This window comes from Gadus chalcogrammus, chromosome 1 (genome assembly GCF_026213295.1).
Source record: "Gadus chalcogrammus isolate NIFS_2021 chromosome 1, NIFS_Gcha_1.0, whole genome shotgun sequence".
NCBI lineage: Eukaryota > Metazoa > Chordata > Actinopteri > Gadiformes > Gadidae > Gadus > Gadus chalcogrammus.
In genome coordinates, this window is record NC_079412.1 from 17910496 (window position 1) to 17967789 (window position 57294).

Here is a 57294-nt window from a genome sequence, read left to right on the forward strand (position 1 = left end):
ATGAAGTCTGGACCAGCGGAACCTCTCCTATCATGATCTGGAACCATGAAGTCTTGACCATCTGGCCCTCTCCTATCAGGCCCTAGTTCCCTGAAATCTGGTCCATTTGGGCCTCTTCTATCAGCTCCTGGTCTCCTGAAATCTGGTCCACATGGCCCTCTCCCATCAGGCCCTGGTCCGATGATGTCAGGACCTTCTGGCCCTCTTATTTCAGGTCCTGGATCCCTGAAATCGGGAGCACCTGGCCCTCTCCTGTCTGGCCGTGTTCCACTGAAATCTGGATCAACTGGCCCCCTCACAACAGACCTTGCACCACTGAAATCAGGGCTGAAATGTGTTCTCCGATCAGGTCCTGATTCCCTGAAGTCTGGACCATCTGACCCTATCCTATCAAACCCTGGTCTTCTGATGTCTGGACCATCTGACCCACTTCTATCGGACCCTGGTTCGAGGAAGTCTGGATCAACCATCAATCCCCAATCTGGACCCCCTGGTCCTCCCCTGTCAAGCCCTGGACCCCCAGAATCTGAACCACCTGACCCTCTCCAGTCAGGCCCTGGCCCCTTAAAGTTTGGGCCACAAGACAATCTCATTCGAGGGCCATATCCCTCCATTTCCGGTTCTGTACCCTCGATATCTGGCCCTCGCATATCATGTCCAAGACTTCTACCATCTGGCCTTCTTGGTCTCTTCCTATCAGGTTCCAGTTCCTGTTCCCCACAATCTATATTGCCAAGTCCTCTAATAACAGGCTCAAATTCAATTTGTGGAATACTTTTTTCAAGCCCATCGCTTCTCAAGTCTGTCCCCGGTGCACCTCTCCTTTCAGGCCCACGGTATGGACCACTGATTCTTGGGCGTTCAACCCGTGTCACGTCAGGCCCAGGATTTTCCAAATCTATTCCTCTCCCATCAGGTGCCGTTCCTTTAAGATCTGAACCTCCGACTTCAGGTCCTGATCTATCAACTGATAGGCCTTCTTTATCTCGGCCTCTCCTACCTTCCATCCCTCTCCAACCAGGCCCTGGAGGGTCCAAATCAGGCCTTCTCCTGTCAGGCCGTGACCTCCTTAAATCTGGACTCCTTGGCCCTCTTCGATCAGAACCTGGACTCTCCCTGCCTGGCCCCGTCTTATCAAGTCCTTGATATTCTATATCTGATCTTCTCCTTTCAGGTCCGGGCCCCCTCAAGCGTGGACCTCCCCTGCCTCTCCTATCAAGCCCCGGTCCCTCTAGATCTGACCATTTTCGATCGCGTCCTGGTTCGGAGTCAGTACCCCTCATAGAAGGCCCAGGACCTTTGATATCGGTCTCCCTCCTATCAGGTACTTGCACCCGGTATTGTGAACCGTCTTGCCATTTTCTATCTAGTCCTGGGCTATCCATACGTGCTCCTCTCCGATCTGACCTTGTGCCCCTGGAATCTGGGCCTCCTTCCCTTCTTCTATCAGGCCCCGGGCCTTCAACATATGGCTCTCTCCTATCAGCTCCTACCCCCCTGATATCTGTATCTTTTGGCCCTCTCATATGTGGTGCTGTTCCTCCAACATCTGGACAGCCTAAGGCCCTCCCTGAGCTTTCCATACCTAAGCCCCTCTTTTCATCCCCTGGTCCCCTAGAATCCGAACCTCCTGGTCCTTTCCTCTCAGGTCCTGGGCCGTCCATATCTGATGCTCTTCTATCAGGCCGTGGGTCCCTTAAATGTGGGCGTCCCATCGCTCGCCTATCCTGCCCTGGACCCATCATATTTGCACCTCCTCCAGTATTTCCATGTTCCATGAAATGTGGACCTTCCCGACCCCTCTCCTCAGGGCCTGGGCATACACCTGGACCTCTTCTATAAGAACCTGGTTCTCTGATGTCTGGACCACCTGACCTGCTCATGTCAGGCCCTTGGCCCTCGATTTCTGAAGTTGTTTTTTCTGGCAACTGTCCCTTACAATCCGTTTCTTTTATAGCAGATCTTGCCCCTTTGAAAGGTTGACCACCAAACCCACTCATATTAGGCCCAGTACCTTCAATGGCTGGCCCTCTCCTATCAAGCCCTGGCCCAATGTTTCTCCATTCATCTTGTACATTAAGTACAGTGAAGGATGAATCTGACACTCTCTCTGGCCCCTTCCATTCATCTCTCACATCTAATCCTGGACCAATCAATGTTGGTTCTCTTGGCTTATGCACAACCCAGCGCCCTTCCCAACCAGGGCTACCAGTGTTTGGACCACTCCTGACCTCTTGGTTTCTATTTTCATTCTGCATGTCTGGGCACAGTATGGCTGGGTTACCTCCATCAGATCCTATGTATGGCTCTCCCATTTCCTGTTTAACATTTAATTGCAGCTCAATGGGGTTGGATCTCAGGCCTTTATTGTCTTTTCTGGCACCACCTACATTATAACCAGCCCTTTCATCTCTAAAGCTGGGCCCTGGTCTCCCCAGTTCTGGACCTAGAGCTCTTGGAGGACCCTGCCTGTCATTGTTCACACCTTTGCCTAAATTGGATGCAGCACCTTCTCTGCTTTGACTCTGACCCCTTAAACATGATTCAGGATCTGGTCTCCGTCTCTCTTCAATAAATCCTCCTTTATCTGAATGAGATTTGAAATCAGGACTTTCAGCTACAACACCAGGACTTGAATGTCTCATATTGGGTGCAAGGATTGGACTGTAATCCCCAAACCTACTAGAACCTCGACCTCTACCTCGAACATCAGTTCCTATACCTCTCATCGCTGCACTGTCACCAGGGCCTCCTTTCACATCCATCATCGCTAGTCCTCTGCTGTCTTGAATCTTAAGTTGTGGATTTGTAGCAGCTAGTGTTCCCCCTCCTCCTGGGTTAACACCTTGTGAGCTGGGCCCATGCACGTTGGAATTCAGACCCCTTATGCTTGGATCCTGCATGGCTTGCCCCAAACTGATTATATCTGGATTTTGAATGACTGGGATTTCTTGGTTTTCCATTTGCACTCTCATTCTCACATCTGACATGTTTGGTCCAGTTTTCCAACTGTCTGGGCCACCCATGAACTGCCAAAGACCTCTCATCATTGACCCTGACGTATTAGTCCCTGGCCCTATCACATTTTGCTTAGCCCCCGAAACCCCTTGTCCAATGGGTACCGGAGCTTTAGAAAAGTCCCCCCCTAGGCTTGCAAGAGTGTGCATTGGTGGTACCTTTACATCTGGTCGAGAATTATTTATCTCCAAGCCCATACTGTTGGTAACTGCTTGACCTTTACTCAAAATATCACAGTGTTTTGTTCCAATGCTTTTTGTTTCAATCTGTATACCTGGCACTTTTTGACCAGTCACGTCATCCATCTCTTCTTCCTTTATCACTCCGTCCAGATCTCCCTCTGTGTTACTTTGCGTAACAAATTGTGGTTCTGGATCAGGGCTCTGGGGAGAATCCCGAGTGGGTGGTTCAAGTACTCTCAGAGGGATAGTACACTCAATTTTGCTATTAAGGGCCAATTCGTTTTCTAATTGCAGAGTAGTACGGTTGAAGCCCTGTTGATGCCAGGTTGCATATTTGAGCGGTATAAGAGATAGTGGACGCTCTTCTTTGTTGAGGGAGGGACTGCTTTTCACATCATGGTTACTTGTTATAGCAACCGGGGTCTGTGATGTTGTCTTAATTCCCTCATGTGGTTCTGAAACAGGACCCAAAGGAGGATCACTCTGAGCACTCAACTTTTGTGATTCCTGAGGGAGCTGAGGTGAAGCTCCCACTTGGCGGTTTGGTGAAAATGATGCAGAATCTCTTCTTCTGGAAGACGGAGATTCTCTCTGTCCCCTAGAATGGCGCCGCGAGGCCCGTTCTCTGCGATGGCGGCCCTGGCGTTCGGACTGGTCCCGGGTGCTATGTTTTGACCGATCCCGTTCACTTCTTTTGTGTCTTTCTCGATCCTTCCGTCTTCGTGAATGAGATGGAGATCGCTGGGTAGCACTTCTTGAAGGACTTCCACGATGGTCTCTATCTCGCCGACTCCGCCTCTTAGGTGACTGCCGTTGTCTTCTACCACGGTGTAAACTTGAAGGGGACCCTTTTCTGGGGGAACCAGGTCGTGAACGGGACAATGAGCCATCTCGAGGCTTTGTGCCATCTCCTTGGAATATATCATCTTGCATTTCATTAAAGAGGGATTCATCCTCTGGGTCATAAGCAACATCAGAGTCTTCAATCTCTCCAGCTGAGAAATATTGTTCAGTGTCCTTAACAGTTGCATCTTGTTCTATAATGGCAGATGCTGTAATTGTTTCTTCCTTCTTGACAATTTCTAAAGTCGTATTGTTCGTGTCTGTCGACTCTGAATTCTTTGGCCCAGACTGCGCTGTACCACTTGGCTGAGAGGGAAGTAGAGCGGCCGCTGCTAGTTTTTGAGGGGGAGACATTAATGTATCAGAAACGGAAAAGTGAGCCATGAACATGCCCACTGCCTCTCTCTGTTGGCGCAGGGCCTCTTCTTGCTCCTTCAACTGCCGCTTTTGTTCCTCAATCTGTTTATTCAGGTCCTCAAGCATCCGCTGTTGTTCCGTTAGCGTTGCAGCAGAGACGACCACAATGCCGGTGGGGAGGTTCTGCAGGACAGGGGCAGTGGTGGCCGTTTCTGGAGTTGTGGCTGGTGCAGGGGCCTGGGCTGGAGCAGGGGCCTGGGCTGGAGCAGGGGCCTGGGCTGGAGCAGGGGCCTGGATGGCAGCTGGCGCCGGGCCTGTTATGGAGGTTGGAACTTGGCCTTTTGCTACCGTATTATGTTTTTTGACATCCTCAAACATAGTCTCATCTTCAGGATCATAAGCGACATCATCCTCTACAAATGAGGACGGTACCGGTAGATCTGCATGGACTTTCATTGCAGTACTTACAGCTCCGTATCCCATTGCTGGATCATACTCCTCCTCAGGATCATATGGTCGATCAAAGTCGTGGTCCTCCTCCTCCATCTCTTTGATTTTAGATTTCTGCCCGTACTGTTGAACAATGGGATCTACCATTGGGCGAGTTGTTTGAGATTTATAAAGAGGCATAGTAGCACAGACTGTTGGTACTACAGAGCTGCTCTCAGCAAGCCCCGCTGCGTCAGATGGCTTACCTCCAAACAGGCTTTTTAGGATGGTCTGCAATGGTGTTTTATGAGCTGAAGTTGCACTGGGATTATTTTCAGAATTTGCCGTTATGATAGATTGATTAGAAGAAGCAGGGCCTGAGGTAGGAACAGGGAGTGTCCTTCTGTTTGATGGTATTGAGGAGTTTGACGAAATGGTTAACGTGCCAGAGACAGCAGGAGAGGGAGGAGGTGAACAGGGGATAGGGGTTTCTGGGTCATAGGGTTGGAATATGTCTAGTTTGTCAGAGCCATAAAGAACTGGGGGTTTGGGCATCCACATGGGGTCTTTGACCGCTTGAACTTTGGGTCTTTTCTCCTCACTTTCTGGTTGTAAGCATCCTGGTCGCTTGGGTTTCTGAATAATTGCAAGCCCAAGAAGGAGATTGGGACGGTTCTTTTCAAGTCCTACGAAAAAATATTACGCAATATAAATACATTTTACATAAATTAAAATGCTTTTATCTAAAGTGACTTTGAGATTGATAGATTTTAGCTAGAAGTCAAATTGGCAATTTCAAAGATTTTCATGTAAATAAATGTTGGTTTAATCATGATGTATCGCTGAATAACATAACCAAATGGTGACTGAGCCTATGCCCCACAGATAAAAGCCTTTGCATTTGTAGTTTTAAGAACTGGGTGATGGAGGCCAAACTGTTTTTATCACTGGGAAAGATTACAGCTTATCACCAAAGCGATCAAAACAAAAAAATCTTCGAGATTGATACTTTAAGCATTCAACATAAACCCTATGTTTTCCTATGTTTTTAACACACAGGGTTAGGGTTAGGGTACAATTAAAAAACAAGTTAAAGCATTTACACACCGGGTCCTTCGAGAGGTTGCAAAATGGATGGGATGGCCTCTTTTGCACCGATCGGAACCAGGTACATGTCCTTGATGTTGCTGGTGCTGTTAGCCACCACACCGAAGCGCCTTCTGCTGCTAAAGTAGGAGAACAGGGACACGTAGGCAACCTCCTCTTCTTCAGTGGCAGGGAGGAAGCGGACCACACAGAGCTCCTATCCAACAAATGAGTGGAATCATTTTAAAGGTCGGAGTTCAACATTTAATCAGTGATTATTTCAGAATTAAGCAAAAACACTGGAATTAGCAAAACATAACTTGCCTTGGTAACTGAGGTTTTCAATCTCTCAACATAATCCCATACAGTTTGAGGCAGGATGCGTCCACCAATCTGTATGGTATCAGGTAGTTCCTACAGCAAGAAAAAGATGACTCATATAATACAACTCTTCAATTATTGTTAGTGTTTATGTTACAATTTTCAGCTGAAGTCCAACAACATTAATGTGCCACTCAATTGACACTTATCAGTCAACCGTAGCTGTCAACCGACATGAAAACATACAGCATGTGAGGCTAGTGAAGAAAGGATGAAATAAATAAACAAAAATAAAAAGTAAATACCGATTTGAGGAGTTCGCCCGATCCAGACACCACGTAGCCCTTTGTCATAAACTTGGCCACACTCAGCATGTTTAGAAAGCCCTTCCACAAGATTGTCTGTTTGGCCAGAAACTGAGTCGTTTCACCATCAGCAGTTGAATGGGAGTGCATGTTCCTGAGAAAATAAAACACAAGGACGACCATGTCGAATATGAGCACACACACCTTTGAAAAATATCAACATTGTTAATACTTTTGTGTCAAGGGAAACAGGGCCAAAGAATCGTTGTAAGCCAATTACTATATAAATCCTGAATGAGAAATTCAGGCTTCACAGCCTGAAGTACAGGACAAAAGTAAGTAAGTGCAATAAGCAGGGCGATGAGCAGGAAGAGCAGAAAATGTTTGCTAGCCTACACTAAGGTTCGGGATAAGGGGCTCATTGTTCCAACATACCTTGCAGACGTTTGATAGAGCCTGAGATCGGCAGATGGAGAGGGCTTCGTCAGGATAGACCTGGGCATCGGTGGCGGGGGAAGTGGCATGGCTGGTGGCATAGTCCTCTCAGAGCTAGCCACTCTCAGAGCGGCGTAGGGTGCCATCTGGTTCTGAGCTGGGCGACTTGGAACGGCTGGTCCGCTGGAAAGGGCTGAGGACCTGTTGGCAGCCGTGCGGGGGTCACGCCTGTTGATGGTCACGACGGAGACGGCTGGAATGACGACAGGTGAGTAGGCTCTGGTGGGGGGCTTCGCCTTGAAGCCATCCGCAGTCGGGGACGCGGGGGAATCCATGACGGGCGAAGCTGGGGACTCTAGGACATGCAAGGCCGGAGACTCCATGACCGGGGAGGCAGGAGACTCAACGATGGAGAGCTCTGGAGAGTCGATAACGAGGCGGGATGAGGGGTCCAGCAGGGGGTTGGTAGGGGAGTCCATGTCAGGGGAGTCGGGTGGGGCCCGCAGAGGGGATTCGTCTCCAGCACAGCTTCTCCAGGGGTTCTCTGGGGGTTTGCTGTATGAGGTGCGCCCATAGTCACGCTTGTCCCTCGGGTCAGAAACCTTTGATCTCTTCTGCGCTGGTTCAGCGTCCTCTTCGGTTATCTGCCCTATAAGCAGAAGAAGTGTTGGTACAATTGGAACTCCCAGCACCAGCGATGAAAACTAATAATTAATTACTGCAATTCTGAATGTAATGATTATTGTGTGTGTACTATTAAGTCTCCTATAATGTAGGGAGGGAGATCATTCACCTGTACATATCCTGCATTTAAGGTCAAACAGGTGAGTCTTGTGCTCTGAAGTTGTGTCTTTCAGCATACAGCTGAGCATGTCCGGAACAGAACTTGTTTTCCCAGGCTGGACTGGTCTGGATCTGGCTGCGAGGGGAATGCCTCTCTTCTGCTCCTTATGATGCAGACGCACACAATGAAGCATAATCACCATATGTTAGTATTCGTTTAGCAAACAATACAGCCCAAGTGAATTACATAACAGCATAAGTATAAATAAGAGAGAGGAGCGCACCATGGTTTTCTCAGACTTGGGAGTACTCAGACTAGGCAGGTCAACCTTCACTGCATCTGGCTTCTGCAGGGAACACTGTGGTGCTTTGCCATCCGTTTCCTTAACCTATCATAACAAATAAAAGGGAAAACAGAGTTGACAAGAGTACACAACACTCAGGACAGATCTCAATCACAGCTTATTCTCAGCTTGTGTTTAAAGGAAATAGGACTATGGTTTGCTGGTGACAGGCGTGTTTCATATATATGTGGATGTATACGTGTGAAACTTGGTCGGAATGGAATGGGTTATATATATGCACTTGTTTAATCAAGGAATCAGGGATTTTAAGTGATTTCATGGCATCATTTTTTTATACTCGTTATTTGAATGTTGACAGAGGTGACTAGAGTGCGGAGATGCACCAGCAGAACGACATGTTCAGGGTTTGTATCATCCTGACTTCAAATGTTGCGTTTTTCAGTTCCGTTTTTGTAACGGTACCTCTTGGGTTTCTTTGCCACTAGGTTCAGGAACCTTGGTGGCCTGCATGTCCTTCTGGCTCATCCGGGCCAGCCTGAAGGGACTTATCTCTCCTCGTATGACCCGGAACAGCAAACCCTGAGGGGACGGAGAACAGGATGCACTCATGAGGCAAGGCTGAATCTCGGGGGATGGGCTAATACCTGGTAGCTAATCAGTTAGTCAATTAATTTAAACTCAAGTAAAGAAATAATGGGATTTTGCTACAACTTTAAATTATTTCAACATAAATGTTTGCTTATTATTCCAGCTATAATTAAGAGGTATTCAATTATTAACATAAACATTAAAGGATTATTTTTACGGACCTTGTTCTTGGGATCTTTCAGGTTGAACATTATGGTTCGGTATTTGTTCATGTACTTGCTGTCCGTGTTGCGGAAGATGTCAAACATCTCCATTTCAATGCTGGTGACGAGCTTGCCAACGTCACTCTCTGACATATCCAACTCTCCACAACTGGTCACCCTAAAGAGAAGAACAAATTGTGTCCATTCAAAGATCAGAACATTAAGCATTAACTGCACACACACATTTTGAGAGTACGGGTTCTAAACCGTCCTGCCAGCGAGCAGACGTTGGTCCTCACCTCTTGAACAGGATGCTGGTAAGGGAACGCTGGATGCTCTGCCTGACCTGGTTGTTGGTCTGGGAGGGGCGGGAGGAGGGGGCGATGGGGGCGGGTGCGACAGGCAGAGTCCGCGTTTCGTTGGCGGCCACCGGGCCAGAGGAGGGCGGAGGGCCCGCCGCAGGGCAGGGTCCCTGACTGGGCGGGGGCGGAGCTGCTGCTGCCGCCGCCGGCTGCTGCTGCTGCTGCTGCTGCTGCTGCTTTTTGGGAATGATGAATGAACCCTTGGCCAGCCTCAGGGGCGGCACCAAGAGAGGTCTTGAGGACGAGGGGCTGGGCGCCACGGGGGTTGGTGTCACGTTGGGTTTGTTGAGGTTGGCGAGCTTGTGCTGAGGCGAGCCCAGCCGTTGTTTCTTGGCGACACCGCCAGTGGTCAGTGTCTTCTTGGTCCTGCCCTGGGTGCTGCCCTGGGTGCTGCCCTGAGGCAGGGGTGTGTCGGCGGTGACGGGAATGGAAGAGGAAGTGGCGGTGTTGGGCTCCTGGGGCACGGAAGGTACAGATTCCCCTTTTGCCTCCATATGTTCAGGGCCCTTGTTTGCTGAAAACCATAAGAGAACAGGGCATTTAGAACGGTACGAGTCCTCATTGGATCATTAATGTGCTACCAAATGTATTATAAGTAAATCGATTTATAAATGTTTTGGCTCTGATAACATTCCTATTTCGAGTGTCCCCCTGTGATGGGGTTATTGGATACATTAATATTTCATGCCTAGTGGGGAATCTCATATGCACAGGATACGCGTGCAGTGTGCATTATCACCACATCCATCATGTGTGTGTGAAAATGTGAGCCCAGGGCTCTGTACAGCATCTACACTGGTAATAAGGGTTACAACAAAGAGAAAGCAGGCAACAATTGGACGATATGTAAAGTAGCAGGTTCATGACGTGTGCTTTGCAAATGTCCCCGTGCCGAGCACTTCTGCATCTTTGTAGAGCCTTACACAATGGCTCAATTATCAGAGCAGTGCTTCATACGTTGAAACAAAGGAAGGAACATGTTTTGGTAATTAATTATTATTCTTGTTTGAAAGAAAAGCTAAAAAAGTGATGTTGTTGGAACTCTACATTTTCACTGTGTGTGTGTGTGTGTGTGTGTGTGTGTGTGTGTGTGTGTGTGTGTGTGTGTGTGTGTGTGTGTGTGTGTGTGTGTGTGTGTGTGTGTGTCTGTGTGTATGTGTATGTGTGTGTGTTATTGCTACAGCCAGTTGCCATAACAACATGATCACTACCGACAGAAGACCAACACATGCCTTGGCTATGCTCATAATGGGCTCATTAAGCTCACAGCGACTATAAATAGAACGTTACTGACAATATCCGTTATAGTAAATTGTAATTGAGTGGAAAATTCAACATTTAAATGATGAAGGGTTTAAGTAGGTCTGTATGAAAGACCAGTAGACACCAACATTGTAGAGCTATTGAACAGAAAGGAAGAGCTATTGTGTAAAGGTATTGCTGATGGGTTACAGCTAGTGCAAAGACCATCAATGACCCCAGCACTCTTAATAATAATAATAATTATAAAACAGCTCAGATATTTATTGTGATACAATCCAGATCAAGATTCAAGATTCAAGTTTGCCATAAGCATATATATCTTGGCTCGGCAGCAATTCATTTCAAAATGTGTAAAAAAAAAAAAAGATTGCTCCGGGGTTTGCTTTGGGTGGTGCCATTGTTTCTAATTTTTATTTTGCAGACTGCAATCCTCCTTGTTCATTGTGAACCGTAACTCCCTCCCCCAAGCAGTCATTGGACCTATCAGACATTTTCAAAAGAGGCTTTTGATGGGCTTGAGGCCAGAATGAACTGCTGAGGAACAGAACCTGAACTCTCAACATCAGGTGGTCTCACGAGGCTCACTCCGAAAAGCACAGGAACAGAAACTGCCCGTAGAGGTATCACTTTGTGTTTGATGTGCCAAGATAAAGTGCTACACTTTTGTATGAACAGGAATGGTGGACCGTATCGTTTGTGTCCAGTATAGCTTGTTGTATAGCTATATCTGAAAGATTTAATACAGTGTTGAACAGTTTCTTTCGAAATTCCTCTTCTCTAAAATCAATACCTGACCTTACATTCTATAGGTGCCTCAATTTGACAAACATAATGTCGACAGGTTGGCATTGTGCATTCAATGCACATCTGTACCGCACATGTATGCAAAATTCAAATGGCAATGCAATTTGCAATTCAATTAGTCATTACATTATGCACTTATTAAATGTATAATTACATTATACATTTAATAATGTAATTTGAAAATACGTTATTCAAAGTGTATTTTAATATGCAAAGTGACAATGAAATCGTCAATTCAATTTGAAAAAGTTATAACAATAAAAATAGAATAACATTTCTATTTCACAATAACAAATCTTATTTGTTGTTTTATTGGTCCTTAATGTGCTGAGTAAACAAGGTGCAAGTAAATAAGGTGCAAATTGATTCCGGAATTGATTTTTGTTAGAGGACCAATCACAGCCCTAGCCATCTCCGTTGCGTCTACAGATAGTTTAAAAATATAGGATGAGCACGTAAGCTACGGAGAGGGAGAGGGCTCTCCGTGTCTATGTAAAGCACTTTACGGAGGAGTATAAACCGGCCTTTACCAGAGAATGTCTAATATTTGGTTGGGCTGACGAGGAAGTGACGTAGTTCTTGCCCTGACACGATACGCTTTGCAAAATCTTTTGCAAAATCTTTGGCAGATTGAAATGTCACTTGAATTCTGCAACACACAGAGCGTGGTGAAGTGCATTGCAATCACGTGGGCACTATAGCTTTTCCATTCTAATAAAGGCACTAAAAAAATGTGACATGCTATTCTATTTCTATTGTTATAACTTTTTCAAATGGAATTTAGGATTTAATTGTCACTTTGCATATTAAAATACACTTTGAATGACGTATTTTCAAATTACATTATTAAATTGCAAAATGAATTGTCAATTGCATAATGTAATGACATATTGAATTGCAAATTGCAAATTGCATTGCCATTTGAATTTTGCTACATATATGCATCCATACACATGCGATATTGTGTGCATGGTCAATCTTTAGAAATCGTTGTTTTTTATACAAATTAAAGTTTTGGAGCCAGTTGATTTGCGAGGTCGTATTTAATATATATATTATATACTTCAAAGTAAAAAGATCTATGTATTTACGTATGTATGTATGTATGTATGTATGTATGTATGTATGTATGTATGTATGTATGTATGTATGTATGTATGTATGTATGTATGTATGTATGCATGCATGCATGCATGCATGCATGTATGTATGCATGTATGTATGTATGTATGTATGTATGTATGCATGCATACATTCATGCATACATTCATGCATGCATGTATCTATGTATGCATGTAGGTTGTATCTCTGCAAAAAAAAAAGAATGCAAGTGCCATGTGAATCACAGTTGCCTTTTCGTTTTGAAAAAAAAAAAACTACGGTACCTAAAATAACATTTTGGGTCGGTTACCCTTTAGTCAAAACGAAAAGTCTTTGAGGAATTGGCTGAGAAATTGGGAACATCACTCCTGCGGGATTGAGTGCATGGTCAATCTTCAGAAATCTTTGCTTTTTTCATACCAATAAAAGTTTGTAACTGTGTGCTCGTGTTTGTTAACTCTGGTATGTTTGCCCCCCCCCCCCTCCAGTTCAGACAGATTTCCAGACATGGCTCGGGATCGGCCCAATCACAGCCGCTCCAATATTGGAACAGGCGTGATGCGATTAGAACCAAGAAGGCTGTTGCTAATGTGTCACATGTTTGATCTGATTGGTTGTAGGTCTTTTCAATTGCATCCAGAAGCCATTGATAATAACACCCCTTGGAAATCGAAAATTAACTGAGCAGTTGATGACTAATACTAATATGCGAATCGTTCTGGCAATGTCCGGCAAAAAGAAAGTCACTCAGTAATCAATTACTTCCAAACTGAGCCTTTGCATGCTATTAAATAAATACTAGATATTCATCAAGCCATATATAAATAATTTATCTAAATATCCTACTATATGGTTTCAACGATGGCCGCCCTAACAAACTCAACCTCTGAATATCCAAGGTCTGATTTCCCCATGCATTAATTTGGAGAAAAAACAGCATTTCTTATGTCAAGATAATGAAACTGCTCACAGAAGGAGAGCAGCATTTCAGGTAGCCTCGGCGCGGCCGTTTGGGCCACAATAGGGTTCAAGGATACCGTTCTCACCATAACAAACCATACCAAATCTATAGGAGCAGAATCACCCTACTCTAGTTTTATCTAAGGTTTACAATTGGTGTTACTTCCAAAAGTAGCATTTCACGTTCACATCACCGATTCGTCAAGGGTTAACCCTAAGATTTAAAGGTGTGCTGGACTTGATTGTGATCTGGTATAACGATTTAATCGAATGGAGGCTTTCAGGCTACCCACTTTGGATCGCAATCCCACAATCCAAGTACCTTTATGGGAAAAGTATTGTGACTGCTGTCTGGCTATTCGATGGACTTTCCTCCAAGGTGATATTATATCACCAGGTGTGAGTTTGATTATCCCATTATCTGCCTCTTCTGACATCACAAGTGGGCGTGTCCACCTAGATGTATGCTGGATATAGAGCTCGTATGTCCGCCCCTTCTGGTAGACCCCCATGGGACCTTTGAGATTGTAAAATATGAATGGGTTTCAATGGAGAAAGTGATTATTTTCCCTTCCCAGTCTTTATATGCCCTGGATTATTGATTGTGGATTTAAATGATAATTGTTCATGTCAAGAGTTTGACCATTTATTGTGCAATTGTTCAGTTAAAGGCTGTAGAGGAAAAACAATGAGAAAGACTACACGTCTCGTACGTGACGTCACGCTCCCTGAAACTGGCGCGGACAAGACCGTCAATCTCCCCATTGGCAAAACTGAAAATCGACACATGCCCCGACTTATAATGGTTTTCACCTCCTTCGATGCTGTTATCCTCCCCTTGGAAAAGTGCGGTGAAGTGGAGCAGAGAGATCGCCATGTCTGTACAAGAGCGGCCTCACACAAAACCTAACATTATCAAACTTCCTCACTAATTGTTTTTGTTTTCTTTACATGAAAAATTATAATTTAAATCCACAAACAACCTATGTGTAATCCAGGGCACATGAAGACCAGGACCAGCAAATAATTACTTTCTCTTCATTGAAACCCATTCAATGAAGAGAAAGCCCTGAGGTTCCATGGGGGTCACCCGTCAGTTTACCAGCCTACCCAGTGGATTGCATGGACCTATTAAAGAAAGGACAGCGGATTAAAAAATGGCGCCCATTCATTCCTATGAAAACTGCTCAATGGCGCCGGGCAACATCAAGGAGAGATTTGCTTCCGCATCATGGGAGCCCGCCACGCCCTAGTGCATGACGTGCCGGATGTAGAAATATTCTCGTTGTCTAGCATTGTTAGCATTGTAGCATCATAAGCGAGAGGTCTGTCTACACATCCCTCGGCGACTTTAAGTAATAAAAAGTCAACACAGTGCCTAAAAACAGCCGACGTCATTCATGTTAAGTAAAAGGAAAATCCGGACACGAGAAGTTAACGGAGCCGTGCACTGAGCCCTCTCGGAGGCCGGGCCGAAACAACATGTGTTCTACTACGACTCCTTTCAGCTGCCCACCCCTCCTACTGCTTATAAAACGCTTGAGGTGGCGTTTTTTTTAAAAGAGAAAACTTACATTTTATAAGTACATGGTATAAAGATAATAATGAGCCTTTGATTGATATCCAGACATAAGTACATGGTATAAAGATAATAATGAGCCTTTGATTGATATCCAGACATTTTTTTCTGCGGAGACACATTCCTGTTCCCCACTTGTATTAGAGTGAACAGAGATATCTACTTCTGGGCCCCTTGTATCGTGGGACCCGTCCACAGCCCGCATAAACAGCTGCAATAACAGGCTTGGCCGCTGAGCACTGGAGGATTGCGGAAGTATTCACTGTTCCCAGGGGCTTGGTGGATTGTAGCAAACGTTGCTCATCCATCCGACATACATCTAGGTGGACAGGCCCACTTGCGATGTCGGAAGATGCCGATTTTCAAAACTGCTTGTAACTGCTAATCACACTCACACCTGGTGGTATAATGTGTCACCTTTAAGACGTAGAAACACCAAAAGTATTTATACTTATATTTTCCCTCGATTTGAAATCAATCGTAAATCTGTATTTTAATCAATTGAAATGTTTGTATTTTGCCATACACTTTTGAAATCTGATTAAAAAAAACAAGTCAAGGAAAGAAACGGGGCACAGTCGTTTGTTTGAGGAATTGGGGGAGGGGGAAACACACCCACAAACACTGTGGGTGTGTGTATTAGTCTGTAGGCCTACATTACTCTGCCATTGTCTCTGTTCTGCAGGACTTCACCTCAGGACTAAGGGAATAGTGTACATGCCTTGGATGTTATCAAAGCATTTCTGGTGCTTGTGTTTAACGATTGGCTGAGCAGCCCTCTGCATGATCTTCTGTGTGTACAGAGCATATGTTGTGATTTAATGGATGTTTGAGAAGGTTGTTGGTGAAGAAAACAACAAAGAACTAGAGTTAAGAATGTCAGAGAGGACTAACAAGCCCCAATGACAATCGGACCCCTAGTTGGTTTAGGTAGCACACCGTCCCTAAAGCCAGAGATGATTGAGGGACCAGAATTCAATGAAGTTCTAAACGTTCCACAATATCATGCTACCTTGGAAACTCTGAAACCTGTGATAAGTGCAGTGTTAACATGTTGATCTTAGTGTGACAAGTGGGAGAGATGAAGAGGTTGACAAGGATTAATGGTAATTATGTCAAAGTAAACTTAAGTATGACATGAATATGAAATGAAATACACTGCCATCATAGACTATTGTGATTTCTTTAACTGAGAGGACCAGGACACATTTCGGTACATTGTGTGCGAAGATATTTCTACTTAAATAAGTAATTGGTATAGTATATACATATATTGTATAGTCAATATTATAGATATTGAAGGACATTTTTTGGCTGAAACTAATGTTAACGTAAATTACTTTTATATTTGTTGTAACTAAGATTCCATTGTATTATTCAAAACAGCTTAACTTAATTAGTTCCGTTTGATTATTAAGCAAAAACCCGTAATCCCTTTAAAAATGTAAAAGGTGGTGAAGCTGTGCTGGTCCCTGCATCTCGAGAGATGTGGACAAATCCTCCACAGCCACTGCAAGGCTTGGTGGTTGTTGTGGCTGAAAAGTGTTGCACTGTTATGTAAATGGCTCCAAACTGACCAAGCGCCTTCTCGACCAAGTGCTAAAAAATCTCAATATACCTTCTGAGACTCATCTTCACTGGACAAATTCACAAGGACTCCTTTTGGTTGTTTGACGGGTGTGTTGTTAAATTAGTTGATTCACTCATAAAAAAACACTGGCTGAAGACTGGATGGATCGTCTCTGATGATTTAATCAATTACTGTGGTGATGAAGGGAACTTAATGGCATGGACAGAAACGTTTGTTGATGGAGGGTTTTAAGATGCTGCAGGCAACATTCAATAGTTGTAAAGAGAGGGCAGAAATTAGAATGGAGTTTGAAAGTGTAGAAGAAAAAAAAACACATCCCTCTCAGATATAATAGCTTATTGATTGCTCGGGCCTTTCTAACCAATTGCACTCAAATTAAAGCTCTTAAATTTTTTATCTACCAAACATTTAGGTAGCTATAAAATATATATATATATATATATATATATATATATGATTCTTTGTGTAATCATTTGTAAAATATACATAATATGATTAAATAGAAACTCTTGGCTCCTAGTTTTCCCATTAGAAAATATATGGCTACATTACTTTGATGTCTGTTTATGTATAATTATGAAAAAAAAAAAAAGGTTAAATCATCAATAGTAATGCGTCAAAGATGTACCCTTGCAGAACTAATTGTATTCCAACGTCATTTTTCTTTGAGCAGGAACTATTTTTAATAATGGCCTCTGAACATACGTTTTTTGGTCGTACAGCTCTCAGTCGGCCAGCAGAGGGTGCTTATGCACTACATATATAAAGAAGACAAAAAGGTCAAAATGACGATCCCGACGACGACCTGACAAGACCTTTTTAACTCAAAACTGCATCGAATAAAACGACATCCAACATGTATTTGCGAACAAAAGGTTTCGGTCGTAATAAACAGCCAATTGCTTTTGAAAAAGGATAAGACTGCTGACCATCTCCTCCACTGCCAAGTATAGCCAACCATCTTGTAGACCTAAAAGGACGTAAATATTCTCCTACTCCATTAACCCACACTAAAGCCACAAATCAATGTGTCCAATGCGTATGTCTGCATGTTGTAGTTCTGTAAAAAAAGGTTCCATTGCAAAAATATCCCAATATGCCAATCTGAAGTGTGTGTGTGTGTGTGTGTGTGTGTGTGTGTGTGTGTGTGTGTGTGTGTGTGTGTGTGTTTCCAGTCCGAACACAGCTGACTACGGCCAGAAATGACAAGGCAGCAAGTCTGGTCAGATGTCTGCTGATTGGAGTTATGTGAGAAAGAAGCTGCTCTGGCACAGATTTTACGATCATAAATGCAATAAAAACATTAATAACGTACGGTCACACCATGTGCAATGCTTAATTTAGTAGGCTGTGTGCTACAGGGCAACGGTAAACTCTGGACTCCAAGGGGCCCATGTGCAGCCTCAGATCTTTGTGCTACGATCAATCTTTTGCACTGTTACATACATTTTTGTAGATGACCAATATCTGACAAAGTGTGACCAGATCTCTGCCCTGAATGGCTAGACATGCGGCCAGTTACAATTACTATTTCTATGTTTCATCAAACAGAAAGTATCCTAATTGCAACTTTGCATAAAAAGTATTAGCATCTATTGCTAATATTAATGTGCAAAGGAGGAGGAGCCAGCAGCAACACATGAAATAAAACAGTCCAACCTGTTGTTAAATGGCCAGAGATCAGATAAGTGTCTGATATAGGACCACATATGACCCTGATTCAGATCAGATTCCTGTTATGAGGTCGTAAAATAAAGTAACCTGAATACATGTTATGTGGTCCCTAGGTGTGTGTGTGTGTGTGTGGGGGGGGGGGGGGGGGGGAGGAGGGGAATTCCTGAGTGACTAAATGTCTGCAGTATCGATACCCCAGTACCAGCTGCGCTTTCTCACTCTCCTTCCTCCTACAGCGAGCTGACAAGACACACAGCACTGCAGGGCCCACGGAACCCAGTGTCCTCTGACTCACTCGTATGGTCATCCCTCGCAGTAATTCGTCCCTTACTAGTCTTTCGGCTGTCATACCTTGTAAATATGGTATATTTATTTTTTAATAAAAAAATCTAAAAACTTGGATGGCATAAATTCGTTCCTGTGGTATCAAGAAGTCGTACGTGTCATGACACACACATTGTATGCAGACGACAAGTATGTATGTATGTATGCATGCATGTTTGAGTTGTATCTCTGCAAACAAATTAATGTAAGTGCACATGCCATGTGCATCACAGGAGGATTTTCACTTTGACTGAAGGGCAATCTACCTAAAATTTGTTATTATAACACCTTATAAAATTATCTCAGATGTGGTTTTGCTGAGACAAATCCATGCATCATAACCCACAAATCATTAAGATAGCCCTTGCTTGTTCGACCCAAAGGCAACTATAGTTACTCTTGCCTTTTTAAATTTGCACATCTCCTTTAGGAAACCTTCATGTGCCATGATGCCCGAAACAATGCAAGCCACTTACTACCTATCTATAAGGCAATGAATATTTACTTCTCTTTCTGCTACACATGAAACCTGGTGATGCAAAATGTATCAGTGCTCAGAGGTTGGGGAAGAGAAGTTAGGACTAGATGACCAGTTAAAGGAGACATATTATACCACCAGGTGAGATTGTGATTAGCCGTTACAAGCTGAAAATCTGTGTCTTCTGACATCACGAGTGGGCGTGTCCACCCAGATGTATGCTGGATAGATGAGCAACGTTTGCTTCAGTCCACTGGGTAGGCTGGTAGACTATCCAGCACACATCTAGGTGGACACGCCCACTTGGGATGTCGGAAGATGCAGATTTTCAAAACGGCTTGTAACTGCTAATCACACTCACACCTGGTGGTATAACATGTACCCATTAAGATGACTGGAGTCTCTGCTACAGGGTGAATAGTTTGTTGCTGTTGGCCAAGTTGTGCAAGAAATCCAAACTTTTCCCTAAATGTTGGTGTTAAGAAACACATCCTTTTTGTTCCTTAGAAAGAAGTGCTATTGACCACTGAATCCTGATGCAATGACGTGTAGAGGTCGTATGTATGCATGATTCCTGAATCCTGAATCCTAGATGATAAAACCTTTGCAGCCCCAAACCCAAAAAAATGATTGTGTTCCACACGGGCTGAGGAATTTGGAACATGTAACTCACTCAGGCCTGCTACGTCTTTAACTGCCAGTTTTCTTTGTGGAATGGTACCGACGGCTTTTTGGGTGGAGGCCGCTGATGCTTTTCTCTGACATCATCTTCATTGTTGACACCTTGGGATCGGTCTGTGCACCCAGATGTCAGTCCTCCCATTCCACGGCCGGGGTGGAGCACCGTGGCTTGTCATTCATTCTTGAACCCCCCCCCTCGCCCCGATTGACCCAGTTTTACCCAAGTTATTACGGACAGTTGTATGGTTTGATGGCTGGCCAGAGAGTAATGGTGTATGCGTGTCAATGTTTGTGTGTGAAAGAGGATGAATGACTTAAAGCCCTGAGAGCTGCACTGTACTATCCATGAACTTTTCCTTCAGTCAGAAAAGTTTGTGCATCAGATTCCAACGGACAAGGAAAGTGTTTTGTGATTGATATTGAATGTAGTGTGTATGGTCGTGGGTGTCCTTCCTTTCGAAATATAGAAGAAAGTTGCTTTGTGAGTTTGTTCTCCTGGTGCAGATGCTATGTAGGTCACAGCAATTTGTGTGTCAAGCAAAAAAACAACAACTGGTGAGCAGAAGAGAAATCCAAAGCAGACCAACGTTGTTTTGCTGCTACATCCCCAAGCAACAGGCCATGGACCGATTCAGTGGTAGTGGTGAGTAGGACAACGCTGAATGTTCTTCTTCCTCAAGGGCAGGTTATCACCCCAGAACTCAACCTCATTAAGCAACCCGTCATGTATTCACCAAATGCTGAGTATACAGGGGTGTCTGCTTTCTCATAGGGTTTCGAACGAAGGTTGAGGATCGATGGGCACTATTTAAGGCCAACCCAGCTTTTAAACCTTTTCCCAAAAAGAAAGTGTGTTGATGCCGGCTATCTGTTAGATAGCAGATCATTACTGAATGTACTGTATGGACTAAAATTGTGGGCTAAAAAGTATAGTAACAGTATAGTACAAAACTTAAAAGGGTTTACTGAGAGGATGAGTATACAATTGCATATACAAATATATGCTGATCAGAAACCGCAAGAAAGGGCCAAACTAAATAAAAGGGCTTGCCTACTAACAATCTGGAGAAATCACTCACAATATTTTGGACCCTAAGATATTCATATTTTAAGATGACGTGGGAGTTTTGAATGCGACTGTCATTTCCAGAGAATTGTGAAAGAAGATAACTAAATCTGCAGTGTTAGGTTACGAGTTAAGGTGTTGGGGGGGGTTCTTCTATGTCAAGTTCTTCCAATTTGCCCTGTCTTTCTTCACTGTTCAATAAAATAATTGTACAGCGTATGCTTTGTAACGTGTACATTGGCAGTAGTGTGGCAGTGCTGATGGTGTTCACATTGATATTGGGAACTGGAGTATTCAGACCAATTCCTGCTGTACGGGGTGGTTTGTGTCTATTCAGCTTCTGCATCGGTACTTTGAAAACGTGGTTTTGAGTCACATTTGCAACCAAATTGAGTGTGGCCGGTATACTGAAATGCAGACCCCTCAAGATTGACATGTACTGAATATAGATGTACATTCACTGAAGAAAGCAAAATAAAAAAGCGAACATACTTACCCATTGCTGAACTCTGCTAAATAAAATCTTTGTGTGTGTGTGTGTGTGTGTGTGTGTGTGTGTGTGTGTGTGTGTGTGTGTGTGTGTGTGTGTGTGTGTGTGTGTGTGTGTGTGTGTGTGTGTGTGTGTGTGTGTGTGTGTGTGTGTGTGTGTGTGTGTGTGTGTGTGTGTGTTCCCTTGCCTGGGACTACAAGTTGGAGATGTTGGCCTGTTTGTGATTTCACTGATTCATTTGAGGGTCTGTCGTGAGCCAGTTGGATGTGTTTGTGCAGTGAAAGATACCTACAGGCCATGCACAACACAGGCGACGCCTCTACAGGAGCAGCCTCAACTGCACTGAGGCTGGAATGACAGTCGAGGGGAGACGCTGCCTCTTTCTGACCCCCATCACCTTGCTGCTCCTCTTCATGTTCCTTCAGTTGCTCTGCCACACTCTGAGTCACCCCACCCGACCTCTGACCCTGTGGACAAAACATCGACCACAAAGAGTAAAGAACCAATACTCACGAGACCAGAGTATGTATCTTACAGGGAAATGAGGATGATAAGGTTGAATCAAACACAAACAAGGGAAAATGAGCACAGAAAAAGCACGTTCAGACTATGTTTGATTCTTTACCCTGGCGGCAGCTTTTCTCTGCGGTCGACTTCTGGGCTTGGGCTCGGTAAGGGACTTCATGGTGACTGCTGCATGCTTGAGGATACAATCAGTGCCACAGTACACAGAGTCTTGCAAGGCCTGTTTGGGGCAACTGGGGCCGATGCAGAGAGGAAACGAGCTGCCCGTCTCCGTCTTAATCTCAGGCGCTGGCCCGGCCTGCTCCGGCGTCACCTCAGCAGCCCCCTGAAAGCAGAGTTCAGTCTTAGGCCGTGTTCTAAACTACGATCATACATCCAGCTGGAGAGCACCTGAGATGGATCATACATCCAGCTGGAGAGCACCTGAGATGGATCATACATCCAGCTGGAGAGAACCCGAGATGGATGGCAGTCACACCCAGCCGAGGTTCACGTCGACAATATGGTCACATGCATTACGTTGTATAAATTTAGCTGACGCTTTTGTCTGAAGAGATGTACAATAGGTGCATACAACATGCCTCTAAGCGACAACTCCCATGTTCACAATCATGATGGCAATCTTCTTTTCATTCTTCTTTGGTTACATAAACACAGAACTCAAAACATTAGAAAATAAGATATACATTGTTGGCAAAAAAGACTTTCAGCAGTTCAACCAATATGCCAGGGCTCTATTCCCTCCTACCTTGCTTTCCTGCTGCTTGGGGACCTCTACTACTGTTTCGACAGAAGCAGTAGATGCGAGAACATTCGGCAAGCCTGTTGGAATTGCTCTCTCAGACAAATCTTCAGACGGGACGTCAGCAAGGAGTGATCTTTGTTTCTTGTTGGTGCAGGTAGGACAGTTGTACTCTTCTCTTCGCCTCTCCATGGAACGACCCTGTGCTTCGCTGATGCCAACACAGTCTCCGTGTAACCACTCCTGGCAGCCATCGCAGCAGATCATGAACCTAGGAGACGTGGACACGAGAAAATAAATGATAGCCAGGAGGGGCTTACAAACGTTAAAGGCGCTTACGTTGCAACGAGTGACGAGTACCTTTTGTTGTGTTTCTGACGGCAGATACAGTACAGGGCGTTGGGGTCGTAGCCTTCGCTGTCGGAAATACTCGAATAGCCCCTCTCCTCATCAACTCTCCCGTCCTCTGGATCGTCATATTGGCCTGGGGTGCCATCGGCAGACTGTTCAGGGTCACTGTCCAAGATTATGCAGTCAGAGTCTATAAGTTTGCTGGGACTGTTGGATGAGTCCAACACCACCACCTCCTTTGGACTGCCTTCTGGCTTTTGTTGTTCGTGCAGCAGTGACAGTGCTTTCTGACTCACTAGAGTATGATCTTCATCATCGTCTGCAGTGCTGGACTCTAGTTCCACTGCTCTGCCCCTTCCACGACCCCTCCCTTTACCTCTGCCCCTACCTCGCCCTCTCCCCCTACCTTTCCCACGGGCCTTCCCTCTCCCTCCACGGCCGGTTCGGCCTTTGGATGTCAGCTGTTCCTTCAGCTGCAGGAGAGTCAAGTTGTCGCTGTCATCTTCTTGACTGGAGATCATAAGCACTTCCTGGTTTTCATCCCCCGCCACGCCCACGAGAGAAGACTCAGGGGGGTCAGGATCCTCAGCCCCTTCCACACTGTCAGAACCGTCTGCTCCCATCTCGGGTAGCTCGGCCCCGGCTGAGCTAAGGGTTTCACTAAAATCCACTGCGCAAGTATCATCAGGGCCTGGCAGGGGATCTGCCATGTCCATTGGCGTGTCCTCATTCCCACCGAGAAGGGAGAAGGCAGTGTGGAAAGCAGAGCCAAAGTCCTGCCATAAGCTGGGGTCCAGCGCCCCTCCCGTGGAGGCCTCTGCGGCTGGTGTATCCACAGGCGAGGAGGGAGCGGACCATTCTAGGTTGTCTATAACTGAACTGGCTGAGCGGCTAGGTTTTGGGGGGGGCTCAGGGTCTACAGCGGGCTGGCGTGTTTGCCTGGTGCGGCGACTCCTGCCCCTGCGAATGGGGTTAGGGTCCAGGTCAATGATTTCCTCCATGAACTCCCTCTTGGCTACAGTTGTCCGCCTGAAGCCCCAAGACTTTTTAAATTCTGAGAGGCTAGGACGAGCAGTCTTATCTGTATCTTCTGATATCCCAATTTGGTGTTCCAGATCACCTTGTTGCTCTATAGAACAGGGGAAATTAAGTTAATCTCTTTTCTCGCTTATATTCCACAAGAGTTATACCTTGATCTAGCTCTACCTTGTCAAATAAAATATTTTCATTTTGTTGTTTATCAACTGACATTTTGTTTTACCTGACTTGTGATCACCAGCAATGTTGTCTTGTTCTGTTTCCAGACTGGCATCCATGGCAGCTGAGGTATTGTAAAAAGGCATGCTTGTCAACATATAGGTTCAATAAATGTAATGTACTTGTATGTTGTGCCCTATACGTTTTGTATGGTAGTGTACATAGTTGTGGCTCAGTTACTACACAATAAAACAATTGTTCTTTATATGACACAGGCCAAAAAGGTGGAGGCAAGTAACAACATAAAAAACAAATACTAGATTGGGTATTTGTATTTGCCAATTTATAATTTATATCACAAGATCATTTAAAAATATTCAGCATGATTTTGTTCGATGTACATGTTGCTGAAAGGGAAATCCAGTCTTATGAGGGATATATTATATATAAATACACTATTTCTCTATTTTACGATTGGGTATTTGTTTTAAAGAGATGAGATGCATGAATTATTTGTAGGGCTTAATAATATATTTCCACCCTGGTGGTGTTCAACATCTAAGATGGTTATATAATATAAATGCTAGGCTAACAGTATGAAATTGAAAACCCTACACTGCATGTGCACGTGATGTACCGTATATGATTCAGAAAGGGATATGTTATGATGTTATGAGGACTATATTAACAATTTCTGTGGTTCATGACATAAATTATGTATTTGTTATAACAGATGATTCCGTATGAATAAATTCGTTATATAATCTGGATCGACTTTTGTGGTAGCCTTCAACATCTAAGCTAGTTAACGTTATAGGATATAAATGTTAGGCTAACTATTATGAAACTGAAACGAGACAATTGCTAACCATGTCTGCGTTTTGTTTTATATTTTCCTCTAACCAAGAAATGGACAATATGCCATTTCAAATAAAAAGACGCGCAAACAGCCGTGGTCCATCATTTCGAAAAGATACATAAGATGTAAACTCCGAAGGGAGCGTCCGGGCTGCAATGTGGATTCATCCGACCTGCTCTCGTCCAGTCAGCTAAACATTAGCTAACAAGTCCCAGAATTCATCTAAACTTCGGACACAGACTTATTTGTATTTAAGGCAAGCTATCCAGGTGTTTAGCGATGCAATGTCAGCAAGGCCTTGTACTTTCCCAAACCAGGTTTGCGTGAAGCATTTTGGCAGCAAGACGCTATCGAGAGTGAATAATTTACCTCAGTTGGCCAACGTCCTGCTGCACTAGTTTGAACCAACAGGCATGAATTGTTAGCAATGTTGTTTTATATCGTAACCACGCCACACCTAGTAAAATACGAAAGTCCTAGTACAGGGAGCTGCGTCCTCTGGCCGACTGTTCTTCGTAGGCAGTAGTACATTGTTCTCAGCAGCAAGGCTAACTGTTGGAGTTGCTCCCGTGATCCAATAATGCTCTGCAAACACGGGTTTTCAAAACATGTACCGGACACTAGGCTGTGTTTCAGAAATATTCGCTTAAATTAAGCCCATACCTTAAGTACAAATGTTACATTTCCGAAACACACAAATGTCTTCTGCTAGCTCGCATCGCCTTCCATTTCCAATGCTTAGTGCGCTCAGTCTCGCGGTAAGATTATTGTTCACACGTGATTTGATCACAATCCCACGGTCAGTCTCGTTCACACGTGAACTGATCACATGTTGACGTGAGTGAAGACTAAAACATTACTGACCGTTAAATAATTGTTCGTGAATATTTCATTCAAATATGTCTGTTGAACTTTTATTTTAAATCCCACCATACAAGTAATAAAAACAAATCGTACCTATTCGACCAGAATAACATTCTTTCACTAACTGTTACCTGACACACAAAGGTAGTCAGAGCCATTCTGCCCAGTTTTATTATACTTCAACAATTCATTTAATCTATGTACAATATGTAAACGAGAACATGACAAAATATAAAAAGACATGCTCACAAATACAGTATCCACTTACCCCATTATAAGACTGTTTAACACTTTTTTTTTTTACGTTGAATAGATTTTGCTCTTTGTGGTGACAATCATCTCAAGTAAACGTATATCCTAAACATTTTTTGCTTTTAGACACATAGAAATGTGATTTGATTAAACATCCCATAACAATCATAACACTATAAATATTGTTCATGTTTCTTATTACAAAAAAGCTTTGTACAGTTAAAATGTTTTGATTATTTTTATAATCACATAATTGTATGTGTACAGAGGCGAACAACATTGGAAAACATGAGTCAATGTAAATGCTATTAGACAATATTGGTAAATGAGAAAGTGGGTGAACGTTACATTACTGAAAATATATATTGGCACCCCAGCAGTTGGGTTCACTTTTATTTTGGCTGCTTTGAAAACATTTGTTTTATAACCATTAAGTACACTGGTACTGCACTGATGACATGTAATGAATGTTCAATTGTTTGATACAATCTTCCTTCTTAGGTCAGAAATGAGCTGGTAACAAAGCCATTAAATCTCCCAAAAAATATCTTGTCCAAAAATATACAAGCATACATGTTTAAGAGAGTTACGAAGTGAGCCCCACTTTACAAACATTTGTGAAAATCCAAGTTATTGGATTATTTGAAATATTCAATCCCCAAGCAAAACAGGCAACACAGGAGCTGGGGAAATTAACACATTTTTCTTTCCGTTTTTACAGTGATGCAATGCGTGGCGTTTACACATTGCGCTTTTTCGTCTTGTGGTGCCCGTGGCGGCCATATTGAAAAGGAAAAACCGTATGTGTACATAGTGTCTAATTAGGTTACAGTAACTCCAGCCGCAGTGTCCTTGCTTTTTTCCAAATATCGGGGGGAGGAGTTTTTGTCTGGTATCGACCCAGCGGCGGAGGGAAGTGTCTGCGTGGCGGGGGGGTGAGTCGGAGGCTTGGCCGTAGGGTCGGAGCTGGGCTCTGTCTCGGGTTCCGGCTGTGGAGCTGTGGCTGTTTGAACGAGGGCAAAAGGGGACGTGCGTGTTAAAAATAGCCAAGGGAACGCTGGTGAAGATTTGTGAATTTGCCTGCAGTGAAGCTATGACTATGCAAAGAGAAGGAAACAAACAAAATATGTTATGGATGGAAAGTAGAAGTGACAATAGGTTCATACAGTTGGGCCGACCTGACTGAGTGCAGGACTTCATGTGCTCCGGCCAGTGGGCCTGCTGGCAGGGGTAGTCGCAGTAGCTGGTGTTCCAGCAGCAGTAGAAGATGGCCTCCTTCCTGCAGTTGGCGCACCATTGTTTCTTCTTGGTCTCGTCCACCGCCTGCTGCTTCTCCGACTCCGTCTGTTTCTTCACCTCGGCCACCAGCCGCTCCCTCTCCTGCTCCAGACTCTGGCGCATCTCCGCCATAGTCAGCTCTGTGGAGTTTACGAAGGCATTTGTAATGTTAAAGACTAACATTGCTGCAAACACAAGTGCTGAGTGCGTGTGTGCGGTTGCGGTTACATGTGCGCGTGTGAAGCCTACTCACCCAGATTGTGCTTCATCTCAGACAGCTCTTGCTGATGTAACCACTGCAGCTTCTCTATCTCTATCCGTAACCGTCGTATCTGTGAGAAAAATAGCAGAGGATTACCAATAGCAGTGGAAAGGAAAGTGGAAAGTTTAATTCAAGGTTACTTCATTAAAAGTAGCTAGTTTCGATGTAGAAACCAGAGCACCGACCTCAGCGATTGTGTTTCCTGATGTGCTTTTGGAAAGGTCGTTGTAGATCTCCGTCATTGTCCCTTTTATTGTGTCCATCATCTGAGAAGATTTGACAAAGGTATTGCATTTTAGACTCCAGGAGGAAGAGGATATCACTTTTGAGGCTGGTGCATATGTGCTTTGTGATATATTCACGACTACCAAATATGTTGGTAGTCGTCATTAGTTTATTTGGTGATTTGACACAACTCTGGGTTGAACGTACTTTGCTTGTGTACTTGGCTATGTCTGCGGCCACGTCAGCTGAGCCTGTGGGGATCTGCAGGTCTCCAATCAGGAAGGAGGAGGAGGAGGCGGCGGAGGAGGAGGTGGAGCTGGCCCCGCCAGCAGTGGTGGGCGTAGCAGACGAGGTTGAAGTGCTATGAGGGGGGTCTTTCACTGATGGACAAAATACAATTACTAAATATTCAGCACAAGAAATTCAAATTGACTAGTGGACCTGAAAAGCTCATCGTCCTATGATTTGCCTATTAAACAATATAATACATAAAAGGTCTTTATTAATTTAACATCCAAATCCAATCCGTGCACTGTGAGAGCTCAGCAAACTTTGGGGGATATATTTTCTAAAACCCACATGTGACTGAAACTGACACCCGAACTGAACCAACCTTCCTGTAGTCTACAGCCAAACTGTTTCATGTATGACAACAACTTGTCCATGTAGCAAATATTTCCACTGATAATATAAAATGTTTCCTCACATAAGGCCTGCAGTGCCTTAAAGCACAGCAAGCTAAAGTGTTTTGTCGCCAATCTAAACCCCAATCCACCCGAGTCCCACGACGGACATAAGATACGCTCTGAATGATTTTAACCTAACCTATCACCCCGTGTCTGCATGTGTTCACGTCCTCCTGTTCCACAGTTGCGTGTACCTTTAGCGGACTGCCTGGTCTGGTAGCGGCTGCTGGACGAGGAGTTCTGCTGCTGTGACTGTGACGGGCTGTGGGCCTGCAGCGGCGCCGCCACCGGGGCCGGCGCCGCCACCGCTGCCGGCTCCCCAGGCTGCTGCGGCGGCTGCTGATGCTGCTGGCTCTGAACTTTCTGCACGTGCACCTTCTTGAAGGAGGTGGGGAACTTGCTCGTGGGATTCCACACGACCGCGCGGGGCACAGCCTGACCCGCCTCCTTGGGCAGCAGAGGGCGCTGTTTCTTTGCAGCTGAAGGGGCGGCGGCGACGGATGTGGAGGTGCTGCTGGTGGTGGACGCCGAAGTGGAGGAAGGAGTGGGGGCGGGGGGGCTCCAGACAGGGGCTGTGGTGGTCTGAGCGGAAGCCGCTGCAGACACTAGGCTGTGGGCAGCCATTGTGGGGGGCTGGGAGGAGTCTTTTTGGTTCAAAGCTTCCTGTGCTGGTGAGGCTGCTACAGCAGACAATGGACATTTACCTAGGTCCAAAGTTAAAGCAAATCGACAGACAAACAAATATTAATATTGCAATATTTAACCTTCACCTTGGAGACATTTATCATTGCAGTTCATATCAACAGAGGAATAGGGCCAAGATAAATTCATAAAGTTTCACCTTCCATCTTGACAGCAGAAGGATCTTTGACCATTTTGGCCATAGAAGTTGCAGGCTCTTTCTTGGGCCTCTTGCGATCGCGGCCACCATTCTCATCACCCAGGTCGATCACCAGCTCTCTTTCAGAATCAGAGTCTTGCTCTGCCGAGGACGCAAGGGCAGCCGACCTCCCTTCCTCTGGGGCCTTGGTTGTATCCAGAGGGGGCTGACCCCCGGGCCCCCTGGGCTTGTCCTGGGGGTCCCTATCCTGGCCGTTGCTGCCCGGCTTCTCTGTGACCAAGGGATCGGAGGTGACCTTATCCCCCGTGTCCGACCCTCCCTCCGGGCCCTCCCCCTGGCCTAAGGACCTTGGCCTCCTTCTCTCAGCTTTCTCCTTGTCCTCGTGGGCCGAGCTCTTGGGCTTGTGCTCCTCATCGCTTGGGTACTCGCTGTCGCTGGAGTCGGATTTGTCTGAATCCTCAGAGTCACTGTGTTCCACACCTTTGTAGACATCTTCCGATATCTCGTCTATGCCTGTACAGACGGAAAAAAATTATGAGGATACTTTTGAGATTAAATGTTTTTGCCAGGACAAATAACAATTTAAGGGTACTTCAGCTTATGTGGCAGCTGTGTGGTTGACCCTACATTCAACCGCACAACATGATCAGTACGGCTTATTCCACAGAGTATTGATGTCGTCGTTAATAATTCAGAAACTTTGTGCCATGTTCAGTGAGAACGTCTTCGAGTCATGTTCAGTATATCAAATAACTCTTTGGATATCTAAAACAGAACAATAGATGAACACGTCAATGTTGTACATCGCTTCATTATAAAACCAAACGCAAACCGTCATGAAAACACTACAAGTTCAGTACTATCCCGACGATAAAGTATTATGGTATCTCACCCAGTTGGGCCTTGCAGCTTTCTATGGTCTTGTCCAGGCTTCTGATTGGTCTCTTCGGTGTGGGTAGGACCGCCGCACCCTGCTGCTGTTGCTGTTGCTGCTGCACAGACTCACTCAGCTCCTTCAGATCCATCTCAGCCTTCACCCGGTCTACAAAGCGAGCGGTCAACAGACAACCTTAACCTCTTTGAAAGCATTTCAGCCCTTCCTGAATTCCCAACAGTCTGATGCAACCTTAATTGTAAATGTACACAGCGTTATGCACACAAGCATACAACAGGACTGACCCAGATTCAGATTAAGGATGCTCCCTGGGCCTGTAGTCCTCTCCTGCTTTGGCACCAGCCCAGGGTTGAAGGGCTTCGGGCTGCCCGTCGCGCTGCCTGCTGGGCCTATCTTCGAAGAGGCGGGGGATGCTGGAGATAAACCGAAAACAAACCAAAACCGGGTCATGATCGTCCATTGTTTGAACACGTCATGTAAACACACCAGATAATACCCGCCCCCCACAGGTAAGGCCCCCCCTAACCACCAACATACACACTCAACCTAAGGCGTAAGGAACATGAAGTACCGCTGAAATCCATGGACTCCTCTCCCGTGCTGTAGTGGAACGGCAGGTTCCGGGGTGGCTTGTCGTTGCCGTCCGGCTCCGCGTCCGACCCCGTGTGGACGGAGGAGTTGGTGCTCATGGGGGAGCGCGGCATGTCCGTCATGGAGATGCGCCGGCTCATGCCGCTGGGCGCCGAGCTCTTGCCCAGGAGCATCTTGGGGGAAATGGTGATGTCAAAGTTGAGGCGCAGCTTTTCCGGTTTCTCAAGTTTCACGGTGCCCGCCCCGGGGTTGGACGGGTCCAGCAGCATCTGCAGCTGGTTGTTGGGGGTGAAGGGCGTGCGGAACGGCGCGTAGTTGAAGACGCCGAATTTCCTGCGGATGTTCTCCACGTAGACCTCCATCTCCTGCATGGCGCTGTTGAAGATGCTCTTGGTCTTCTTCACCGAGAACGGGATTTCTTTGGACATGAGGTAGCAGTTGTTGAGCGGCACCCAAGCCCTAGAAACAGAAAGAGATGCAGCAAAAGAAATGTCACAACAGCGTTTTGACGATGTGGAGGTAGAAACATTGATCCTCTAAGCTTTGTGTGAGTAGATCCATCAGTCTGACCCTCATGGTGTATGAGACTCACCTGTCGTGTTGACCGAAGAAGCGTGCGTCTACCTGGCCGTCCTTCTCCCGCAGTGCTTTAGCCGGCCAGAACGGGAAGCCCTTCAGCTTAGCCCACACCAGAGGGTGGGGCGGGCTCTGCAGGGACCAAGGGAGAGGAATCGATGGGCCACGGTTAGTTACAGTCCATATGGTTTCCATTAAAAAATATTAAAGGCGGGTTTACGCACACGCATACACACGGTTGGATATGGATAGAGACTCACACATGGCTCACAGAACCAGTTATCCCTTTTTTGGCAGGACGACAGGTAGCACTCTGGACAGACCTCTATCTCATTCATCTGTAAGAAATAGAAGTAGGAATGTTTAACATACAGAACACAACAACTCGAGTTTTCCATGATGAAGGGAAGGGACAAATCACTTACCTCATGTTCACAAATCTTAACAATGACCTTTGCTGTTGCGGTTAGTTTGTGATTACCTAGAAGGGGTTGAAAAAATGACACGTTTTGAACTCCAATTCTTTCACAGTAAAACACAGTGATGTATACACAAAATCAGCCTCAGGTTGCCTACCTCCATTATAAATTATACAATTGTGTAAGATCCATTTCACATCAGCCAGAAAGGCTTCAGTACAGCCATACATCTTCTTTTTGACATTCTGTAGAAGAACATGAACAGAATCAGTGTGATTAACACAAAATAAAGAAAATAAAAATGTGAAAAGTAGTTTCAGTTCATACGCGTACATACAAGTACCTTCTCTAGGGTGAAAAGGTCCATTGCGTGAAAGATGTATTCTGCATAATCTGGGTGCTGTTCCAAAGCCACAGGCTTATGGAAGGGCTCCGTCTAGACAGTGGCCAACACACATGCAGCCATTAGACAGAGTCATGTTGTCCGTTCACTAAATGTCCACAGTTCATGCCTGAAGAGTGTAAATATGAAGTCTCTGGGCATACCCCTGGCTGTTTCATCTTCTGGAGGGCAAACTTAAGCAGGTAGGATAGCTGGTCTATCGTGAGCATGGTCATGGCCTTGCTCTGGGTCTCTATGCATTCTGCCACGGTTATTTTCTGTAAAAGGAGGGGCAGACAAATTTCAATATGACAACAACAAAAGTATAACTTAGGCTAGCATCCCCCGCAAAACCAGACGTATACTTTAAACAAATAGTTAGTAGTATCAGTAAAAGTAATAAAATAATAAATGTATGTAGCTTAAACCTGTAAAGGGATAGGCCCAATACCCTTACATTAGGCCTACAATCAATTGCGTTGCAAGCACACACATCCACCATATAGGTCACGTGCAAATGATGTGCGCACCCACATGGGCGCGCGCGCCCACAGTACAAACCCACAAACACCCACAAGTGCACAAATCTCTGATGAGATACCTCACACTCTGGACAGAACCAATCGCCCTCAGGCTCGGCGGGCAGTTTGAGGCACTTGGCGTGGTACACCCGGGGGCAGAGCTCACAGCAGAGCACCTGACCCTCGCGGTGGCACAGCCAGCAATAGAAGTCGTTCCTGCCGTCCTGCGGTACAACGTCAACAGGGTCTGTGGTGAGTGCCGGCTGCTTGGCATAGTAAAAGGGGCCGTGCCTTAGCTCTGACTGGAATGCGGGTGAGAAGAAACAAGGGGGCAGGTTTCAAAAACACAGGCAGAAACAACAAACAAAAGAGGTGCAGTGCAACAGAAACCACAACAACAACAACAACACCAGGTGTCAATAAGGCAGGGTTAGGAGGAACCAAGGGGCAACCAAGCTGACACCCGACCCACAGGCTGGTTCAACTGGTGGTGTGCTTTGGACTATGGAGAGGCAAAGCTGTATGTTATTTAATTGTGCTTTTCCACGATATAGTGGAATATAAACTTGAGAATCCAAGCAACTGATCTTTTTGGGGAGTCAATAGAACGAAAAGGCCTGTGAGGTGGGTTTGTCTTCTAATAAACAAGTCAACTTAGTGATCAGAACACCTCAGCACATCTGAATGTCCTGATCATGTGACTGGTTCGGTTTAAGCATTGGGAAAAATGGAGCTGATTTGGCTAGATATTGCAGAGTAGTCATAAGACCTTGCAGAATAATCATAAGACATTGCAGAACAGTCATAATCTGTTCATTATTCTAGCCAAATCTGCCCACTGCAACAACGTATTGTAAACGTTAACAGTTTCAACAAAAAAAAAAAAGTTCAAAGCTCAAGCCTAGCTGGCCCCATGGCGATGATTAAACAGAGCATGAGCAGCATTCTACTGTCGTTCATTGGGCATGAAACTGTTGAAACTAATGAAACTGAATACCGTTAGTGAAACCTGATTTTGTGTTGCAAATGAGCGGTTTTGGTGAACATGGGGAGTATGCTTAATCAGTTTACTAAACGATCACTCACACGCCACACCAACCCCTCCCCCACTGATATCATGACCAACAAGTCATGTTTCAAGAGAGGAGGCGGCCGGTGGTGGTCGTGGCGGCGTTGTGTATTCATATGCCAATTAAAAAACAAATGAGCCCATTGATACGTAGGTAATCCTGTTGCAGTACCTCATGTAAAAAGATGGAATCATCCTTTATGCAAGTGTGTTTGTCATGCAAGTTACAAAGAGACAACATAGGGCATCAGTGGAAAACCTTTTGTGAATATTGTCCTTTTAATCAGCTTTCTGAACATTGGATCTTTATATGTAAAGTGATCAAAAAGCAATGCATACAACATGCATACCACGACAACAATCGAACACTTCATTAAAATCAACTGGAAAAAGCGTTGTGAGTAGGTGCAGGAAGTACAACTCTTCAAAAACCACTAAACACTGCCCAGCGAGTTTCAACCAAACAGGTCTCTCCATCCTTACCTGGTCTTTGTTGTGAGAGCTCATGGCTCCAGGTTTCTTCTTCTTTTTCACGGGGCTTGGGGAGGTGTCGGTCGGGGAGTGGCCATTGGAGGAATGGGTGGGACTCGACACCTTCCTTTTCTGAGGTACCAGCACCCGTTCCGCTGACCCTGGGGGGTCAGGGACTGGACACGGACGAGGGGAAATCAAATATTTGATCAAACACCAAACTAATGTCACCACCGCTCTCCTAACATCGGGACAAATGTTATTGGAAAGGATTTATTTTATTTCATTCAACAACAGAACGGTACTCAATTTGGCTGATTGCAGACATTCGTCTTTACTGGCTTGCAGCTTTTCTATACAAGGTCAACAGAGGCTTAAGAGATGCACCCAGACCACCAGGCGGCATATCTGTTGACTCCTGACACAAGCTCTAAAAACACGCTTTCAGGAACAATGTTATCTGTTTACCAGTGTGGCAACCCTGACCTTGGAACTTTCACACAATCTCTAAATTAACAAAAACTAAACCACTGAGACTAGACCTCAAGAACAGGGAGGTGATGTGAGGGGCTTACCTTTGGTTGGCACGGACACCTCCATCCCTTCTAGTACATCGGACTCAGTCTTGATTTCCTCTTCAGCCAAGCTGCAGAGCAGAGAACAAGTGCAACAAAGGAGGGAGGGGGTGAATTAGGAGGTGGGACAAAGTCAACAAGCGTTCACAGAGGAAAGAGAGCCACAGTAAACAAGTGCATCACCCTAGGCACCCCCCTTGCCCTGGGGAGGTGTCACTAGAGAGCGATTGCACACTTCTGGGTTATTTGTCAGTGCGATCGTTTGGTTGGGTCTTTAGGATTATGAATACGGCTCACATCGTTCTCTTTTGATCACAAGTAACCACCGCTCAAGCCTCAACATACCCACCTCAAAAAGTATATATCTCCATGACAACACTACAACAGGCCCGCAGCCCACATGTCCCTCCTCAATAGTATGAATAAGTTGTTTGGTCAAATCCCCAAAGTCAGCAACACTAGCCCTGGATTCATGCCTAACCGACAAGGTCTCACAGTGATTCACAGCAGTCACCTGTGACGCCTCCAGTGGCCCTTCTCTAACAACAGCTCGACCTCAGGGCTCTAGGGGCTGTTCTTAGAGACAAATAGCAACACAACGCTCAAATAGGCTCCCGGGATTAAAACCCTGGCACTGGTAAACATTTCTGGCTTTGGCTGAAACAATGAGGTCGGAGACTCAACAACAACAAGGAGTGTTCCGTTACTTTCATACAGATTGGATGTTTTCATCTGCATCATCCAATATTGAATCTGTCAAAAGAAGATAGAGCCCTACCATCCCATACACGCACAAAAACGCAACCCCAGCAGTGGTTATAAATCCTGGTTCTTTTTTTTTGGAGTCACCCCTTCTCTGCGTACTTCCTGAGCAGAGGAGGAGGAGAACAAAGGGGACGCCTGCTGATGAATGGGGCTCTTTCAGAGTCCGGCTCCTCCTTTGTCAGAGTCACAGAGGGCCGTGTTCCAAGGATGTCCCTCTCTTTGAGACGACCCTTAAGAGAAAAATCCTACGCAGGACCCCTGACAGGTCACACACTTCGCCGGGCATCGGCCCGGGTCCTCAGAGCTCTGGTTTCCAGTTGAGACATGGGTCGTATGGTCAACCGACAAAAAAGGTCAACCACATTGAAAGAGAGGCAGAAAGAGATTCCATAAGCTGTTTCAGGGTGGAATTCCACAAAGCGATGATCAAACAAGTCAACTAGCTGATTACAAAGGCACAGATAGTGAAGGGTAAGAAAAATAAGCGCTAGTAGCAATAGTAGCTTGAGAAGCTGGAATGCATCCAAAGCTGTAAACAATAGACGAGTACAATCTGTTTGACACATATGATATATATGGAGGGAAATACAATACTATATTACAGAAAGCCTGACTCAGCAACAACCTGATTAATAGTCACCAGGATTGTTGTTCCAAACGTTTTTTACCAATCCTCTCATCATTAGGCAAACGCAGAAACATGTTTTTTTTCTTTCAGGCACCAGCAGGATCACCTATATAGCATAAAACATGAAACCAGAATCAAACTACATACCTATTACTTACACCCACAGGCAAACACTCACACATACACACACCCACACCCACTCACTCACACACACACACAAACGTGCGCGCGCATGCATGCACACCCACAAACCGCTCCAGGGCCTTCCTGTTCCAGACCGAATGAACAAACGAGGCCCACATGAAAATGAGAAAACGTTAGCCAGCTTCCTCTGCTACGCGTTACTAAAGCAGGGACAGCACTCTTGTGCCTTTGGTTGCAAGAACGCCCACAGAACGTCTTGTTTATCACCAATGGACGTACCAATGCAACGGTGACATTAATCTTCTTGTCGAAAAAAGGAAAATAGACAGAATAAACAGACGCAAGTGAAGAAGATGTGGGCTGTTCCAAAATACATTCTCAGACCAGGACCTATGTTCCACTAACACTGCCCGTAATGCTATAAGGGTGGTAGACCAAATAAATCCTCTGCAGGTTCTGGGAATATTCCATAAAGACCAGGTTCAGCAAAACATTGACAGCATAGCCCTATCATTGAGTACCTGAGAGACAAAAAAAGGAGAGGGGAAACAACAACTGACTCGATGCCTTGAAATTCCACTCCTGTGAGAGCCGAGCAGGGTTTTCTCATCACAGAAAATGGAGGCCACAGCTTGCTCCCCCCCCCCCCACCACCACCACCACCTCCTCCGCCGCCTCCTCCTCCTCCTCCCCCACTGTCCCCCATCCCCCACTCGGAGGCTCAGTCTCAGGCACATCCATGCAGGAGGACCACCGCTCGGTGGAGATTACAGTTCAACGCTGAACCGGGCAAACCTAGGAACCGATGAGCATGAGAGGGAGAAAAACTACAATTGGATGAAAACCATATAAACAACTAGTAAACGTTTAGAAAAAAAAGATGCTGAGGTTTCAGAGAATGATTGACTACCTGTATTGGATAACGTCCTAGTAACATCTTAGTACACCATACCTATAACCTAGTTACATAAATGTAGCATGAGGTGCGAACTTGCATTCTTATTTTCAGGAAGGCCTATCCGCCTAAACAACAATTAGGATCAGTACAACCACATCCCAAAGAAAAAGCATTGTCCTTGTATAAATAGGAATGGAGAAACTGACAGGAGGAAAATGCAACCGTCCGTGACAACTGCACATTCATATGCAGACACACAAATGCACCCGTGCATTTTTGGATTACCAAGTTGTGAGGAAATACATCAGTAACATGTGTCTACTCGTGGTCAAGTACATGTCCTGCATTAAATCGAAAGTATGTAAATAAAAGAAAACTGGTTGGACAATGTATTAATGTCTGTTTAAAACATACCGATAATGTTACTCCGCCATTATGGCTCACATATTCCAACACGTCAAATCTACCTTTGTTACGCAAAGAAAACAAAAATGAAACCCTTCCAATCTTCATTTCATATCATGGAGGAAAAAAAAGGTGATTCAAAGATGGCTGTGGAATTTTCCAGAAGGCCCTTGCCCTCCCTCCTGCTCTCCCTCCGATTGTCAATCTTTAACCTCAACTACAGCTGCAATTGGCTGCGGGTCTAACAGGGTGGAACACTATTGGTCGGCTGTGCTGTGCCACACAGATCCCTGTGTGCGAGCTTCCCTCTTCCTCTTAAAAAGCATTTTGCTGCAATGCAGAGATTTCCCCTGCATCTGTTTATTTCCAATCAGTTTAGCTCACCCCGTATTGAACATGAATAACGTTAACCAGAGAGCTCCAGGAAAATGCCTTTGTAGATCATATCTAGGGTTTTGTGGAGCATGTTGGAGGGTCGTTTTGCAAACCTGTGGGTGGTTATCTACACACTCATCTGACTGTATCTTGTTCTTTACTTGTCGAACGCCATTCCTGTAAAATACCACGCATGATGACTAATTATTAAGGTAGTCATAGGAATGCGAGTGGATTATCTTTTAAGGATTTAGGTTAAATTAAAATGGTGTCAGAAATAACGTTGCTGAAACTGAAGAGAAAAAGCTTGGCATTGCTCTTGTGTTTTCCCCTTAAAATAGGAAGTGAGAGTGAAATTGAGTAATGGCTCTATTGGCTTTCTTCATTTCAATTTTCATCTTTACACTTTCATGAAGTTGAGAGAACAGATCATGAAGTTTGATCTGCTCTGATCCCAGGGAAGATAAATAAACAAATGACGGTTTACTATGAAGCTTCTTTGAATATGGAACAAGATGTGTTGGTGAACATAATGTCGATGAAACATTTTAATGGTGGATGGTGCTTTAGAAACAATGTAGCAGGGGGCTGTTTCATAGTGCCAGGACCGGAGAACCATGCAGCAGCACGTTGTACGGCCTAGTGACGATATATTGAAAGGAAAAATTAAAGAAAGGGAGAATATAAAGAAGACGTGTACATTAAATTCCAATGGAACAAGATAAACAGTCACTTTCCAACAATGACTAAAAACCAACAATGCCCTTTCATCTCGGTTCAGCGGTCAGAGGGAGGAAAAATCCAAACAGCCAAAATCTCCATGTACACGGCAGGTATTCATTAAAAATAAAGTATAACTATAATACTAAGAGTATTCAGGTACAGCTCTTAGAGAATGACTTGAGGCCACCACAAACCATATTCTTTTTACAGGCACATCTGTTTGCCCCCTGGCCCTCCATATGTCCATTCCCTGGCTTCAGAATGGTACAGAAGATAAGAACACAGCAGACCTGCTTACAAAGAGTACACAACACACCCCTGCTCCTCCAGTGCCCATCCCCCACGTCTCCTCTGCCAGTTTGCAAACCAAGGCTTCCAAAGCAGAACAAGGAGAACTGTGGGGCCATTTTCCTTTTCCCTATGAACATAAAATCTTCACTCCCTATGCATTATCAAAAGAGACGAATAAATGATTGGCCATGGTACACTCTGCCTCTTGCAGGTCAGTGTATTCGTCTGGGCCACCCATGTGACCCTGACAAACAAGAGAGAGACCAAGGGGTGAGAGTCCTCGCCCAACCCCCCACACTAAGCACTGTGTGCAGCTGAGGCCTGCAAGGCCTTCAGTCCACCCACACCCCTCCCCCTCCCCTTCCCTTCTGGGATATCAAGATCCCAGTTCTTCGGTATAGTATTCAGAAGCAACACAGTCACAGCAAGAGAAAGAAGCCCTGTTGTCATAGGAATCGAGAGGAAAAAGACGGGGCTTACCTCTGTGGATGCATGGCTGCCTGACACACTGTTATGTCAACACTTATAAAACATGGAGGACACTCTCAGCCCTCAGCCGGGGAAGGCTCCGCTCTTCAGGCAAGGCGATCAGGCCTGAGTGATGTTAGCCAGATTCTGACTGGCTGCTTCCCTCACAGGCAGAATGCAAGGCGGCTCCCCATTGGCCGCTGTGTTTCCTGAGTAATTATCTTTGTTCAGCGCAGGCAGGGGCAGCTCTGTGAGTGCGAGAGACAGGGAGAGAAAGAATGAGCGAGGCCTAAATGACAAAATAACACATAAAACGAGAGTATTGGTATACAAACCCTGTAAACCATTACTGTGACGCTTTCCAAGGTTGCATCTGGTGCTGGCTGCTTAATTTGGGAACCTACAGAGGTAGAATTGGCAGCATGTAGAATGTGAAAACAGGACACCATGCACTGCACAAGCCTCCATTTTTTTTTGTGTGGATAGGGCCTTTGTCTAACTCCTCCCTCCTTCTCACTCCTCAGAGGAAATAGAGGTTACAGCTATACACGATATACAAAGACCAAACATGTCCAATTATACAAGGTTTTAAAAAGGCCCACTATGTGGAAGCCTACAATTGTACAATAAATATTTTATGTATAAGATCTAAAAACCCATAGACCTCTAATAACCATATAAAATAAATGAGTAAGTAAACTACATGTTCAGAAAAAATCTTATATTCACCATTAAAGGAAGGAAAATCGAATCATTTTGTTGAATGATTTGAGTGTATAACCTTCATCACATTCTCTTTACATTAGGGGTGTGTGCCATGAATATGTCAGCTTTGTTGTTATGGTATCCTATCTAACTCGTTTAACGTGAGAGGGGAGGAATAACAAGACACACTGTTTCATAGGGGTGAGAAAAGTACTGCGCCCAACGTGGGGCTCGAACCCACGACCCTGAGATTAAGAGTCTCATGCTCTACCGACTGAGCTAGCCGGGCCTGAAAAGTACAGAATGTGACTCTCAATTTATTTCCACATTCGAGTGATTAATATGTAAACACAAATGTCGGTCGTGGCAAGTAATGACCGTTGCAAGACAGATACGTTGCAACGTTGCCCTACATTATCCGAGTGCACGCATCCTGTTGTAAGCCCATAGACTGGCCTACCCTGTAAAATGCTGACCTCTAGTGTCCAAACGGCTATAAAGCATGTATGAGCAAAGTGTTCCCTGAATTGCAAGGTAGATAACATAATAATAGGTAACAGTTTCTTGTGTACAAGATAAACAAGTCACCTAATTGGTCCCTGCAAGTTAATCATCCACATGTAGGCTCCTTGGTTGATTCTGCACATAATCAAACATAAAGGTAAAGATAAACGGGAGCTAAAGCCCTCGATAGTATGGCTCGATATTGCAGATGGAAATATGGGCTACAAAGACCTTAAAACGAATTTTAAAAGTGAATGAAATAATCGGGTTATTAAGTTGCATTGTAATAGAGTTGTTCTCATTTGAAATCGCATATCTTTCTCTCGGGTGGTCCACTGACGTATCAGCGGGGGTTACAAGCTGTTGACCCCGAGGGCCTGGTCCACACAATAGTGTCAGTTTCACATCAAATGTAATTTAACCATCGTAGTAACAGAGTACTGACATATGTACAAAGTTCATGTTATAATGCTGGTAAGGATACATATTTCGGTATATTGTACATTGCAATACAATTAGCATGCAACGTTAGTACGTAGGCCTACCTTTTGGTAACCGTTCAGATGATCGGTGACACATCTGTTTGCAGTCGGGTCATATAATAATATGTTTGTTTTAACACAAGGAGCATCAACATTTCCTCTTGCATCCCTCTCCTCATTGAAACATTACGACTAACTTCTATATCAATTTGTTAATGCAGGCCCTTATTATGCGTCATGAAACCTGATTGCAAAGTTTTGGGAATGGGAACTGGGTTCGGTTCGGGATAACCGTTCGGTGGTTACGAGTGTTTCTGGTCTCCGTGACGCCGGTGGGCGGTTCTATCCTGAAACGCAACACGATAACTGAATTTCCGGTATTCTACTTCCTGTTAACCGTTCACGCAAGTTAACATTCCCCGGAGTTCAAATAATACTAACATGACAAGAACAACCACCACGTCCACGGCAAGAATAATGAAAAGAGAGTTTTGTAGACTAATTTTATAAAGCAATATCCGAAAAATGTACCATCAATTAAAATATAAAGTCCCTCCCTCTCTCTCGCCTCTAGCCGTTTCTAGTTAAACTTTAATATGTCCATGGGTTAAACCCATATAAACTCAAAGTCCCGCCTCTCTCGACAGAACGCTCGTTTGGATCAACCTTTGCCAGGCCTTCCGTCTTTAAACGAGGACACCTGGGAACGAGGTTAGCTGGTGGGTGATTCATATAATTTAATGTTTTTCCTTTTTTTAATTTTGCAAATAAAAAATCCAAACAAATTCGAGTTTTCACATGAAAAGCATTGACGAATAAAATATGAAATAATTATAGTACACAATATACAAAAAAGAGACATTCCAAAACACAATAACAGAGGCTAAATACACAAAAAAAGGAGGCTGGGACATTAGAATAAAAAAAATTGACAAAACCTTAAACGGACAATCAGTATTACACGTTGTTTTAGCCATTTATCTGACAAATGTTGAAGTGAACCAAGTATTTTCACATTAATTCTGTCTTATTTCATTTGGATTTGGGAACATGGAATTTTTCCAGTATGATTAAATCAAATTATTTAGCAAATAGAGTATCATATTCGATAATCCCCCCAAAAATGCCATTCTAAAAAAGAGTCCCAAAAAGTGTCATAAATGATGGGCAGTTCATCATGAATGGGTTCTGGTTCTGGAGAGGGAGGGCGCGTCATCGAGACCTGCCCGGAAAAGTGGGTGTTTTGGGATACTCATACTACTAGCTCGATGCAGCTACTAGATTATTTTTATCCGCAGAACATTTTCTTCATTTATTGCATTTCAGAAAGCAGCAGTCAAAAGGATACATATTTTAAGACAGCGTTGTAGGAACAGCTAGCTAGACCACCAGACGCCGACGTTGGTTCAAAGCTCCAGAGGAAGATAGAAGTGTGCCCGCTAAGATGGGTTTCCGCAAGAAGAACAAGAGCCCACCGGTTCTGAGCCATGAGTTTGTGATCCAGAACCACGCCGACATGGTTTCTTGCTTGGCCATGGTCATCCTGCTTGGTCTGATGTTTGAGGTACTGTTTAACCTCGTTCTCATCTCACGACTGAACGCCTGTAACGGGCTGCTCAAAATTGGCGTTGTGGGCAAGAGAGAGAGGGGGTGGGACTTCGATTGAGAGATTTACGTTTAACCAGCATGTTTCGGACATTGCTTTGTCAAATTAATCATCCAACGAAAAGCATTTTTTCTGCATGTCGTTGCTTGTTATGACATGTTCTTATTATTGTCGCTCCGGAGACTTAACTAGCGTACACAGCTCTTAGGAAGTAAGTGACCGGAAGTGGAGTATTAGCAGACCGGGATAACGATACACTCTCATCCTATGCACTGTTTAGTAGCGGCCAGGTGCACCAATATATGTGGGTACCAGCCACTTCTAGCTAGCTGACATGGCAACAAGAGGCATGGTGCTGTCGTTTCTTTCCCCTGTCATGTCTGCAGGTCATCTTCATGTCAGCTATTGAGTTTAAAAAAATAAATGATCTAAGACTTGCATGAAACCTGCTGCAGCACAGAGGCCACTGGCAATCTTGTGGACTGTTTAATTTGTAACTCATTCAACATTACATGATAGAGGCTTAGCACGTCCAAATGTTACAAGTACACTGATTTCACATCACTTTAACTCAAATGAAAATATACCCTAATGAGTGTGCAGCTGCTGGTCATTGCTATGTCTAATAATAATACATAATAATATGATAATAAAAAAAATCGTAAATATATTACCATAATACCTTTGTTATTCAAAAATGTACTGCCACATTGTATTCATCCATTTTAATTCATAAATGTGAATAAAATGACATGAACTGCTATTGACCCTCTTAGTTATTCTATAATAAGCTATATCAATGTAATGGAGCTGTTAATGTGATACCCCCTTTTAGTGTCTGCAATGAATTGTTTCTGACTTTCTTTTTGTTACAGGTGACAGCCAAGTTTGCGATCATGTTCATTACGGTCCAGTATAATGTTACACAAGTTCTAGGTGAGGGATCATGTTGGATCTTATTGCTTTATTCAGGCATTAACATTGTGGCAGGATACTTCTGTAATTTATTGAAGAGTCCCTCGTTTTGTGAACCACTGTTTAACAATCCTTTTTTTGTGTTTTTATTCATTTTTGGAATAGAGGGAAAGAAGGAGCCAGTGAACTTTTACCAGTATGGCCCCAAAGATGCAGCTACAGTTGTCTTTTACCTGCTCATTGCAGTCATACTGCATGCCTTGATACAAGAATATATTCTCGACGTATGTATAATTTCAAATACAAAATGCACTTTTTTTTTTTTTTTTTAGTGTGTGTTTGTAGCAAGAGTGAATCTTATCCAATCTAATTTCAATCTAAGAGTGACAAGTAACTTCTGTCGTTTAGCCACATGTTCGCCCAGTCTAATCAATATAGCATTTAGTCTTACAAATTGAAACATACTTTTTAAGTGAATGCATGGTCTACTGTACTCTCAACTTGATAAGAGGGTTTGGCTAGTTCAATTTAATTGAAAAGTCAAATGCATTCATAAGAGATAACATGTATTGACCGAACCGTGTGGGAATATATTTGCTCTGCATTGATTTTATTCTTCTTTAAGGAATGCACTCCCCTAATGTCTCCCCTCTTTTCAATTCAAGAAAATGAACCGGAGGTTACACCTCTCAAAGACCAAGCACAGCAAGTTTAATGAATCTGGACAGCTGGCTGCCTTCTACCTGTTCTCCTTCGCGTGGGGCTGCAGCATCCTGACGGCAGTAAGAGGACCCAGCTGACACCACTGGAAACCCAGAGAGGCACAATGACATATGTAGTATTCATGCTGTTGTCTCTTTTCTTTTTCTTTTTCTCCAGGCGGAGTTTGCCACAAATCCCACATTCTTGTGGGAAGGTTACCCACACACCCACATGGGGTAAGTTGGACCTCAAGAGACGAACGCCCAGAGCCTTTCTTAAGATGCTACTACTACTCTTCAACGCACTTTGACATTTTTATGCAGATTTATCTGATGTAGAGCAACAACTTAACAGCACTCTAGCGAGCGAACAGGTGCTCTGTCTGCTGAGCTACTGCCCATGTGTATGAAGGCGCCCGCATCAAGAGATTTAAAGACCCAACGGAGCACAGATATATGGCGAAGCTTTAGCCTCATTGATGTTGTTTATCATCTTTTAAAATGTCATATATGCGTTAAGCTTTATCATCTGCTCTCACTGGTTACTTTTGTCATATTGTTTTGTTTGGCTTTTTTTGTAGACAATATGTGTTATGTATATGTTATTGTGTTTAGTGGTATGACTATCTAAGAATGTATCTCCTTGACAGCTTTCAGGTGAAGTTCTTCTACATTTGCCAAATTGCCTATTGGCTACACGCACTTCCTGAACTATACTTTCAAAAAGTACGAAAGGTAACGTTCGTTTGTAAATCAAATCCAAATACCCCAAACAATGCAAATAATGTGTAACGCTGTAGTGCCTTTTACATTGATCGATTTAATAAGGTAACACAATACTCAGCGGTTGCTTTATCCAAAGTGTCTCACAATACTGAGTGTATTTGTTTTTTGCTTGAGCTAATCAAGGTGTTATGTTTACCGTGATTTATTGTAAATGGTTCACAGTTCTCAAATAGCGTATTATGTTTTCGTACCAGGGTGTAAGTAAAACGCTGAACACCTGTCTTTAGCTGTGAATAGCTGTGTGATATCTTTAGATAATCATTTTATTATCAATTTTCTATTGTATTGCAGGAGGACATCCCTCGCCAACTCTACTACATTTGCCTTTATGTTGTCCACATCACTGGTGCCTATGTCTTAAAGTGAGTCACCCCTCAAGGCGTATGAGCCATGAGACGGCATTATTATTATTTTCTATTGCATTGTTGTTATTTACACTATTTGAATGGTCTGGATAATAGTTAGACAGTAATTATGTCTGTAAAACACATTCCTATGGAATAATACAAGCGCAACGTGTCCTTCGTTTGAAGTGAATACCTCTCTCTGAAAGTAAGATGGAGCCCAGGCAGTATCTTTAGCCCCCACCACTGACTTTGTGATTATTTAATCACGTCCTCTCAGCTCATCTCCTCACTTCAGACACTAAAAATACCACGGACAAATGACTTTGTTCCCTTGGACTCTGGGTTGACCTCAGCTAATGTTCTCACTGTGTGTGTGTGTGTGTGTGTGTGTGTGTGTGTGTGTGTGTGTGTCTGTGTCTGTGTCTGTGTCTGTGCGTGTGCGTGTGCGTGCGTGTGTGTGTGTGTGCAGCCTCCATCGACTGGGCCTGGTGCTGCTGGTGCCTCACTACCTGGTGGAGCTCCTGTTCCACGCCTCGCGTCTCTTCTACTTCAGTGACGAGAACAAGCAGAAGGGGTTTGTACCTCCACCCCACCTTCAATACGATTGGCTCTGTTGCTGTCCGATGGATCATTGCATTCAGCTTTACACTGTCTGTCCTTTGTGCTTTCAGATTCACCTTATGGGCGCTGCTGTTCGTGATTGCCCGTCTGCTCACCCTCACAGTCTCGGTTCTGACGTTTGGATTTGGGCTCCCCCGCACGGACAACCAGGGCTTCTCTCTGGCTGAAGGGAACTTCAATGTGCTCACCATCAGGTAGGTTTCATTCCTTAGCTGTGTTCGAAGTCGTTCCCTATTCACTCACTCACTATTCCCCACATAGTGTTCATGATATAGTGCACTATATAGTGAAAGAACAAACGAGATTTCGGACACTACGCTGAACATTGCTAAACGTCATTTGGTAAATGCGCCAGGTATTTGTGTGACACAGACAGATGCGCCCACATTATGTAAACAAACCGGGCACTCACGAGGAAAGCTGGAGGTTGTATTGATGTTGAATGTAACGTTTCCTTGATCAAGGTTTTTTTTATTAATTTTGAATGTTACATTTTCTTTGTTAAATCCCAAATAAATTGTTGACATTTCTAAACGAAAGCCGGAGACTACATCATTAAATGTATTTGTTTTTGCGGTTATTCAGCTTCTTCTTCTCCTCCGGAAATCCACGACCGCTTTGCATTGTGGTATACGGGAGTAACATGTAGGGAACATCGTATGTACACTCAAATTTTGGGTATTTTTTTATACACTCAAATTCTGGGTATTTTTTTGTGTGTATATATACTCAATATTTGAACACCACCACAAAAAAAATATCCGTGATAGGGAACGATTTCGAACACTGCTCTTTTGCTTGGCCACACGTCGGCTTAATCTGGCCGACCGTCGGTGTGATTTTAATTGCATTTTTAATTTTAATTTGAACTTTGGTTCGAAACGTCGGTGGACATTTGGCACCTTTTTTTCTGCCCGTAGGATGAGCTGCCTGGCTGCTATCTGCCTCACACAGGCCTGGATGATGTGGAAATTTATAAACTTTCAGCTGAAAAAGTGGAGGGAGCACAGTCAGAACCAGGGGTCCAAGAAGAAGACAACCAGTCCCAAGAGCAAGCCTTACAAGAGGGAGCCCGCGAGGGGTGAGTCTGCTAGGACCCTCCGTCCCTCCACTCTCAATCACCGTCCTCTTAAACATAACAAGGCATTCTTTCATTTATTTTCTACCACCTATGTTCAGAATTATTTATTATCGCCATGGCCATGTCCCGTACTACACCACCAAAATAATTGTGTGGCCTATCTCCGCTCTTTTTCAAAGATGTGTGATATTTGTGTTTCCCCCTCGTCTCCATAGGTGGCGCTACTAACGGCATCGTGAAGTCAGACGACAGGACATCACCGCGGGCCAGAAAAGCCAAAGCGTCATAGGGAGACAGAGGAGCGGTGGTTGTGTGTATGTATGGGTGTGTATGTGGCGGATGTGGTGGTGACACGCTATCGGGACCTATTATCGGTACACAGTTCAACGATCCACTATCAGGATGCACTATAGAGATATTATAGCTTCTTACTGCTTCAGGGTCCATGTTGTGACTTCACAACAACAACCGTTTAATCACACTCAACTACCATCTCCCACCTACCTGATCCTTCTCAGTATCCATACATTTAGGTGCGTTAGATATGGTCCATATCATCATTTGAGGTCTCTGTTGATGTAGTCTTGCGGAGCCAGAGATGACTATGCCACTTTGAATGGTGGGATTACAATACGTATGTAATCAATTATTTATCCTACATTTTTTTTGCAATCAATTGAAGGTATTTCTGACTCCCCAAGACTAGTAGAGGTGTGATGGGGGGGGGGGGGGGGGGGGGGGGGGGGGGCTACTGTCCAGTCTGGTTTCGATGCTCTAACATGGTGGGCGGGGCTCAGTAAGTAAGTGTCTGAACAATTGCTGTTGGGTAAAGACCCTTTCACACATGCATTGTTCCCCTGCAATGTTCCTGAACGTTTCCTGCATGGGTTCATGTGTGAATGGGAACAGGGATCAATATTCCAGGATATCTGCCCTAGCCATTTGCCAGCCGGTACGGCTGTGTTGTGACTGAAGCAGTGACCTTGCCAGGAGAGGCACGTGAAGTTATGTCGGTGTGAGGTAGGACAAGTTTGAACCAAAGACTCCGCTGATGACGCATTTCGCGTACGTATCTATCTACTGTTATCTTAAACCGCCAATGCACCCAACGCTCTTTTGATATCCCTTTAATTGTATCCAACACGCGTTTCTGATTGAAATAATTGACAAAAACATTAATTGTCTCGCAAACAAGTTAATAGCAACATTGGCAATGGAAAAACAGGAAAAACACGCCATCTGGCTTCCACAGATGGAATTACCGCCATCTGCTGGAGTGTCCCTGGGCCCATCTTTTCCAGCGTTGCTAGTTTGCTTGGTAAATCACTAGCGGTGCCTGCAATGTTATCCTAGTAATTTACCTGGAACTATGTGTGAAAGGGGCTTAATATAACAGTGAGTCATTTCCATTGTTAAAGTAAGTGTTGACACTTTCGTGACATTTTGACACGACATGTCAAATCTCCAACGATACACCGTTGATTAATTGTCCTTACATCATGGTATTTGACTTCAGGGCAGTGTATTATACTTTATTTTCTAGGTTAAGAAACCTACAATTTTAATTTCGGCCATCACCTTCATTCAAAATTATTTGAAATGAGGACTATGTGTCTAAAGAAACCCAGCCAGCCAGGCTCAATCAAACCGGAGATATCTTCCTGCTCGGAATCAATTTGATCAGTAAAGAAAAAACACAGAGGGTATTGTTTTCAAGGGGGAGAGGGATTAACGTGACCAATCTTAATTTTTTTATTAGATTGTATGTATGGGCTGAAAGTATGTATGGGCTGTGTACATATTATTATGCATAATTTCAAATATGTATTACAAAATGAATGGCTGAAATGAAAATGTTATATTAACTCATGTAAAAACATCCCCTTATTAAGGTTAATACCTGCAAAGATCACCACTAGCTCTGTTTGAAAAAAAAAAAAGACTCCTTGCTTTTTGAAAAATCACTGTAGTATTTAACTGAAAATAACATGTAGATAGCTAAAGTGAGGTCTATAGTGCATTATTTAAATCCACTTTCGTTCTTGGTAATGCCATATGAAGTCCATACTTTTCATGGGATTGAGGGCATTAATTGTTTTTTGTTTTTGTTTGCTACTCGCCTATATTATTATCAAGGTAATGGAGGCTATACCAAGTGGAAGCTGCTATGTAGCATGTTGCGCTGTATAGCATGCATACAGTTCAATCCTTGTGATGCCATTGTGGGAAATGTGCTCAGGATTACTGGTGGGCTGTGAGTAAGTGTATTTTTGTCAATGAGTCAGTGCATGAGGTGTAAAAGCGTGTTTCTTGCTGGTTAGGTTAGTACTGCTGTTTGTGTTTCATACGTACTAACGTGTTAGGTGGCCTTTTTAAAACTGCTGCAAGAATTCAAGTCAGATTTCAATATGGATCTGGGGAATATTATTTGACATGCTTTTTAAAAGCCACTACAACCAGCAAAGACCATAGTTGATAGTGTTGGGCACCTTGAGAGAGGTGTACTAGGTGATTGATATAATATACGACCCAGGCACAAAGGAGGCAGTGTAACACAAAGTATTTCAGTGTAAATATCCATGCTGAGGGGACGCAACTAAACTCAGGTTCTTCCCTCTCCAGGGTATTCTGCTTGCTCTCGAAGGGCAGGTCCATGATGATGCCTAGGGAGCATACAGAGCAATGGTTTCTGGCCTGTTCTGTGGAGTGTCTTCTTTCCACAGTCTATGGGCTCACTGTCCATTGGATTGCCTCCCTCTGGAGCTCCACATACACTCACAGAATCACAGCACCACCATGCAGTCTGAGGGCGTTTTCACTTCACACAGTCCTCATCCAACAAACCAAACCAGTCATCTTAAAGTAGAACAACAGAAAAGAAGACTCTGTTTTTTAGAGTTCACATTTTCAGGTAATTTCGAAGAGGACTCTGATGATTTCACTATCCTCTTTCTGTTCAGACAAGAGTTCCACTGAAGCTTCAACCTTTACTTTTATTATGGGTGGTTCACTTGGGACAAGATGGCTGCAGCTAGACTTGTCTTCCTGTGGTATTTGGTTAAATAGGCCGACAGAGATAGGGTTTGAGAACTACTCCTTTGCTTTGGAAGCCCTTCCTTTTGGAGGATTTGGATGATGGATGTATACAGGGGAGGGTATTTGGGTACATACCACTGTTTCAATCAATTCATGTGGTAGACCTGACGGGCCTTGTGACAGCCAGGTGGCCGGACCTTGAAGTTCAGCAGAGCCATTTCCACCTTTCTAATTCTTCATACTGATAAGCCAGGAGTTTACACTCACTCTCGGGTATGAGCCCCATCACCTTAGCGCTGTCTACATTTCAGTCACACAAATCCTCTCTTGTTTTGACACATTCCCCATCCATCAGGCTCTGGAAGAGACTGCTCTTGACAGCAGATGAGGCCGTTGGTCTCTGGGGAGCATAAGACACAGACAGAGGAAATTCTCAGAGCCTTCCACTTTGCCAGATGAGATTTATCCATGATCATATTCAACCATGTGGGCATTCACGATTTAGAATAATATCTTCCCATGTGTTCGTCTGTTTCAATCATTCGCTTCAGTGTTTGGTTGAACCTTTCTACCAGTCCATTGTTTATGGGGGGTGATTGACGGCAGTTTGTAGTTTTTTTTTACCCTCAGCCTCTTGAATATTTTGCGTAAAACTCGGGACCTGAAACAGGACACTTGGTCGGTGAGAATCTCCTTTGCCCGGCCCCCCCGGCTAAAAAGGAGGAGGACCTCGGACCACGGGGGAGCAAGTGGGGGTCTGCCACAACAGCCACAGTTGGGTTTTATTTAGACCACATGATTCTTCTTCAAGTGTCCTTACCATATCAGTGCTCCACAACACAAGTTAAATGAAATAAGAGAATTGTATTTAATTTCCCTTCTCATATGGACTTTTTATTTGTATTTTGTGTATCAGGGGAAAAGTTAACTTTATGTTGTGTGTGTGTGTGTGTGTGTGTGTGTGTGGTGTGTGGTGTGTGTGTGTGTGTGTGTGTGTGTGTGTGTGTGTGTGTGTGTGTGTGTGTGTGTGTGTGTGTGTGTGTGTGTGTGTGTGTGTGTTGTTACTACAGCTTGTCTCGTTATGCTTAATGTGTTTCTTTCATGGCCTTGAGAGATGAGTGTTCTGAGTGCAGAAGATGAGTATAATTCCTGCGTGTCTTGTTAAAACACTCTTACCCGTGTGCATCGCATCAAACTTCCCGCTTCGCTGATAGGCTCACACTGTTGACGGCATTGAAAAATCCGATTTTATTATTTATTTTGGCCTGGTCTCAAATACCTGGTCTTTTTTTTTTTATGTGGGTCAAGTACTCTACCTTCCTAACCACTGTGCACGTAAAGTCCTAAGTTGGCATGACCCAATGCTCTGCACAGTTGAGAGAGTTTGGACCAAAGTGATTTCTGTATTAAGACGGAAGGTTAAGGATTTAGTTTTTATCGGGGGTCCAGTATCATGGAAGCCCTGGGTCTGTGTATAGCAGTGTGGCATCGAAGGGGAATAAGGACCGACCGACCAGCCTGTCTAAATTTAATGGAGAAGTTGACTCAACCCTACACTGTATTACAAATGTGTCAGATTTTTTAACTATTTTTATAGAGGGGGAAAAATACTGTTGTTCAGTATGTGTGGATATTTGTTTGGAGACAGTATTTTATATATAACGAAGCTTGCGGACCTGTTGATGTTTGGTGCACATTGCTTTGTAGACATTTATTTAGCTTGGTGAAGGTATTATTCAACAAAGTTACAAAGAAACGGATGAGACTCAACACGACACTGCAGGTGGGAAACTGTAGCGTTTATAAGATAAATATCGATAGTCCTCTTCAAATCTCAACTTTATCTTGTTTAATTCAAGTTGAATAGTAGAGAAAAAACGTTTAAGAAAACTTGTGTATTGGCTCGTACAGCACACACACACACACACACACACACACACACACGAGCGCACAGTTGATGAGCCGCCACAGCACACAAATGCACTGGTTGTATAATACATGTATAGTGCATGTCACGTCAAAGCACTGTCAAGTTGGGTTGACTTACCCATATTTATTTATTCACCTGCAGTCATGAATTCAAAATACATTTCTGCATTAGGTCCCTCCTAATAGTTATTCTGGTAACCTATTGAAGAGGCTGTGAGCGGTTGCTTTATCCTAAACATATTTAACCGAGACTGCTTTGCAGAATGGATGAATATTCGTTGTCATACAGTCTTTATTTTTATTTTAGGTTGAAGCTTTGTAGATGTTTTGTTTTTTGAATGCTTTGATGGTATGTATGCAAAATTATTGTTGGTTCTATTGTTTTTTTTTGTTATCTTTTGTTACGTGTATCAATAAAGTATTTGTGGGATATACAAACGCCTTGATGTGAAATCCTGCATGAATCTGTATATTTAGGTTTATTTCCCTCAAGGGATTTATGGCACAACATGATAATACATGGAGAGTGCTGGCAGTAGTTTGAGGCAGTGTCAGAAATGTACCTTTTCAACTGAAAACTTAAACTTCCAGAGGCATTGGTGATATTTTATTTACCACCCATGTGAAAACATTGTTATATGATCACACGATTATTATGACCAGTTTATAGCAAAAATGTAATATTCAATATGAAAATGACTTAATACTTAATAATACTTACAAGACTTCACACAAATCCCTGCCACCAGGGGGTAGCGTCGCACTTTTAGTACCTGGGAGCAACCGGCAAGGCTGCAGTGACAAATTGTATTCAGATAATTCACAATAATAAATAATAATTCTGAAAAACAACATTCACACTCAAAAATATTGTAGAAGCTGTACTTGGTGATTTAGAGATAAGGAACATGTAGGTCAAAATACACTTGATCAAATTAGGGTGAGATAGGATTAGGATCACACCAAAGGGTTCTGCGTCATCTGATCTAGAACAGATACAAACAGGAGAGCATATGGTAGACGGAGACAGACAAAGAAACACCTGCAACCTCTAAGCAAATCAATGCATCCTGTTAGTTTAATGTCTTCTTCTTGGGGCGAATCAAACCAGCATGGTGGATCAGTGAAAACCAGTCAATCTGAGGCAATACAGATTCTCTCTGTCTGTCTGTCTGTCTGTCTGTCTGTCTGTCTGTCTGTCTGTCTCTGTGTGTGTTTGTCTCTCTCTTTCTCACTCTGTCTCTCTGTGTGGGTGTGTCACTCTCTGTGTCCCTGGCTCTGTATGTTTCTCTGTGTGTCTGTTTAGGTACGGAACATCAGCAGCCGTAACTGTGCGTCTGTGTAAAATAAAAAAAGTACATTTGAGTTTCCAAACCCAAGTCAATTGACCGACTATGGAAACTCTGGATCCCACTGTTTTGGATTCCAGCCCTTCGTCCAATGAGCTTGAATCTCTCTGTATCATCAGTATTATGTGCAATTTCCATATAAATTACCTTCATTAAAAGGGGAGTACTTTCTTATTTAACAAAGCTCATTTGAAATTCTGTATTTAATAAGACATGTAATCCAAGTCTCACAAGCTAATAGCCAACAATTAGCTCTATCTCAAAGAGCGAGTGTGTGTGTGTGTGTGTGTGTGTGTGTGTGTGTGTGTGTGTGTGTGTGTGTGTGTGTGTGTGTGTGTGTGTGTGTGTGTGTGTGTGTGTGTGTGTGTGTGTGTGTGTTACTGTGCACAAGTATGTTTGTGTGTGCGTGTGTGTGTGTGTGTGTGTCTCTTCATAAGTGTGATTGGGCATGTGCATCGGGGAACATTTGTGTGCATGTAATCTCTTGGAAGTATTGTCATTCTTCAGCGTTATCTTTATTGGTTGTCACAAATGAGCAAATTGGGCAGCAGCTGTTCTTTTGACCAGGTTTAGTGCGAGTAGGCCTACTTGCAGTGGTTCACTAATGCACCACAGACCGCATGGAAACCAAAAAGTTCCAGAGGAACTCCTGGCTTGGCCAGTGAACGGATGCAAGTGTGGGGGAGTGTGTGAGCTAGAGAGGAAGAAAAAAGCAAGGCACGGTTGAAGGGTTAGAGACGTTTGGAGAGTTGGAACCATTGTCATGAACGTCATGTCAGGGTTAGGGTTAGGGCCATTGTCGTGAAATGGGATAGAATGAGGAAGACAGACAGAGAGATGGAGAGTGGCCTTTAAAAAATTGTGATGAATATCAAAGCACGATATTGGACTGCATATTATGTTAATGTTAATGTTTATCCATTTTTGAATGTGGATTTTCATAAAAACCTGTGTAAATGTGTTATGCATGTGTGCGTTACACACTTGCGTGTGTGTAAAACAGAGCAGAGATCTGCTAGCATCTAGCATAGCCAACATATACAAATAGGGTGTCAGGACCAGAAGGGGGGAACCAATAGGATCGGCCATGCAGAAACAACAGCATTGAGAAGAACGGTGAGATAGACGCCTATGGAAGAACGTAGCCCGTAGAGGACAGGCTCTGTCCTCTACGAGAGATGACAGAACTATCAGAGAGATTACAGAACTATCAACACAGTAGGGCGAAGGGGGCTGACCTTGTCTGTATCAGCTCTCATTACATTTCTTTCATCCTCCTCAACATATCTAATTCTCCCATTGGATTTCCACTGTACATATTAATTATTGTTTCGCCTTTCTGTGTATGTCTGAGTATGGACAGCAATGAGGTGTGTGTCTGTGTGTGTGTGTCTGCGTGCGTGTGTGTGTTTATTTATGTATGTGTGTGTGTGTGCGTTTGTGTTGAGATGTGTGCGCAGCATTTATGGCTGGTATGGTGTGTGAGAATCCGTGCATCTGCGTCTATGTTTGTGTTTGTATTACTGTGCACAAACATTCATGCGTTAGGACACAGCAAAGGTTAGGTCAGTTCATGAGTTACAATTTAAATTTGCCAGCCCTGAGAGTGAAAACTGTTTACCAAACCTAGCCCTCCAACCCTATGATCTCTCAATTGCTCTATTAATGACATTTCTGTTCCTCTCCCACACAAATACTGTCACAGGACTTTCTACATGTGACCCAACTGTATCCACCCACATCCATATACACACTATGGCTGTGTTTATGCACGTGGATGTGTGAGTGTGGTGTGTGTGTGTGTGTGTGTGTGTGTGTGTGTGTGTGTGTGTGTGTGTGTGTGTGTGTGTGTGTGTGTGTGTGTGTGTGGGTGTGTGTCTCTCTCATTCCAATAACCTCAGGACTGTGTCTCGGACCCTTTACCACTTCTCCGACACATCCTCTGACAAAAGTACAAGCAAAGGCCAATTGATTGGATCTAACTGCGTTATTCGGTTAAAACCTAAAAGGGATCCTGCTCTCTGATTGGTTGGAGTTGTGGCTGCGTTGATGCTGCCGAGGCTTCACGCCGCAACTTCTATTTCCTGTTCTTCACCGTGGCCACTTTTCCACCATTACCTTCTGCTTCGCTGTCACGTTGCTCACTTTCTCTCTTCACTGTCCAATTATTTTAATGGAGTAGGACAGACAAGACACTGATAGTGCTAAGCCACCGTGTATGCGTGTGTGTGTGTGTGTGTGTGTGTGTGTGTGTGTGTGTGTGTGTGTGTGTGTGTGTGTGTGTGTGTGCGCGTGTGCGTGTGCGTCTGCGTCTGCGTGTGTGCGCGGGTGCGTGTGCGGGTGTGGGTGTGTGTGTGTGTGCGCGTGGGTGTGTGTGTGCCTGTGTGTTGTGTCTGTGTGTGTGGTTATATATTGGAGAAAGGAGCCGCTTGGAGACCAGACCTCTCTGTTTCCAGGAGATAGATCCCACAATCGCATATTGATTATGCAAATACATGTTATCTGGTCTTATTTTCTTATTAATAAGTGTCAGAATTCTCTCTGTCATCGGCCTAATTGAAAAATATATAAAATAAAAAATAATTATTTTTGTTACAACAATCTAGAGATTTTGCTAAATGAATACATTTCAAATGTTATGTTTAAAGGTCTTTAAAGGTCTTCTTTCTGCCTCATGTACACCATACTCCTTAGTTAAATTTCTCGTCCAGTTTGCCTCTTACTTTTCCTGAATTATTTTCACTCCACCTTGGAACAATTTCACTCCATTTCCACCGACAGCTCACACTTTCGTGTCGTTCTCCTTTCTCTCCTGCAGCTCACGGAAACACATCTCATTTGTTTTAAATCAAAGCTAACGTGTTTTATTACCACCCTTTATCCTTCTCTGCTTGTCATCGTCTTTGTTCATCTTCTGCTTAAACTGCCATCACTAAACATCCTCAGCATCTCCTCTAACACCTATGCTGCCTTCACTCCTTTTTACATTGCCACCTCAATTTGATAAAACCAAGGAGGTCCCATGTGTTTTTTTGCTCTATATGTGTGTGTGTGTGTGTGTGTGTGTGTGTGTGTGTGTGAGTGTGTGTGTGTCTGTGTGTGTTGTGTGTGTGTGTGTGTGTGTGTGTGTGTGTGTGTGTGGTGTGTGTGTGTGTGTGTGTGTGTGTGTGTGTGTTGTGTGTGCGTGGCGTGCGTGCGTGCGTGCGTGCGTGCGTGCGTGCGTGCGTGCGTGCGTGTGTGTGTGTGTGTGTGTGTGTAAGTGAGGGTTGATGGCTGGGTTGGGTTGTGGGGTGTCTAGTCTTTCTCTCACTCCCTCTTTCTCACTCACATATACTTTCTTTGTGCACTTAGCTGCATGGAAATACCAAACTGAAGGGTTTGGTGCAAACTCTCTGCCTGGTGTAATCCTGGCAAGGGAAGGGGGGCACATCTTCGCCACGCTCCGCTCGATTGGCCATCAGCCTTCTGATGTTGTTCCTCCATACCAGTCGAGCCAGCTCACATATGGAGCTCACATATGGGACTCATCTATAAGAAATAAGTGGCCTGCAGGAGGCTGGTCCCTGCCGTTTACAGTTTACAGTCTTCTGAAGGGGTTAGAGAGGAGAGAGAGAGAGAGAGAGAGAGAGAGAGAGAGAGAGAGAGAGAGAGAGAGAGAGAGAGAGAGAGAGAGAGAGAGAGAGGAGAGAGGGAGGAGAGAGAGAGGAGAGAGGGAGGAGAGAGAGA

At 44.1% G+C, this 57294-nt stretch overlaps 3 protein-coding genes and 1 non-coding gene across 16 annotated transcripts; 1 reads left to right on the top strand and 3 right to left on the bottom strand.

Annotated features, from left to right (window-relative positions):
* Positions 1-5587: 5587 nt before the first annotated feature.
* Positions 5588-24162, bottom strand: LOC130380034 (death-inducer obliterator 1-like). The gene is made up of 15 exons (XM_056587246.1): positions 24108-24162; positions 23253-23669; positions 22856-22979; positions 22502-22766; positions 21854-22078; positions 21521-21695; positions 9155-9731; positions 8874-9033; positions 8527-8643; positions 8044-8148; positions 7770-7923; positions 6977-7625; positions 6542-6695; positions 6240-6329; positions 5588-6132 (listed from the first exon to the last, which is right to left on the bottom strand). Exons 1-15 carry the CDS (start codon positions 24160-24162, stop codon positions 5929-5931), a joined length of 3471 nt encoding a protein of 1156 aa, XP_056443221.1. The 3' UTR covers positions 5588-5928.
* Positions 23232-41762, bottom strand: LOC130384867 (MYND-type zinc finger-containing chromatin reader ZMYND8-like). Of its 11 annotated transcripts, none has more exons than XM_056593278.1 (23): positions 41261-41762; positions 39842-39906; positions 39519-39754; positions 34810-34880; positions 34247-34410; positions 32775-32996; positions 32338-32451; positions 32129-32227; positions 31949-32036; positions 31798-31853; positions 31633-31710; positions 31389-31504; positions 30777-31255; positions 30490-30618; positions 30203-30352; positions 29311-29823; positions 28664-29173; positions 27991-28163; positions 27744-27824; positions 27550-27628; positions 27185-27436; positions 24108-27021; positions 23232-23975 (listed from the first exon to the last, which is right to left on the bottom strand). In XM_056593278.1, exons 3-22 carry the CDS (start codon positions 39530-39532, stop codon positions 26840-26842), a joined length of 3570 nt encoding a protein of 1189 aa, XP_056449253.1. In that variant the 5' UTR covers positions 39533-39754; positions 39842-39906; positions 41261-41762; the 3' UTR covers positions 23232-23975; positions 24108-26839. The 11 variants fall into 11 exon arrangements, with proteins under 11 accessions (XP_056449253.1, XP_056449276.1, XP_056449283.1 ...); XM_056593301.1 differs by having other exon boundaries at positions 24108-24167; positions 25566-27021; positions 39842-41762; XM_056593308.1 differs by having other exon boundaries at positions 24108-24167; positions 25360-27021; positions 39842-41762.
* Positions 40428-40500, bottom strand: trnak-cuu (transfer RNA lysine (anticodon CUU)). Its single transcript has one exon. It is a non-coding gene; the product is annotated as a tRNA-Lys (tRNA).
* A 530-nt stretch (positions 41763-42292) lies between the features above and the next one.
* zgc:113278 (Translocating chain-associated membrane protein 1-like 1-like) lies at positions 42293-51250 on the top strand. 3 transcript variants are annotated; one of them, XM_056593422.1, is made up of 12 exons: positions 42296-42761; positions 43679-43739; positions 43884-44002; positions 44384-44500; positions 44598-44656; positions 45070-45154; positions 45497-45567; positions 46022-46126; positions 46224-46367; positions 47094-47254; positions 47470-47568; positions 49877-51250. In XM_056593422.1, exons 1-11 carry the CDS (start codon positions 42642-42644, stop codon positions 47541-47543), a joined length of 1116 nt encoding a protein of 371 aa, XP_056449397.1. In that variant the 5' UTR covers positions 42296-42641; the 3' UTR covers positions 47544-47568; positions 49877-51250. The 3 variants fall into 3 exon arrangements, with proteins under 3 accessions (XP_056449398.1, XP_056449397.1, XP_056449396.1); XM_056593423.1 differs by lacking the exon at positions 49877-51250 and having other exon boundaries at positions 42293-42761; positions 45070-45145; positions 47470-47964; XM_056593421.1 differs by lacking the exon at positions 49877-51250 and having other exon boundaries at positions 47470-47964.
* The last annotated feature ends 6044 nt before the right edge of the window (positions 51251-57294 follow it).

Bases quoted from the DNA above. Each gene is read 5' to 3' on its own strand.
- LOC130380034 (XM_056587246.1), bottom strand. From the start codon at position 24,162: ATGGATGCCAGTCTGGAAACAGAACAAGACAACATTGCTGGTGATCAC. The intron at 8,149-8,526 runs GTACCGTTACAA...TTGTTATGATAG, and splicing joins GTGGCAAAGAAACCCAAGAG to GTTAAGGAAACGGATGGCAA. The intron at 6,330-6,541 runs GTATTTACTTTT...TTCTTGCTGTAG, and splicing joins CGGGCGAACTCCTCAAATCG to GAACTACCTGATACCATACA.
- LOC130384867 (XM_056593289.1), bottom strand. The intron at 31,711-31,797 runs GTAAGTGATTTG...TATTTCTTACAG, and splicing joins TTAAGATTTGTGAACATGAG to ATGAATGAGATAGAGGTCTG. The intron at 31,256-31,388 runs GTGAGTCTCATA...TTCTGTTTCTAG, and splicing joins TTCTTCGGTCAACACGACAG to GGCTTGGGTGCCGCTCAACA.
- zgc:113278 (XM_056593422.1), top strand. From the start codon at position 42,642: ATGGGTTTCCGCAAGAAGAACAAGAGCCCACCGGTTCTGAGCCATGAG. The intron at 45,155-45,496 runs GTAACGTTCGTT...ATTGTATTGCAG, and splicing joins ACTTTCAAAAAGTACGAAAG to GAGGACATCCCTCGCCAACT. The intron at 47,255-47,469 runs GTGAGTCTGCTA...TCGTCTCCATAG, and splicing joins CAAGAGGGAGCCCGCGAGGG to GTGGCGCTACTAACGGCATC.